Below are 72089 nucleotides of genomic sequence, written 5' to 3'. Positions count from 1 at the left end.
CAGGAGTTCGAAACCAGGCTGACCAACATGGCGAAACCTCATCTCTACTAAAAATACAAAAATTAGCTGGGCGTGGTGGTGCGTGTCTATAATCCCAGCTACTCAGGAGGCTGAGGCAGGAGGATCGCTTGAACCCAGGAGGCAGAGGTTGTAGTGAGCCAAGATTGAGCCACTGTACTCCAGCCTGGGCAACAGAGACTCCATCTCCAAAAAAAAAAAAAAGGGAGAGGGAAGAAAACCAGAAAAATACTCCTGTGATGAGTACTGCCTTCAGATGGCTTCTTGCTCTCTGCACCCGACAGAGATTTACAGGTGACCCTCCGTATGTTGCTGCCCCTTCAGCTGCCTCCAGCAAGAGGCAGGCACCAGTGCCCTGTGCCCAGCCACAGGGCACACAGCAAGCCCTCCGATGATCCTTTGGGTGCCTTTTTTTTTAACCAGGTTTCGGATCTGTGCGGAGCATTCCCCAATGCCCAGCCCTATACACCAACAACTTCCTCCAAAAATAACTTCCCGTTTCCACTCTCTTGATCTGTTTAATGTCCTTGCCTTAGACTAAGGGTCCAGTAGCCATTGTTGGATATTTCCTGTCAAGATGTGCATTGTGGTAGGCTATCTTGCAAATTCTTTTTTTTTTTTTTTTGAGATGGAGTCTTGCTCTGTGGCCCAGGCTGGAGTGCAGTGGCACGATCTCAGCTCACTGCAACCTCCGCCTCCTAGGTTCAAGCGATTCTCCCACCTCAGCCTCCTGAGTAGCTGGGATTACAGGCACCCGCCACCATGCCTGACTAATTTTTGTATTTTTAGTAGAGACGCGGTTTCGTCATGTTGACCAGGCTGGTCTCAAACTCCTGACCTCAGGTGATCCTTGGCCTCCCAAAGTGCTGGGATTACAGGCATGAGCCACCACGCCTGGCCTATCTTGCACATTCTATCACTGTCCAATAAACTCTGTATTGGTACCTCAGCTAAGACATGTGACCACTGGGTCACATTTCACCCCCAGTGCCTACCACAGGACCTGGCATACAGTAATGCCCAAAAATATTTTTTGAATGAATTAATAACATGATAACATGAATGTCTGGTTGGCCTGTTTATTTTTGTGAATTAGTTCATTGCTCTCTGCTCAGTGTGCTTTTGCTTCTTGTGCTTTTGATTAAGGGAAGGACAAGGCACTATAACACCACATGGCTGGGCCATCCAAGGAAGAAGGTATAGAAGAGAGGGGATAGGGGAACAGCATGGAAGGAAAGAGGGAACAGCATGCACGTAGGCTCAGAGTATGTGTGAATGAATTAACAAAATTGAAAAAAGAGGGAGAATAATGACCAAAAGAGCTACTCTTTATATATTACTCTTCAATATTTATGGAACATCTTGTGTCAGGCTCTGTTCTGCATTCTTTATAGAAGAGGAAATTGAGGCAGGAGGGTCTTAAAGTAATGCCCCACATATTAGAAACAACCATGTTTGTCAATAAGGCATCGATACTAAATTGCAGTATAGCCCACACTGGCATCTGATAACAGTGCAGCGACAGTCAGAGTAAGGAAGTTCATGAGCTGGTCTCCCGCCGCCTCCAGGATGGAGAGTTAGGCAGGAAAATCAAAGTGCACAGCAGAAGGGGAGAAGGGGAAGAAAAGACTACAGTCGTATATTGGCTTGTGTGCGCAGAACCCATCTCTCAAAGGATACACGAGAAACGTGGAACATTGGAAACCTTCTGGGAAAGGAATGAGGAGGCTGGGGAGAGAGTTACGGAGAAAGTTTTCCCTGTATATTTGCTTAGACCTTTTTTATTTTGCTTTATGTGACTATATTAGCTATTTTCACAAAAATGTTTAAGTTAAGCCAGGCTCAGTAACTCACACCTTTAATCTCAGCTACTTGGGAGGCTGAGGCGGGAGGATCACTTGAGGCCAGTAGTTTGAGACCAGCCTAGGCAACATAGTGAAAACTCATCTCTTAGATAATAATAACAACAATAATAATAATAGCGTTTAAGTTAAAAGAAGAAAATAAAAAATATAAAGGTCTTTGCCCTGTCTCTGGAAATGAATGGCTGGGAGTTAAGTCTGCAGCTGGGTCCTCGGTCTCTAGCTCTCCTGCCTTCCTATCCATTGCCCTCCATTCCTGCTCCTGAAACAGGTATAGCTGGGGGAGTCTGGCTGGGAAGAAGAGTGGCAGCTGTCACAAAGGCCAACCGATCACCACCCTCACTTGTCACCTAGACCACCTGACCTGACCCCAGAGTTCCCTTCCAGCCAGAGCATGTGGAAGAGACAGCCCCAACTGGAACATGGCAGAAAAAGGACAGCTGCCCCTCTGCTCACGATGAGCTGCTTGAAGGACATCCTTGTTCTGCCTGAAGCTATGGGATGTCCTTGAGCCTCCTCCACTGAGGGCCCCTAGGATCAATCCCACCTCCCTGATGAAGAAACTCAGACCCAGTAACAGAAGGAACTTGATCAAGGATATGGCTACTAGAGGGCCAGGGTGCAGCTCATGGCTTTACATCAGCTGCTGTGAGGGGATGACTTGTGTTCCCCCAAAAATCTGTATATTGAAGTCCTAACCCCCAGGGTCTCAGAATGTGGGTGTGTTTGGAAATAGAGCCTTTACAGAGGTAATTAAAGTTAAATTAAGTCATTAGGGTGGGCCCTAATTGAATCTCATTGGTGTCCTTACAAGGAGAGGATTTTAGGACACAGACACACAGAGGGAAGACCATGTGAGGACACAGGGAGAAGGAGGCTGTCTTCAAGTCAATCAGACAGACCTCAGAAGAAACCAACCCTGTAGATACCTTGATCTCAGACTTTCAGCTTCCAGAATTGTAAGAAAATGCATTTCCATTGTTTAAGTCCCCAAGTCTGTAGTACTTTGTCATGGCACTATCCCCATCCTGCCCTGGGCATACATTATCTTATTTTATCTTCACAACAAGCCCTCGGGGTAGGTATGCTATTCCCATTCTATGAGTAAACCAAGTGAGCGAAGTTGCTTTTGAGTTAACTTAGCCAATGAAACTATTAAGAGAGACAATCAGCAGAAATCAAAGGACAGACTGGACACAGGGGCTCACACCTATGATCCTAGCATTTAGGGAGGCAGAAGCAGAAGGATAGCTTGAGCCCAGGGGTTCAAGACCAGCCTGGGCAATATAGCGAGATCCTGTTCTCCACAAAGAGAAAAAACAAAAACAAAAACAAAACAAAAACCAAAGAAAGAGAAAGAAAAGGAAAGAAAAAGTGTAAAACTTTAAAGAAACAGGCATGGTACTTTGTTCTACTGTTAGAGTAACCCCATCAGTTAATACATCACTTAGATGAAAATTAACATAGGATGCTCAAGTCTGCAGGACTTTTTGCAGCCGTGGTGTCAAAGTCAAATTTCTCAGCCTGGAACAGCCGTACAGTCTCCTAGATGAAACATAAGTGCAAAGAGCTTTAGATGCCAAAGACCATGCTCCATCCATGGTACCTCCCATGGCCGCCCCCTGCTCAGATAATCCTGGGTACTTTCACATCCAGCAATTTTATGGAAACATAGACATTCGTAAGTGTATGTATGTAATAAGTATATATACACATATATATGTATATATATAAAATATTTACTAATGTAATAATACATAAATGTATGTAATGTGACCACCTCTGTCCTGGATGCCGTCTAAGGATCATACTCCACCTAAGAAAGGCAGCACGATGTGGAGTTTTCTACAGCATTGGAGTCCAGCAGATGTGGGTATGAACCTGGCCCTGGCAATTCCTAGCTCTGCCTCCTTCAGCAATTCACTTGCAAGTTCCAGGCGAGGCCTGAAGATGCATCATGGGTTTGCACTTCCTCTCTATGCATTTCTGCTGTCATCCTGAGAAGAGAGTCCCCAAGTAGTTGCTGTTCCTTCAGAGATAACAAAAAAATGAGTAGACAGAGAGCAAAGCCATCCCAGCCAAGCTCAGCCACCAGACTCCCAGCTTGAAGGAGAACTGCCCAGCTGAGGCCAGCCAAAATGCACTGCCCCAGATGACTTCTACCCCCATAAGAAGTAAATATTGATTGTCGAATGCTTCCGAATATTGTGGTTGGTTGTTACACCGCATTACCAGGCAATAGTTGACTAATACAGGCTATCAATGGGACTTAAAAGTAGTTGTACATCATCACACATTGCTTTAAATTGGTAATCAGTTGCTCCTGTTATAGCTTGAGAGAGGAAGAAAGGCCCTTTGCCTTTATGACTAAAATCCTAGCAATAACAAAACCAACAGTGAGAGTCAGGTGGCATAGACTCAGAGTTCAAAGCTAAGTGTCATCATTCAGTAACTAAGTGACCTTGGTCAAGTTACTTAACCTCTCTGTCCTTCAGTTAATAAGCTGGATAATAATCATTCCTAAAGAATAGGACTGTGTGGGAATTGAATGAGTTCCTATATGTGCAGTATTTAACACAGTATCTGGCACATATTGTTAGTGACTGCTATGCATTGAGCACCTATTTCATTCTAGGCCCCAGGCTGGGCACTCTGCCTTGTTATTGCTCATCTTCTCAACAAATCTATGAACCCCATGTACCAATGAGCTCAGAGAGGCTGTTCCATACAAATCTCTCCACCTATCTTTCTACCCCTGGTCCAAACTCTGGAATGCTCTTCCTTTGGTGCCCCTACCTATCTTCTTGAGACCTCAGCCTTATTTTCACATCTTCAGAGATATTTTTCTACCCTGCCAGCAGCCCATCCCTCCTCTGATAGCCTTTCACAACACCAGGTACCTGCCTGTCTTGCAGCTGCATTAGTCAGGATAGGCCAGGCTCTGCTGCAGTAACAAACAAGCTCTGAATCTCAGTGGTTTGACAAATGTTTATTTCTCCTCGTGCTATGTGTTCATTGTGGGATGCCAGGGGGTAGGAGTGTAATTCATCAGAGCCACTCTGGGACTGAAGCCTAGCAGAGGCTTAATTTAACACCTGCTTCCACACTCACTGCCACAGTGGAAAGGGAATGTGGCAAATGGTGCACTGACTTGTAAAGCTTCTACCCATCACTGAGACACATGGCCCTTATGCTTGCATTTCATGGACCAAACAAGTCATGGTCATGCCTAACCCCAAATGGGGTGGGAAAGTACAATCATACCATGTGTCCAACAAGAAATGAGGGGACAAGCTGGGCGCAGTGGCTCATGCCTGTAATCTCAGCACTTTGGGAGGCTGAGGCAGGTGGATCACTTGAGGTCAGGAGTTCGAGACAGCCTGGCCAACATGGTGAAACCCTGTCTCCACTAAAAATACAGAAGAAATACAATTTAAAAATAAAAAACCTGTCTCTACTAAAAATACAAAAAAAAAAAAAAAAAATTAGCAAGGCATGGTGGCACACACCTGTAGTTCCAGCTACTCAGGAGGCTGAGGCAAGAGAATCACTTGAACCAGGAGGCGGAGGTTACATTGAGCCAAGATTGCACCACTGCAGAGTGAGACTCCATCTCGAAAAAAAAGAAAAGAAAAAAGAAGTGAGAGGACATCACTGGTAACCGCCATGGTAGTTCTGAATGTCCACATATTTGTGTGATTCTGATTAATATCTACCCCTCTGCTAGACTTGGCTCCTAGGAATAGAGCCCATCTGGTTTAGCTCATCTTTGCATCCCTTGTGCTTTGCACACAGTAAGCACTCAATAAAATGTGTTGAGTACATTATTGAAAAGTGACTATTCCAAAGTCACCTTATGGCAAGATCTGAACTTCAACCCATACCTATATAATATAAAAACTTTTATCCATATTGCTATACCACTGTTTACTTCATTAGTCTGAATTCTATTAACAATAGCTAAATGTGGTATCCTCTTTTGAACTGTTAAATGTGTGTGTGTGTGTGTGTGTGTGTGTGTGTGCGTGTTAAGAGACAGGCTATCACTCTGTTTTCCAAGCTGGAGTGCAGAGATGCAATTATAGCTTACTGTAGCCTCAAACTCTTGGGCTCAAGTGATCCTCCAGCCTCAGCCTCCAGAGTAGCTACAGGCACATACCATCACACTCAGCTAAATTTTTAATTTTTTATAGATAGAGGGTCTCGATATGTTGTCCAGGCTGGAAATCCTGGCTTCAAGCAATCCTCCTGCCTCGGCCTCCCAAAGCACCGGGATTTCAGGCATGAGCCACTGTGCCCGGCCCTGAACTGTTTTGTTTTTTGTTTGTTTTTAATTCTGAAAAGAGTTTAGGTAGGAATGGAAGGATTAGTTCATGTCTCAGTGGGAATTATTAATAATTCAGCCATACAGTTTTTTTTTCTCAAAATCTGGCTTAGCTCTACCTGAGAAGCTAAATCTGGGGTGGAGATGCTGGTATGGATCATGGGTTTCACGAATGAGATGAGGATGAAAAACAGGAAGGGGATTATGCTCATTTGGAACCTTTACCACCCGTGTAACAGTTTGAGATGAGACGACTTTTGAAGGACAACCTTTGAACATTCCCTGGTTTTGCCCACAGTGGACTCTGATTGCAAAAGTGACACATCCCCAGTTGGATAATCCATGTCCCTTCCTTAGAAGGCGCTGTCATTAGGAAACTAAGTCATCTGTGCAACTTGAGCACACAAGTAAAACAAGGACTCTGTGGACATATAACTTTCCCTTTTCTTAATTGTGGCTGGAAGTAATTTTGCCAAAAGCAAGCAGGCCGTGGATATGAAATACTTTTAAGAAAGTTACCACCACACAGCACCCTGTAGTTCTCAGGGCCTTGTACAAGGGGATACCAAAGTGCCCTCTTGTGTAGAACCGGAGAACTACAAGCCCACTGCGGTCTTGGCTTCTCAAACGCATCCTTTACATCTTGCAAAGGGGAATACATGTTTTGCAAAGTATGTTTCCTAATACTTCTTCTTTGTTGTCAACCACAAGCATCTCAAACACAACATCGGATGGCTAAAAGACGTCTATTAACTGCTGGATTGTTAGCGGTGTGGGAAAAGTGAGAAAAGATGGCTGTAAACTGATACGCGGTACTGACAATAACATGTCCACGGTAATGAAGCCATTCAGATATTTTCAGTAATTACAGCCTTTGCTCACTGCCAGCTTGAACTGCATAATGGGAAAAAGGGAAGAATGTTTTGTTTTTAAGGAAAAGAGAAGACACACTCGGAAAGTGGCTGGAGCTGAAGGTGGGGGCGGGGACTGTTAATGTAGCACAGACATTTTGGCTCCGAGAAGCTAAAGAATTCAGCGGAGAGACTTCTTCCAAGATGAATAAACGCATTTTAAAGTGATCTGCGATTCATTTCACATCTCGGTTTTCAAAAGCCTCACTGAGAAGCGCACTCAGGTAGGGCATTTAAATTTAGCCTGGAGATTTCCTGAGTCTGAAAATACATTTCTGCAGACTTTACTACTTGTGGCTCAGAAGTAGCCATATCAACACAAGAGATTTTTTAACCTCAAAGACACGGCATCGCTGGCACTTTTACTGGCTTCATACTTGAGGTCGATGTAAATCAGGAGCTCCCAGGAAAACGCCCACACCCCAGCCCTGCTTGCACCCTAAGCTGGGCGGGAGAACTTCTCCCACCGGCAGTACCCTGCTGAATGAGGTTTCCCAGCTCAAAATGCCAAAGAATTTCTTAACAAGTCAGAGCCCTTTTTTGGTGGTGGTTGTTTTGGTTTGGGGGTTTCTGTTGTTGTTGTTTGTTTTTTGTTTTTGTTTTTGTTTTTTGTTTTTTGGTGGGGAGGAAGGCAAAACGTTTGCAAAGACTCACAATAGATATGGTTCTAGTCATAAAGAATCCATAATTGCCAGTAACGCTACATATTTAAGAACAGGAAAAGACAGACAAGAAAAGATGGAATTAAAAAAAAATTACTAAAGAATAGGACATAGAAGAGTGAAATTGAGAAGGTAAGGAGGAGGGGGAAGGATGTAAAAACTATGACAATACACGGGTTATTCAAAAAGTAGCCTTTCTTCCACATGAGGCCGCCACGCAGAGTACCACTTACATGAGGATGGCTGTGACACTGGTACTCATGGGAAGCTCTGGGAAATAAATTTGCTCCCCTGGAGAAGAAGTGGCTGTGAAAATTCTCTGAAGGGGTAAGTGAAGACCTTTCTGGAAAGTTCTGGAAATGTCCTCCTCAAGCCAACTCTTCCATATGGATTTGGGGGAAGATGTGGATTCTCATTCGTGCACATTTGGGCGTGTTTCTCCATCATCTTTTATAGTGGCACCCCCACTCTCTCAGTTGTTTACTTTGAGGCAAACACTGTCCTACCTCAGCTTCCCTCCTCTTTTCTCCAAATGTCATTTGAAAATTTGAAAAAAGAAAAATTAAATTTTTTGGTCAGAGGGCCCAAAAGAACTGAAATAGCCCCAGGAAAGCCCAGCTACAAGAGAGTCCTTAGGAAAGCGAGTAGGAAAGGGAGTAGTGTGCTTCTAAAATAACAACTGTGCCCTGTTTCCAATCTCCTCAACGCTCGACGGTGATCAATGCTGGCTTCTTGGGAGTGGACGGTATTAGCGGTGAACTCCCCATGGCGGTTGGAAGCCGAGAGCTTTGTGCATGGATACACACACAGGTAGTGTTTCGAACCGGAATCTTTCCCCACATGGTGGTATTTTTGGCTTAATCCTAAGCTAAATTTTATAAAAGGGCTTCTCTCTCTCAAGCACCTATTGGACTGATACAGAAGTTGCCCTCAAAGTAAACAACTGGGGAAGTGGGAGTGCCACTATAAAAGATGTTGGAGAAACACACCGAAGTATGCATGAATCATGTGCCCTCCGTTAGAACTCCTGTCTGAAGTCAGTGCAGACTCCAGCTAGAGGAGCAGCATACCCTCCAACAGAGGCTGAAATGACCTGCTTTGTAAAATGTGAATTCTATGACAGTACACCTTTCTCTCTATTTTCTTTTTAGCTGAGAAACTTGTTTGTGAAAGATCAAAGCATTTGTTAAGCCAACTTTAGGATCTTCTTGTTATCCTCACTTTATTTTGGATGCCAATTCAGCCTAAAATGCTTTTTTGCTTATTATTTATTCCATTTATTTGAGATAGCCTCTCTTCTTAAATGCATCCTAGAGTGATTTCTAGGTAATTAATAGAGATATAAATATTATAGTTGTTTTCTACTTTTAATAGAAATGCCCCCATACAATATGCCTATCCTTATGCTTACATTAAAACACACACACACACACACACACACACACACACACACCCCAGATCTTGCCTTACAAATTTCAGGACAAAGTGAGTCTGTAACATAGTATAACATTTGCTGTAAATCATTGTAAATACCTCTTAATTCTCTTAGCTTCAGGCCCAAGATGCTATCTGCAAAAGGAGATATTTCAGAGTTCAGAAACTCCTCCTCTGCCAAAAGCCCCCATAAAAGCCACGAGAATCACAGGCATCCACCTCACCAACCCACCTGCTTAGGAAAGAACAAAAGCAGGGGAGGCTCCTTGGTGAAACTGGAACTCCACAGTAACAATTGAAAGTATCTTCATAACATGGTGCAAACTAGGAGGTGGGAGGAGGCAGAGAAATTTGATCTTTATTAAAATGATTCAAATATTCAATGGAGGAATTTCAAAGAGACTGGGGGCCCAAGGTGGGGAGCAGGGGAATGACTTAGAAAGGTAATAAAGCGTAACCTTTCAGATGTCCCTGCAGGAATAAAGGACAGAGAGAGAAAGATTCTTAGATATTCTCATCTTCTTATTCCGTTGTGTTATAAACAAATAAGAGAGCAGATTCAAGAAGATGAAGCTGGAAATGACAGAAAAGATGGGTGAATGGGTGGATGAATGGATGGATGGATAGATGGATGGGTGGATAACCGGATGGGTGAATGGATGGATGGGCAGATGGATAGGTGGGTGGATGATGGGTAGATGGATAGGTGGGTGGATGGGTGGATGGATGGATGGATGGATGGATGGACTGATGGATGGGTAGGTGGATTAAATGTGTAAGAACAGTAGACAGGTGGGTGGATAGCTGTACAGGTGAGTGAGTGGGTAGATGGGTGAGCAAGTGGGTGGGTGATGGATAGGTAGATGGATAGGTGGATGGAAGAAAGGGTGGGTAAATGAGCAGGTGAATGGATAGGTGGATGGGTAGGTGTTTGGAAGGAAGAAGGGTGGGTGGGTGGGTAAAAATAATAAGCCTTTTCCTATTCTTATATGTAATTTCATTACAGCATGTCCCCCTCAATATTCACAGGTCTTTGATTTTGAAAATTGCTGTCAAGTGCTGAATGTAGTAAAATAGGCACTCATACACCCACTGCTAGTGGACACATAAATTGGTACAACTTTGCCGATGATAAAGCTTATTAAGAATCTTTAAAAGGCTGGTGCACCCACATGTTCATAACTGCATTATTCACCATAGCCGAAAGGTAGGGACAGCCCAAATGTCCACCACAGATGAATGGATAAATAAAACATAATACATACAAGATCGTGCCACTGCACTCCAGCCTGGGCAACAGAGTGAGACTCGGTCTCAAAAAAAAAAAAAAAAAAAAAAGTAATACATACATATGCAATGGAATATTATTCAGCCTCGAAAAGGAAGGTGATACTGATACATGCCACAACATGGATGGAGCTCAAGGACATTATGCCAAATGAAACAATCAGTCACGAAAAGACAAATACTGTACTTGTCTGAGGTCCCTAGAGTAGTCAAACTCATAGAGACAGAAGCGGAATGATTGATGACTGTCAGGGCCTGGAGGAGCAGGGGTAGGGTTCATATTTAATGGAGACAGAGTTTCAGTTTTGCAAGATGGAAAACGTTCTGCTGATGGATGGGGGTGATTGTGGTATAATAATATCAATGTACTTAGTGTCATTGAATAATACATTTAAAAACAATTAAAAGGTAACTTTTAGGTTACATATATTTTACTGCAATAGAAAAAAAAAAGGAAAAAGAAAAAGATCAGTGCTCTCTGATCCCTTGTAAATCTACTGAGAGCAATCAATCCTTAGGAAATACGTCAAAATGCCGAGAAAGAATTGTGCACAATTATATGCGTCACCTAATTGTTTACTGGAATTAATATACATGTCCAAAAAATTAGGGACTGATTAGGAAATGATACCTTCTTCACACCATGAATTATTAAGCAGCCATTTAAAAATGAGATTTGAGGCCGGGCTCAAATTACAAGCCTGTAATCCCAGCACTTTGGGAGGCCGAGACGGGCGGATCACAAGGTCAGGAGATCGAGACCATCCTGGCTAACACGGTGAAACCCCGTCTCTACTAAAAAATGCAAAAAAACTAGCCGGGCGGGTTGGCGGGCGCCTGTAGTCCCAGCTACTCGGGAGGCTGAGGCAGGAGAATGGCGTGAACCCGGGAGGCGGAGCTTGCAGTGAGCTGAGATCCGGCCACTGCACCCCAGCCTGGGCGACAGAGCAAGACTCCGTCTCAAAAAAAAAAATAAATAAATAAAAAATAAAAAAAATAAATAAAAATGAGATTTGACCTGACGCGGAGGCTCAGGCCTGTAATCCCAGCACTTCGAGAGGCCAACGTGGGTGGAGCCACCTGAGGTCGGGAGTTCCAGACAAGCCTGACCAACATGGAGAAACCTCCTCTCTACTAAAAATACAAAAAGTTAGCCGGACGTGGTGGCGGGCACCTGTAATTCCAGCTACTCCGGAGGGTGAGGCAGGAGAATCGCTTGAATCCGGGAGGCGGAGGTTGTGGTGAGCCAAGATTGCACCATTGCACTCCAGCCTGGGCAACAAGAAAGAGAGATTTACAAAATTATTTTAAAGATTATAGGTAATAGGTGAGATCGTTTTAAATGATAAAAACAGAACACAAAACTGTCTGCATAACCTACTAATAAACTCATAAAGAAAAAGAAATAGACTATTAGAAACGGGCCAAAAGATTATCTCCAGTCCTCAGAGAAGGAAAATAATGGATAGAAGCTTTTCAGTTTTTTACACCTTTATGTTCTAAATTTCCTACAATATGTGTGTGATGATGGTGGGTGGAGTTAAGATAGCAAATGGGAGGAAGAAGTATGGAGATGTGTCTCTTTGAGCAAAGTCAAGGGGTAAGGGAACGTGATCTGAATCGGCGTCAGGATAATGTGTGCAGAGAAATGCTGCTAATGCTGCAATCAGCAAAGAGGCTTCCAAAAGTCCACCAGGAGTGGAAGACCTGAATGGAAGACGAGCTGGGCGTGGGCGTGAGGAGAATGGGCGTGGTCCTGAATGGGGTGGGCGTGGCCTGGAATGGGAGAGGGGCGTGGTCCTGAGTGGAAGAGAGGCTAGTCCTATAGGGATGCGAGTGGTCAGGGAGGGTGTAGGCGTGGTCCTGAAGGGGACAGGGGCTGGGATCGGGAAGAAGTAGGTGTGGTTGTAAAGGGGTGAGGGGCGTGATTATTGCAGGACTCCAAACAGATGCTTTTGCCAAGCTCCTAGGCAGCCTTCAGAGCCAGAATCTCACAGACTCCTTTGTCCTATAGTGAACAAACCAGGCTAGAGTTTTAAGGGAGGTCTAAGGAAAGGACTCAGAGAGGAGTCAGAGTCAATTAAGAGCTTTTCAGAACTAGATATATTATTGAAATAGCCAATGGACTGATTATTTCTACTCTATAGATTTTTTCAACACTGGGGACAGAGTGGAGAGTAGTTGTTGTGGGGATTTTTATAAATGAGAGGATCAGACAAACATTCTCTTCCTGAAAGCTGCCTGTGAGTGAGTGTACTACCCATTCATCCGCCAAATACTTATCAAGTGCCTACTATGTCAGCAGGGCACTAGGCTCTGGGGAGATCAGTGACCAAAACAGATGAAGGTCCCCGCCTTTGTGGAGCTTGCATTCCAGGGGGAACAAAGGACAGTAAATGTAATAAACGTGTCCAAAGGGAGTGGCACGTCACTGTGTACTTGGCACCACCCTGGTGCTGAGAATGGAAACTCGAGTGTCTGTCTGCTCAGGGTACATCACATATCCACGCCTGCCCACAGCGTCCTTACTGGAGTCAACAGCACTTGAATAATGGAGAAAGACCCTAATACTTGGGATATTGCGCATTGCTGAATTCAGTGTCCAACACATGGCGAGCACACAGTAAACTTGTACTGAATGTACTGAACAGTAAATGAATGAATGCATCAATCAGTGACTCAATCAATGACATCACTCACTTGAAGGGCAGAAAAATGAGGGTTCTAGAAAGAAAAGTGTACCAGCAAAAAGGGGTTTGCCAGCATGAGGACCTACTGTGTATCAGGCACTCCCTGTCCACATAAGACAGACAGCCACACACCCACATACACCCACACACGCATGCTTGTGTAAGGCTGAGCACACGTTGACACAGAAAGGCTCTATGCCCTGCACACAGGCCCACACCCATACTCAGGGAGCCAGGGTTTATATCCAGGTCTATCTTTTCCTTCCACTCCCTTCCCTGGGTGTCTCTGTGAAATCAACTCAGTTGCTAAGTTTTCTCTTTGCCCCAAGTAACTAAACCCTGAAGAACTTCCCAGGAATCCAGACATGTTTGCAGCAATGGTGACTAAATTTGGTGCCTGAGACGGGCCCTTTGTCATCTTTATCTAACATGTCAGAGGTTTCTTCTAATTGGGTTTGTTTATGGGTGTTCCGCCCAGCCCTACAAATTTCTGTCAATAGAATCCTAGGGACTGACTAAGTTTAAATGTCATCTTACAGGGAGTTGATAAAAGCAGTGTCACCTCCTCTGAAGAGGGCTGGAAGGTAACTGGAAGCCCAGCAGACCCCTCACTCCCAATCCCCCACCCATAAAGAGTCTGCCCTCTCCCAGCCCAGTTGACAGTAGGTATTTATACTCTGAGACCCAGAGATGCTGTTCCGTGTATGATGACCCTAATGGCTAGCAAGCCAAGATACTGTTTGGAGAAGGACATAAATTAGACCTGGAATTTTCAGGATAAACATCTTCAAGATTTACTTCTGCAGCCACTCCTATGAGCACTGGTTTCAGAGTAATCACAAGTCTTCTAGGAAAAGGTCCTGCACATTTTTTTCTGGAGCCACGGTGCTGGGAAAAGGCCACAGGCCCATCCTCAAAGCTCACCAGAAAGAAAGGTCCCTCCTGAATGGCAGGAGCTCTCACCCTGGGCGGGAGACTGCTCTGAGAATGCAGCACTTAGGAGGCCTCCAAGCTTGGAGTTTTCCCCTGGTCAATGCCTTAGCAAAGGCTTTTTTTTATTCCACCAACTTCTGCTTCAAAAATTAGCTTTAGCCATGTCCGGGGTAGCGCAAAGTGCTTGGGTTTTGTAAGCTAGAGGTAGGCTTGGGAGCCAGCAGGAGGATACAGAACGCATGTCCTCTTTTGTAGAGACAGGGTCTCCCCATGTTGCTCAGGCTGTTGTCGAACTCCTGGGCTCAAGCGATCCATCGGCCTTAGCCTCCCAAAGTGTTGGGATTACAGACATGAGCCACCGTGCCAGGTGGGAATCATTTAACAATGGCATCCTGAGGCTCAGGACACCAAAGTAAGTTGACCAAGACCACAATGCTAAGCAGAGGAAGAACCAGGATTTGAACTCAGATCTGCCTGCCTGCTTGGCTTTTCATTGTTCTATGCTGCCTGCCTCTTGAACACAACCGATCACATTGAGGTGCAATTCTGCCTCTCGAGGGCTGCCTCTGTGGCAGGGCTCAGGTCTGGGCCTGGAAGGAGCCAGCACTAGGATCTGGGTGCCAGATGCCCATGGCCAGAGCCAACTGGGAAGGTGCTGAGTGACACCCATGCAGTCAGTCTGTTACTGGAAACGAGTCCTGATCCAGAACCCAAGAGAGGGTTCTTGGATCTCGCTCAAGAAAGAATTGGAGTTGAATCCATAGAGTAAAGTGAAAGCAAGTTTATTAAGAAAGCAAAGGAATAAAGAATGGGTACTCCATAGGCAGAGCAGCCTTGAGGGCTGCTGCCTGTCCACTTTTATGGTCATTTTCTGATTATATGCTAAACAGCGGTTAGATTATTCATGAGTTTTCCAGGGGGTGGGCAGTTCCCAGAGCTGAGGATTCCTTCCCTTTTTAGACCATATTGGGCAACTTCCTGACGTTGCCAAGGCATTTGTAAACTGTCCTGGTGCTGGGGGCGGGGGGGGGGTGTCTTCTAGCATGCTAATGCATTATAACTAGCATATAATGAGCCATAAGGATGACCAGAGGTCACCGTCATCACCATCTTGGTTTTGGAGGGATTTGGCCGGCTTCTTTACTGCCAGCTGTTTTATCAGCAAGGTCTTTATGACCGGTATCTTGTGCTGACTTCCTATCTCATCCTGTGACTTAGAATGCTAACCTCCTCGGCCCGGTGCGGTGGCTCACGCCTGTAATCCCAGCACTTTGGGAAGCTGAGGCAGGCAGATCACAAGGTTAGGAGATCGAGACCATCCTGGCTAACACGGTGAAACACCGTCTCTACTAAAAATACAAAAAATTAGTGGGGCGTGGTGGCGGGCGCCTGTAGTCCCAGCTACTCGGGAGGCTGAGGCAGGAGAATGGCGTGAACCCGGGAGGGGGAGCTTGCAGTGAGCCGAGATAGCGCCACTGTACTCCCGCGTAAGTGACACAGCAAGACTCTGTCTCAAAAAAAAAAAAAAAAAGAAAAAAAAGAAAAGAATGCCTAATCTGGTAATGCGGCCCATCAAGTCTCAGCCTTATTTTACCCAGCCCCTATTCAAGATAGAGTTGCTCTGGTTTGAACACCTCTGACCAAATCCAGCCTCATTGATTCATTCATCAACAAATGTTCATTGAGTGCCTGCAAGGAGCCAGGTGCTGTTGTAGGCATCGGCAAAACAGTGGAGAAAAAGTGCAGCCCTCATGAAGCTTGTATCCTACTGGGCAGAGCCAGACCACGAAAATAAAACAGGAACTATGTCAGCTGGCTGGTCATGAGTTCTATGAAGGAAAGTAGAATGGGGGAGGGTGATAGCTAAGGGGTGGGGTCACCGTTGCCCATAAGGTGGTCAGGAAAGGCCTTTCTGCTCAGAGACTTAGAGGAAGCGAGAAATAGTGGGGAAGGGACAACGGCCGTCCAAAATCCCAAAGGTGGTGGGAAGAACACATTAAAAATGGAGCCAAGGCTGCTTCGGAGGAACGGAGAAGGGCGAGCAGAGCGCCCACTGGCGTCGGGGACCGGGAATGCCACAGCTGTGAAGTCCAGAAAATGCTGAGCCCTCCTGAAATCAAGGCCGGCTTCCTCACTGAGGGTGTCTAGGGCCTCAGGAATGAGGCACAGGATATCAAGCTCCCAAGCCTAACCGACCCCAGAATTGTTGGGGAGGAAACACATCCAGGATAAACACTCCTCAGAAAACACATTGGAACCTCAGAAAAGGGGTTTCTGCGATGTTCGGCAGGAGCTGTTTTCTAAGCTAGAAAGGACAGTCAGGTCTCACGTCCTCGAGCTGTGGGCCTGGGGGAAGCAGACCAAATCCTCAATGAGCACAGCTCCCTGCCTTTGAGGAAACGACGTTAAAAAACGGCCGCGTGTGAACGTGGGTTAGCACCGGCTCCTCTCTGAGCCTCAACTTGATAGTACTTGCTAGGCTGGATTTTTGTGAGGATTAAACGACTCAACTTGTGGCAGAATTGTCAGGCAAACTGTAAAGTGTTGAAGACATATGAGTCATATTCGTATCTCCCTCCAATGGCTTAGCATCCTTGAAATACTTTTTATGTCAACTGGGGCAAAACCTTAGTCAAATTAGTGACTTTAAGGATAAAAATATTAACCCTGAGGACAATAATAAAAATTCACAGCAACCCTGTGGGGTAGACATTACCATTTTCACTTTATAGATGGGAAACCCAAGCATCAGAGAGGTTAAATAACCTGTCCAAGGACACACAGCAGGCAAAGATGCCACTGGGAAGATATTTGTTCATTCATTTAAGAAATATCTGCTTGCTACTTTCTCTGTCCTGTTCCCTAAGGTTTCAGAGGGGACTTCCCTCCTGCACCACCTATTACTTGCAAATAGGTCACTGTGGTGAAATGAAGTGATGATACAGGCATACAAAATGTACTGCAGAAACAAACTCAGGCCTGGAGGAAAAGAAGGCTCCCTGGAGGAGGTGATGCTAGTGCTGAGCTTTGGAAATGAGTGGGAGGCAATTTGGAGAGAGAGGAAGAAAAGGGGGCTTCCAGGGTAAGCGAACAGCTCCAGAAAATACATCCAATGAAGAACAGCAACCTAGACCTTCTCAATCAAACCCTGTCTTCTGCCCTCAAGCAGAGCCATTCCTGGTGCCTGGACAGTAGGGAACCCCATGGAAAAACATGCTCACTTCTCAGGGCATTGGTTTTGAACAGTGGTTTAGAAAGTGTTCTCCCCAAACCAGCAACATCAGCATGACAGCATGACCTGAGAGCTTACTAGAGACACAAATCCTCAGGTCCCCCCCGAGATTTGTGGAATGAGAGCCTCTGCAGGAGGGGTCCCGCGATCTGCATTTTAACCAGCTCTGATTCTGATGCTCCGGAAGGGAAAGTCTGAGGACGTCATGTTTGCTACCCGAAGTGTGGGACTCTGATCAGCCCAGTCAGCGAGAATGTTAGAATCTCAGGCCCCATCCCGGACCTACTGAATCAGAATCTGCATTTCACAAGATCCCCAGGGAATTGTATGCATATTAACATTCGAAAAGCTGGTGACACCCAAATTCGGAATGACACCTCCTTGCAGCTGTAAAACTCCAACAGAAACTCTTGGGAAAATCACCCAACCTTTTATTTCTTCTTCTGAGAAAACTCCCAGGTGGGAGGCAAGCCCGTCAGGCTCAATTAGGGCCGTGAGACCCTTTGATTCTTTCCAATCTCCCGATAAGAACGCGAGGCCAAGGGGCGCTGGGGGCAGCCCTCTCCCAATAAGGAGAAAGTGCTTCCCTCCAGGAGGCAGGAAGCCAAACAGTGCTCTTCTGCCAGCTTGGCCAGGGAACGTCCCCCTCGTGGAGCCTCTGGAATTGGGAAGAAAATTCCTTGCAAATTCCACGGCCATCTCAAGCCAGTGCGAAAATGCAAGGGCAGCCCAACGTGGTGCAGCCCAGCTCAAAATGAGTTCAAAACAATTACGAGCCAACATGTGTTTCCTATGAATGGTGCAAGTGTTAAAACGGATTTAATTTTCTTTTGTAAATAAAGAGGCCCATCCAGACCGGCCTGTTTATCTCCCTGGGAGAGATGAAAGTGTTTCATCTGCCAGTAGCCTCTGCCGGCTGCGGAGGTTGGGGGCAGCTCTCTGGACCCCATGTGTTCTCTATCTTGTAATCCAAAGTCATCTTTCCCATGTGGAACTGTTTGAGCACCATGAGGTCTTTTCTCGAAGTCTTACTTTTAGTTATCTAAAATAGTCCTCCCCTTTTTTTTTTCTTAAACATATTAGTGATTCATAAACAGTAAAATTAGTCTGCTAGAAGCTGATGGAGGTATTCATCCTGGTGGCGCCTGCTTTCCTGGGTTAGTAGTTAAAATAAATCATTGCTGTCACAATGGAATTCAGGCCTAAAAATCACCTGTAGGAATCCCTACCCGCCCCCTTCACCTCCCCCAGGCCTCCAGAGCATCTAGGATCAAAGCTATCTTCCTCACTCCTGCTGAGCGGGGAGAGAAGGGAGGAGAAGGAGGAGGAGGCACAGAAGGAAAATCCCAGAAGTTATACCAAACCAGGAAATTAATGTCTCTGCTCTATTGTTGAAACTGGAAGCACAAAAGTATGAGGCCAATTTATGATATTAGTGTTTCTAAAGCAAAATATGATTAACCACTTCATTATGTAAAGTTGTTTCCACTTAACCTCTTTGTGCTGGCATCCAGAACTTTTTTTTTTTTAACTGCAAATTTAATAAATTCCAACATGCCCAAACTTCCTGACTTCCACTGTCCACCACTGGTTTCTTTGGGAAACTTCAATAGCGAGAGATAACTGGCGAGGTCTGCTCTGCCTACCTTCGCGGCACATGCCATAATCCAGGATCAGGCAAATAAGCTTTCATCTTCGAAGCACTTAAGTTAATTACATGGAGGCCGGTGGAGGCCCCGGAGCCGGTTCTGCGCACAGCCCTCCCAAAGTCAAACATCATAGGATCCAGATGCAAACCCTTGGCAACTTAAGCCCAACAAATTTCCTTTGTCAAGAAATGCAAACAGCCAAACACTGAAGCATAGGCTACTTCAGTGAGTCGGCCTCCTTGTGCGCTAGGGCCTGCAGAGCCCAGGCCAGAAACCCAGATCAGAAATGATTCAAATGTGCAAGTGGTCAGGACCTAGCTGGTTCTCAGGAGGACCATGGGTTGTTCGATTTTATTTTGGACGGGTTACCGACCGTGCGTGCTGCCTCCTTTTGACATTTTGACAATTTGAAAGGAAGGCATCTCAGAAGCGAGGATGTGGGGGGAGTGTGTTGTGGGCGGGCAGGGGGAGTGCTGTTCCCACATCCAGCGGAGTTCTCACTGCAGGGTTTCTGCCAAGACTCCTGCGCCCTTCCTCTCTTTCTGACTCCTTCCTATCTGTCCCATCTACAATCATCTCTTTTCCTGGATCCCTCTACAGACCCAAGCACCGTGTTTGGAGATGTCCGTGTCTGTCCTTTGTTCCCATTGTGCACTGCACAGCCCATGCTCATCATCTGGAATTTTCAGGATAGGGCAACCTCCTGCCCTGGCTGCATGCTCCAGGTTCCATGAGAGGGACATTCATGGTCATCCTCGTCCCTCCTGCCTTTCAGGGTGGCTTGGACTGCGTGGGTGAACCTGCCTGATTCTGGGGGTGGCCAAAGGAGGTGCACTGGTGCAGCATTTATCTGACACAGTCACCAGCTTCTAGACACAGCACAGCGGATGCTTTGGTGCTGTCCCCCCGACTTCAGTGGATTTAGAGCTCAGGCAGATTCAAAAGAGAGGGGTGTGCTTGTTAAGCATCTTTTAATTTTCTTTTTTCTTTTTTTTCTTGAGATGGAGTCTCACTGTGTTGCCCAGGCTGGAGGGGAGTGGTGCAATCTTGGCTCACTGCAAGCTCCGCCTCCTGGGTTCACGCCATTCTCCTGCCTCAGCCTCCCAAGTAGCTGGGACTACAGGGGCCCGCCACCGCTCCCGGCTAGTTTTTTGTATTTTTAGTACAGACGGAGTTTCACCGTGTTAGCCAGGATGGTCTCGATCTCCTGACCTCGTGATCCACCCGCCTCGGCCTCCCAAAGTGCTGGGATTCCAGGCGTGAGCCACCGCGATCGGCCAGTTAGCATCTTATTACAGGTTGAATTGGGTCTCCACAAAAGATATGTTCAAGTCCTAGCTTGTGGTGCCTGTGAATGTCACTTGGAAACAGGCCCTTTGCAGATGCAATCAAGGTAAAATGAGGTCACATCGATTAGGGTGGGTCCTAATCCCATGACTGGGTGTCCTGGTAAGAAGAGGAAGATTTGGACACAGAAACAGACACACGAGGAAAGAGGCATGTGAAGAAAGAGGCAGAGATGGCAGCCATGCAACCAAGAGCCAAGGAAGGCCGAGGATTACAAGCAATGATGGAGGCTGGAAGAGGAGAGAAAGGATCCCCCACCCCCAAGAGCTTCGGAGGGAATATGGACTTGAGGACATGTGGATTTCACTTCCAGCTTCCAGAACTAGGGGGGAATCATTTAGGTTGTTTCAAGCCACCCAGCTTGTGGCACTTTGTACTGCAGCCACAGGAAACTAACGTACCTCCTAAAGCCTCAATGATAATCACCTGCTTAGGGTTTCCCAAGTGGACTCTGAGCATTGCAGGGGGAGAAAACTATACCCTTTCCTCCCCCATGACAAGCTTCATAGCCAACACCCTATAACAAAAGACATATTAACAAGAGAAAAGTGCAACACATTGATTCCATCTAAGTTTTATGTGACATGGGAAACTTCAGAAATCAAGACTCAAAGACACAGGAAAACAATGCATTTTTCTGCCTGGGTTTGCAAAGAGTGGAGAGTCGTGTGATTGAAGAGACGGGGTGTGATCTCAGGGTCATAAACTGGAGGCGCTCAGCAAGGCCCTGTTTGTTCAGATGCGTCTTGGCATTTCTGTCTCTTCATTCCTTTCCTCTGGGTGCAGGTCAGGACACCTGTCACATGAGGGTCTCTGCTTTCAGGGGAGTGGGTCAGAGAATCCTTTCACACCAGCTGTCATACAGCAAGGCTGGGGAAGGGCAGACAGTGGCCTTCCTGCCTCTGCTGTTTTCTCAATTTCTGAGGTGCTATGTATTGGGGTTGTATGTCCTGCACCCTGTCAGCAACACAGGGAGTGGGGACCAGGTTATCCACAGCTTTGCCTGCTCTCTTTACTGGCACATAGTAGGGATTCAGTATGAGCAGTGAAGCCTGCACTCGCTCAGCTGGACTTATGAGCCCCGCCCACAAGTGTCTGGCTGCCTCTTGCATTTCATCACCAGCCCCCAGGCCCCATCTGCTTAGCCTCAGCTACCCTGTGTCTTTGCATGTTCCTGGACTGGAACTGGGATGCCCCGCCAGCCCCCAGCCCTCAACTAGTCTGTTCTCCCTCCCTGTCTTACCCATCCTGCTTCTACACCTGGCCAGCTCTCACTCAACTGGCAAGACCCAACTCAGAGGACCCTGCTTCAAGGTTCCAACAGAGCTTCCCCAAGCCCCAACCAGCCTGGCTCAGGAACTCTGTGTCCCCACAGCCCCTTGCATAGCACCTGTCACACAGTACTGTCATTGTGCATTCAAAGGACTCACTCACAACCACCTGAGGGCAGGGGTCATGCACCACCCACCTCTGGACCCCCAGCCCTCTGCCAGTCAATGACACATGGGATGCGTGTTGAGTGGATAAATGCCTAAAATGAATAAATGCTCCATAAATAACTGAGTAAATTTCAACAGTCTCCCCAAATGTGCATCCATATGAATCCCAACTTCACCTCAAAGGTCATATCCTGACATAGGAACAGAAATAGGAGACAAGGAAACCAGCAAGGCCTCTGTTCCCTAAAAGAGCAAAGATAAGTAAAGGGGAAAATCCCTGTAAATTCCCTATGTTGGGCTCCCTTTAAGCTGGACATGAAACATGCCTCATGAGCCCTTGCTCTTTGGGGTGTGCATGTAAGAAAAATTATGTATATTTTTTCCTTTTTTTGTTTCTGAGACGGAGTTTTGCTCTTGTTGCCCAGGCTGGAGTGCAATGGCGCAATCTCAGCTCACTGCAACCTCCGCCTCCCCGGTTCCCCGGTTCAAGCGATTCTCCTGCCTCAGCTAATTTTGTATTTTCAGTAGAGACAGGGTTGTTCCATGTTGGTCAGGCTGGTCTTGAACTCCTGACCTCAGGTGACCTGCCCGCCTTGGGCTCCCAAAGTGCTGGGATTATGGGCGTGGCTACCGTGCCCAGCAAGAAAATTATATTTGTCTAGCTGTAGAAAATGTTCTTCTTTATGAGCTTCCAAACCCATCTTATCAGTGTGCAATGTTGACTGTTTGCTTTCTCCTGAATGAATATTGTTGCTGGCAGGAACAGCGATATGATTAATCCCCTGGGAGTGGTTAGTTTGGGATGACCAAGAGGGACCCACTGGATAACTTTGTAACATTGATGCTGGGAAGAAAAGTTCCAGATGCAGGTTGGTGTTTAATTTCTCACAAGGTCCCGAATCTAGAAAGAATATTTCTAAAAGTTAAACAGCCAATCACTAAATATTTCCCAATGACCACAACCCACCCAGAAGGGGAAGTTAGAGCAGGCTGTGTCCCCCTGGTGTGACAGTTTTTATCCTAAACTTTGTCCTGGACAAAGTGGCCGGCGACACAGCAGCTGTGATCATGTCACTGCACTCCCCACTTCCATCCACAACTTCTTGCCAAGCCACAAATTTGCCATTCTCTTGTTTCCTCTGCCTGACACTACATTCCCTTCCTGCGCTGGCCCTGCCACCAACTCCTCCTGCAGGTCTCAGCTTAAATGTTACCGCCTCAGGAGACCTTTGAGCCCCATTCCAGCTCAGCCCCTCCTGCAGGTCCTTGTGTGATGGTCCCCAGGTAAGGTGACTGCATCTGCCCTGGCCACACCACACTCCAGCACCCAGGCTCACACCTGGCACAGAGTGAGATCTCAATATCCGGAAAGTAAAAACAGCTTGGCCATCTCTTTGCAGCCTCTGGCTTAGTGAAAGGCACACACTGGCAGGCGGACAGAAACTGTCATTCATGTATAGTGACTCTAAGAGAGACCTAGAATAATCGTGGCTTAACAAGAGAGAGGTTTGTTTCTCTCTCACCAGGGACCCAAACTTCCTCTGTCTTCTTGCTCTGCCTAACAGGAAACTCCCACCTCATGGCCCAATATGGTTCCTCTGGCTCCTGCCCTCACATCTGCACTCTAGCCAGTGAGAAGAAAAGGGGCAGAGGAAAGACATGCCCTGCAACTTGCACACATCACTTCTGTTCACAGCTCATTGGCCGGAACCTGATCCCATGGCCACACCTGGTTGCAAGGGAGTCTGGGAAAGCAGGCGTCAGCTAGGCAGCCACATGCCAGCTGAGAACTCAATTACTCTAGAAGCAGGAGAGAATGGACATTGGGAGACAGTGGAGGACTGCCACCTCCAGGGATCATCCTGAGCAATTCTCACCATCCTCTCCTCATAGACAGTCTCTAACCAGTCACCGCGTCCTTGTCCCTTGGGTTTAACCTTCCAAGGGTCCTCATCCCTCGGCTGGAATGCCACAGTAATCCCCTCCCCCACCAGCCCTGCCACCCCACCACAACCACGCTGGCCCCAGTCTATCCTCCACATCTGAGAGTCCATGTGGTACAACCCTGCGGTGAGCAATTTGGAAATATATGTCAAAACTGCAAATTCCCATGGAGCCCTTGATCCAGCAATTGTATATCTAGGAATGTGTCCTGCTATGCTGCTTATATGCAGACAAAGTGTTGCTATCCATTGTGCTCCAGTGCTGCTCAGTGCAGGGCTGTGCATGACAGAGAACAACCAGAAACAACCCAGTAGCCATGCTTGTGGGATTGTGAATCAATCATACTGCACCTGTGCATTGAGACCCTCCCTATTACTCACAAACAAGGAAAGGTGAGGTAGGTGCAGTGGCTCACTCCTGTAACGCCAGCCCTTTGGGAGGCCGAGGTGGGAGAATCCCTTCAGCCTAGGAGTTCAAGACTAGCCTGAGCAACATAAGGAGACCCCTGTCTCTACCAAAAATTTCAAACTTAGCCGGGTGTGGTGGCACGCACCTGTAGTTTCAGCTACTTGGGAGGCTGACGCAGAAGGATCACTTGAGCCAGTGAGGTTGAGAAGGCTGCAGGGAGCTGTGATTGTGCCACTGCACTCCAGTCTGCGTGAAAGAGCAAGACCCTGTCTCAAAAACAAAACAAAAAAAAGTTCTGTGTTCTGATATGCAAAGATCTTCAAGATAAACTGTTAGAAAAGACATTCATGGTAGCCAGGGCAATAAAGGAAATAGAAAGAGCTGGGCATGATGGCTCATACCTGTAATCCCAGTACTTTGGGAGTCTGGGGTGGCAGATCACTTGAGATCAGGAGTTCGAGACCAGCCTAGCCAACATGGTGAAACCCTGTCTCTACTAAAAATACAAAAATTGGGCCAGGTGCGATGGCTCACGCCTGTAATCCCAGCACTTTGGGAGGCCAAAGAGGGTGGATCATGAGGTCAGGAGCTCAAGACCAGCCTGGCCAAGATGGTGAAACCCCATCTCTACTAAAAATACAAAAATTTGCCAGTGCAGATGTGAGGGCAGGAGCCAGCCTCCCAGCTACCCGGGAGGCTGAGGCAGAGAACTGCTTGAACCGGGGAGGTGGAGGTTGCAGTGGGCAGAGATCGCACCACTGTACTCCAGCCTGGGTGACAGAGTGAGACTCTCTCTCAAAAAAAAACCCACAAAAATTAGTTGGGAGTAGTGGTGGGCACCTATAATCCCAGCTACTGGGGAGGCTGAGTCAGAAGAATCACTTGAACCCGGGAGGCAGAGGTTGCAGTGAGCCAAGATTTTGCCACTGCACTCCAGCCTGGGCAACAGAGCAAGACTCTATCTCAAAAAAAAAAAAAAAAAGGAGGAAACAGAAAGTCAGGATTCTTTGTGGTGTGATGAGAGTCTTTTAGAATGAGATAGTGGTCACAGTTACACAACTCTGTAAACATCCTGAAAACCCACTGAACTGTACACTTTAAAGGGTGAATTTTTCATCACTAAGCAAAAAAAGCCAGGTGCAGAACGACACCATAATATTTTGTGTAAACAGGAAAAATAAGAATCTTCATTCGCCATTGTTTCATTTAAACTCTGAAAGGCCACACAGAAAACTAACCTGGGAGACTAATGAAAATGAGCATGGGGACATGGAAGAGAAACTTTTCCGTTTCCCTTGTATATTTGTTGGTTTGGGAGCCATGCGACTGTATTGTTGATTCAAATGTTTTAATTAAAGAAGCAGACCCTGCTTCTTTAGAGGCTCCCTGCTGCCTCCAGCATCAAGTCCAAAATTTTGAGGCCACAAAACAGCCTGGTCTCTGACTCACATCCTGCACAACCTCTGTTGCCTCCCTAGCCTGGCTGTGTCATCATTCTGGGTATCCTTGCTCTGGCTGTTCCTTCTACGAAAAACGCTGTTCCCCAAGTTGTTAACCTACTCACTCCCCAATATAGCTATAGCCACAAAGCAGGTGGGTAAGGCATCGACCTTCATGGGTCCAAAGCCAGGCTCAAACTCTTCCTAGCTGGACAATCTGGGTAATTACCAAGCCTGGTCTCTTCATGTGCAAAATGGGAGCCATAAATACCGCCTGCCTTGTGCAAGAAGCTGCGTGTGCCTGGCACACAGGGCCCAATGCGTGGTGGATTTTCTATTTGGTTCAATCACAAAAGTAAAGAGAAGCAGGGGGCCCTGGTGGGAGGAGCCTCTCCTTTACCTCCATGTATCTCGGGGTTGGAAAAACTAAATACGTGTTTTCTTAACCTCCTTTTAGGTCAGGCATGGCCAAGTGGAGGTTCCGGTGATCTACTGCTGCCAGTTATCTTTCGGCCGGTGTGGAGGCTCCAGTTACCTACCAGCGTCCAACCAAACATCGCTTAACTTAGGAGCCTAGGACAACCTCTGTATTTTGCTGATGGTTTTGTGGGTCAGGCAATTGGGAAGAGCCAGCTGGGTGGCTGTCTGTGCTCCACATGGGCCCAGTTAAGGTGGCTGGGGCTGAAGGACCCACCTCCAGGATGGCCTTCTCATCTCAGGTCTGAAGCCTCAGAGCCCCTGAGCTCCCCCATCTCTCCAGGTGGCTTTTCCTCCTCCAGAGTTTCTCTTAACACGGCAGCCTCTGAGTTATCTGACTTCTTGCAAAGCGGAGGGAGGAGGTGGAAGCTCCCGACCAGTTACGGGCCACACTTGGAGCTGCGCACAAGCAATTCCGTTGTGTTCTAAGTATAGGATCTTCCCAAGTTCAAGACAATGGAGAAACAGCCTCCACCCCCTACCTTTTTTTTTTTTTTTTTTTTTTTTTTTGAGATGGAGTTTCACTCTGTCGCCCAGGCTGGAGTGCAGTGGCGTGATCTCTGCTCATTGCAATCTTTGCCTCCTGGGCTCAAGTGATTCTCCTGCCTCAGCCTCCCAAGTAACTGAGATTACAAGCGCCTACCATCACACCCAGCTGATTTTTGTATTTTTAGTAGAGACAGGTTTTCACCCTGTTGGCCAGGCTGGTTTCGAACTCGTGACCTCAGGTGATCCACCTGCCTTGGCCTCCCAAAGTGCTGGGATTACAGGCGTGGGCCACCACACTCAGCCCAGCCCCTACCTCTTGATGGGGGAGTGGCAAGGGCACCTTGCAGAAGAGCGTGTGTAATGGGAACTATCGCTGGGACCATCTTTGGAAAACACAATCTGCCATGCTGGGCTAAGCAGAAGCCTTTAGCAGATTCTGGAAAGCTTTGACTTTTTCAGCAAAACGGTTCACATGTTGCTGGTAATGCTCCTGTTCCCCTTTCTTTCGTCCTTGAACAGGAATGTGATGGTCAGAGCAGCAGGAGCCATCTTGCAACCAAGAGAAACAGTGAAGAGAAAAACAGGTATGTCAGTCCCACTCCCTTGAACTGCTAAATCAACACCAGCAATCACCTGCCTTCGGGTTTCCTGTTGCGTGAGAAAAATAAACCCACTTTTCCAAACAGAATTCCAACTGATACAAGCAGGAGTTCTGACGTAAGACAGAGTGGGTTTGAATCTCGGCCTTTTGCGGGGCAGGAATCTTGGCTCTCTCTCCTTCAGTTTCTTCATCTGTAAAGTGCAGGCAACAATACCCAGCATCCGGAATCTCATGAAGACCACATGGAAGACATATGTGAAAGTTCAGAACCCAGACTCCTTCCATCATGCTGTCCCGCCAGTTTAGCATGTGGCTTCCAGACCCAAAGTCCTCTCAGGATACAAGAGAGCTGCTAGAGTTCCAGACATCACATCTACATTCCAGACACCTGCAAGGAGGAAGGAAGGAATGGTGGATATGGATGAGTCAGCTCCCTTAAGGAATCTTCCCACAAGTCCCTCTGACACTTCTGCTTTCATTCATTGGCCAGAACTTAGCCATATGACTACACCTGCCTTCAAAAGAACCAGGAAGTAGAGTCTTTTAGCTGGGCACATTATAGCCCTGAATTCATTAGGTTTTGTTACCAAGGAAAAGAAAAGAGATGTAGAGTGGGCAGCGGTCTCTGCCCCAGCTCTGTGCATCTCCTCCGAGGCTGTTCTAGCACCCTAACTTCATCTCCCACTGGTTCCCATCCTGCAAGCTCCACTCCAGGCAGGCCTGTCCCCTGACTCCCCTGGCTGCCATGTGCTGGGTGGGCATCCTTTCCCCTTTAGGGCCCCAGGGTCCTCCTCTATAAAATGACTGTTGAGGCATTGTTGTGTCTAAGCCCCCACATCCGTCTGACAGCAGCAGTTCTCCATTCTGTCTCTCTCACCCCTACTGTCATCTCCACCCCTGAGACACACACACAGATCTTTCTCACCTGCTCAGTTCCTACCTCAGAGCAGCCAACACTGAAATATACCCACAGCCCATCCCCTCCCTGCTTTCTCATTGGAGACCAGCCCCACAGGAGAAGCCGAGACTGCCAGCCAGATGCTCACATTCCCAGCCTCCCTGACAACAAGGAGTGACCCCTTGTCCTAGATCTGCTAAGTGAGACATCAGTGATGCCTTTCAGGGCAGGGAAGCTTCTGGGACAGTTTTTCTTCACTGAGGAAAAAGAGAGGAGCGTTCCGTGTCACTCCCTTCCTGCTGTGCTATTGTCGGGTGAGGAGATGATGCTCAGAGCCAGGCTGACACCTTGTGACTGTGGGAAAGGTCAGAAGAATCTTAGAGAGGCCAACCAAGGGCCCTAAAGTGGTTGGGCTCTTGGCAGTTTCCTTGTAAAGTTCTTGGATAAGTTAGGATCAGGATCTCCTGCGTAGGAGCATTAAATGATCCCGCTCAGAGTAATCTTCATGACATCCATGGAGTAGGTAATCCTGTGACCCCACTTCACAGATGGAGAAACTGAGGCAGTAAAGTAGATTTCATGTTACTTCTAGATGATAGGCTGAGGAGGCTCAGTAAGTAGGTCACACTGTGACCCCACTTCATAGATGGAGAAACTGAGGCTCAGTAAGTGCCCCACACAGCACATAAATAGAAGTGAGACCCAAGTGTGCCAAACACCCAAGCTTAATAGTCATTGAACAATTCTGCGAAATGGAGATTTAAAAACACAAATGCATTAAATGATAGGCCTGGCCCCCTGTCAGTGTGCAGATTGTAGTTATTATTGTTATTGACAGCACACGGCTTCCCTGGCCAGGAGGAATGGCAGGTCGGAGGGTTGCATCCATTCTAAGCCTTCTGCATTAGTCAGTTCTGATGCTATCACAAAATACCTGAGACTGGGGAATTATAAAGAGCAAAATTGGATTTTTCAAAGCTCTGGAGGCTGGGAACCCAAAATCAAGGCACCAGCAGGTTCAGTTCTGGTGAGGACTGCTCTGTGTTTCCAAGACAGAGCGCCTTCTTGCTGCATCCTCTGGAGGGAATAAACGCTGTGTCCTCACATGGTGGAAGAGAAGGGCAAAGGGACGTATGCAATGAAGCCTCTTTTCATAAGGTGATATGGTTTGGATCTGTGTCCCCGCCCAAATCCAATGCAGAATTGTAACCCTCAATGCTGAAGGTGTGGCCTGCTGGGAAGTGATTGGATCATGTGGGCAGTTTCTAATGGTTTAACACCATCCCCCTAGAGCTGTCTCATGATAGAGTTCTCAAATCTGGTTGTTTAACAGTGTATGGTGCCTTCCATGTCTCTCTCTTCCTTCTGCTCCAGCCATGTAATGTCCCTGCTTCCCCTTCACCTTCCACCATGTTTGAAAGTTTCCTGAGGCCTCCCCAGAAGCCATCATGCTTTCTGTACAGCCTGTGGAACCATGAGCCAGTTCAACCTTTTTTCTTCGTGGATTATCCAATCTCAGGTATTTCTTTATAGCAGTGGGAGAACGGACTAAAACATAAGACATTGGTCCCATGCATGAGAGTGGAACCCTCGAGACTTAATCATCTCCTAAAGGCCCCACCTCTTAATACCGTTACACTGGCCATTAAGTTTCAACATATGAATTTCAGGGACACATTCAGACCGTAGTGTCTTCTAAGGTCAAATGACCATGCGGTTTTTATTAAAACTCATATTGCTTTGCATTTTTCCTTCCCTTCCCTACGTCCTCTGCTATTGTATCTACCCTGAAAAGTTCAGCCTGCTCCCCCCTTTTTTTTTTGTTTTTTGTTTTTTGAGATGGAGTTTCGCTCTTCTTGCCCAGGCTGCAGTGCAATGGTGCCATCTCGGCTCACCACAACCTCCGCCTCCAGGTTCAAGCGATTGTCCTGCCTCAGCCTCCTGAGTAGCTAGGATTATAGGCATGTGCCACCATGCCCAACTAATTTTGTATTTTGTAATTTGAGTAGAGACGAGGTTTCTCCATGTTGGTCAGGCTGTTCTCGAACTCACAACCTCAGGTGATCCACCCACCTTGGCCACCCAAAGTGCTGGGATTACAGGCGTGAGCCACCGCGGCCGGCCTACCCTGCTCCCCTACTAAGCTCCTGTGTGTCTCCCTGCCTTTGCCCATACTCATTCCCTGTGCTGCCTGCAGTGTGCTTCCTGTTTGTTCTTTCTTCCTTTCTTTCTTTTTTTTAAATATTAAAACTCCTATACATCCTTCAATGCCTAGGTCAAATGGCACCCCTGTTTGTAGCTTTTCTTCATGCTGCCTTCTACTCCTGATAAAGGAATCATTGCTCCTACCACCATCCTAGAGGGCCTGGAAAGGGCCTAAAATGTAAGCACTTACCAGATCAAAATGTGGTTACTATCAACTCCTAATCATCCACAAGTTGAGAACTGCTTTTCTGATGATAGAAGTGACAGCCCATCACAAACCTGGGACCAACCACCTCCCAAAGCAGGCTCACGAGTTAAGCCAAAGAGGAACCCAGACACCTTGTGAGTTGATCTGTTTGACAAGAACCAGGGACCCAGAGTCCCACCCTTCTTGCCTCCTCCTCATCAGTCCTACAGCCCAGGGCTATGGATTGGCCTCCTCCTGTCAATAAAAGCTTACTGTTGCCTTGGAGCTGAGATTCCAGGGGCGGGATAAACTTAAAAACCAGTTACCTTACCCAAACATACATGGTCATCTGCTTATGTCAAAGATAGCATTGCAGTGATCAGCCAATTGGATGTCTACGTGGGGAAAAAACAAAGCTGAATTCCATCTCACACCATACACAAAAATCAATTCCAGATAGCTTACAGATCCAAATATGAAATGAAAGGTAGGTTGGGTGCAGTGGCTCACGCCTACAACCCCAGCACTTTGGGAGGTTGAGGCGGGCGGATCACCTGAGGTCGGGAGTTCGAGACCAGCCTGAATAATACGGAGAAACCCTGTCTCTACCAAAAATACAAAATTAGCCAAGCATGATGGCGCATGCCTGTAATCCCAGCTACTCAGGAGGCTGAGGCAGGAGAATCACTTGAACCTAGGAGGCGGAGGTTGCCGTAAGCTGAGCGCCGTTGCACTCCAGCCTGGGCAACAAGAGGGAAACTCCATCTCAAAAATAAATTAATTAATTACATAAAATGAAAGGTAAACAATAATGTTTAGAGGAAACAGAATAATATTTTCTTGATCTCCGAGTAAGCTGAGATTTTTTTTTTTTTGAGACAGAGTCTCACTCTGTCTCCCAGGCTGGAGTGCAGTGGTGCAATCTTGGCTCACTGCAACCTCCGCATTCCGGGCTCAAGCGATTCTCCTGCCTCAGCCTACTAAGTAGCTGAGACTACAGGCACATGCCATCACACCCAGCTAATTTTTTTGTATTTTTAGTAGAGACGGGGATTTCACTGTGTCAGCCAGGATGGTCTCCATCTCCTGACCTTGTGATCCACCCACCTTGGCCTCCCAAAGTGCTGGGATTAGAGGCGTGAGCCACCGCGCCCGACCTGAGATATCTTAAATAGTACCAAAAGGGGGCTAACTACAAGATTAAAAGCTAATAAAGTGGGATATATATTAGAATTAAGTACTTTACCCAAAAACACCATTAAAAGAGTGTAGTGGCAGCCCACAGAACGGAAGAAGATATTCACAATATATACACCTGACAAAAGAGTAGTATCCAGAATATATAAAGAATGCCTATAAATCAATAAGAAAAAGAAACAATCGTATTTTTCAAATGGGCGGAAGACTTGAGCAGATAAAAAAAAGCGGGGGAGTATGCAAATACCAATAGGCATATGAAGGTACTCTATATTAGTCATCAGGAAAATGCAATTCTTTATTCTAAGGGCGATGAGAGCCACTGGGCTTTAGCATGGGAGAGACGTGTTGAAAAATGGACTAAACAGGGCTGTGTTAGTTTCCCGGAGCTGCTGTAACAAATAACTACAATCTACATGGCTTCAAACAACTGAAATTTACTCCCTCACTGTTCCAGAGTCCAGCAGTTTAAAATCAAGGTGATTGGCTAGGCACAGTGGCTCAGGCCTGCAATCCCAGCACTTTGGGAGGCTGAGGCAGGCAGATCACTTGAGGTCAGGAGTTCAAGACCAGCCTGGCCAACATGATGAAATCCCATCTCTACCAAAAAATACAAAAATTAGCTGGGTGTGGGGGCAAGCACCTGTAATTCCAGCTACTCAGGAGGCTGAGGCACAAGTATCACTTGAACCTCGGAGGCAGAGGTTGCAGTGAGCCGAGATTGCACCATTGCACTCCAGCCTGGGCAACAGAGTGAGACTCCATCTCAAAATAAATAAATAAATTAATTAATTAAATAAAATCAAAGTAATGGGTAGGCTCACTCCTCCCGGGAGGCTCTGAGGGAGGATTTGCCCACCCTCTTCCCTGGCTTCTGGTGGTTCCCAGCCACTCCTGGTGCTCCTTGGCCTGTAAACACATCACTCACCTCAGTATCCATCTCCTCATGGCTTCCCCTCTGTGTGTCTTCTCCTCTTGTCCTCTGAGAAGGACACTTCTCATTGGATTGAGGGCCCACCCGGGTCATCCAGGAAGTTCTTGTCTCAAGATCCTTAACTCAATTACATCTGCAAAGGCCCTTTTTCCACATAAGGTTACATTCCTAGATTCGGGGTAAATGGACCTTTTGGAGACCACCATTCTACCCCTCTCAGGGGACCAGGGTGGACAGGGGAGGATCACTTAAGAGGTGCATGACAATGGTGGCCTGGACTGGACATGGGGACGCAGAGTCACGGGCAGGTTTCAGAGGTACCAGGAGGTGGAATCCAAGCACTTCACTAGTGTCGAGATGCACAGAATTGAGGAAGATGGAGATGTTAAGGATGTCTGTCAGGCATTGGCTTAAGCAACTGGGTGGATCATGATTTTTTAAAAAATCTTTATTTATCCAATTCTATACCACAAAGTTTACCTGTCTCCCCAAACCCAGTTGCCCAGTTCCTTGGGTTACCCCTGGGGCAAACCCAACTTCTTCAAAGCCAGGTCTGGTTGTCTACAGAATTCCAGGAAACACGAGAAGCCCTTCATGTGATTGCTAAGTAATTGCTTTTCAACTATAAAAGTAATTAAGAAATGGCACCAATTTCCCTAAGTGTATAATGTAATTAAATCCACTGGCTTGGAAAATCATTTGTGATAAACTGAAACAGCGAAAGATCAAGCTACGGGGAATTAGGGAAACGTCTGACATAAGGACAGAGTGCTCTCTGGGGCCTTTTCCTGGAGGGGCCTTGGTGGGCGTGGAATGTGGCTGGGAAAGGCAGGGAGAGTGGAGGATGGGAAAACCAGATCCCCAGCTGGCTGGAGCTGGCCAGGGAAGAGGCAGTGGGAAGCCTCCTGCCAGGGCTTGGGCTGTGGAAGGGAGCTCAGGGCCCAGGCCAGGCGGGGTAGGAGTGTTACCGGTAGAGGGTCTTGACTGTAAGTTGCCCAGGTTCTTGGCATTTTGAACAAAGAATTGAACAAAAGCCCAGCAAAGCAAAGAAAGAATGAAGCAACGAAATAACCAAAGCAGGGATTTATTGAAAACAAAAGTACCCTCCACACTGTGGGAGCGGCCCAACCAGCGGCTCAAGAGCCCAGATACAGAATCTTCTCGGGTCCAAACACCAGCTGCAAGTTTCCCATTGGCCACCTCACGGAAATGAAGTGGTGGCCCGCAATCGGTGTGATTGGCTGCAGAAAACAACCAATCAGAGGCTGAAGTGAAGTTACAAAAGTCACACTTCTCTGCAAACACCTGATTGGCTGCAAGAAGCAACCAATCAAAGGCTAAGGTGAAGTTACAACGTTCCACTTCTATGCAAAGGAAGACTCCGCCCTCAATCAGTCTGATTGGTTGCGGACAGCCAATTTCCCATCTGCCTGGCGGAAAAGGGATTTGCAAAAGGAGTAGCCTCTGGTCCTTTTGTTACTTAGGCATGGAAAGTTAGGGTTTTACTTTCTTTTTGTTTTGCTTTGTTTTGTTTTGAGATGGAGTCTCACTCCCTCACCCAGGCTGGAGTGCAGTGGCGGGATCTCACTCACTGCAACCTTCCTTCCCTGGGTTCAAGCAATTCTCCTGCCTCAGCCTCCTGAGTAGCTGGGATTACAGGTGCCTACTACTGCACCTGGCTAATTTTTGTATTTTTTTAGTAAAGACAGGGTTTCACCATCTTGGCCAGGTTAGTCTTGAACTCGTGACCTCGTGATCCACCCGCCTCGGCCTCCCAAACTGCTGGGATTACAGGCTTGAGCCACAGCGCCCGGCCTGGGTTTTTCTTTCAATTTAGTTTTAGGAAGTCGGCCTGAAACTACCTTAGGTTTCCTGCCTCCAGACCCTATTCTCCTGTCTCAGAGGCATTACCCCAGGAGGTCAAAGGCAGCTCAGACTCAGTCAAGAAGGCAGCTAAGGAAGCAGTATGGACGGTGGGGTACAAGGAACGAACAGAAGGGTTGAGATCAGTCAGGTTGGGCCAAGAAATTCCAGACAGTTCAGGCAAGCCGTTCAAGACTAAGATTCGGCCAAAAGGTAGGGGTCAGTGACCTCTTTTTATTTCTTTATTTAAAATTTGTTTTTTTAGAGACTGGGTCTCACTCTGTGGTAGAGGCTGGAGTGTAGTGGTGTGATCATGGCTCCCTGCAGCCTCAGACACCTGGGCTCAAGCAATCCTCCCGCCTCACCCTCTCGAGTCACTGGGACTACAGGCATGCACCACCACACCTGGCTAATTTTTTTAAAATGTTCTGGGTCTTGCTGTGTTGCTCTTTTTAAGTGGTTTAGCTGCTAACACAAAGTCTGTTGCTTAAGGGAGCCAAGGGGTCAAACAGATTTCCATTAAACACTGAAACTAGCCCCCTTTTTTGGCTGTGTGTGGCAGAGATAGAACCTGAGTCAGGGACAGAGCTCTGGGTTCAAATCCCAACTCTCCCCCTTGTTATCTTGAGCAACCTGCTTCACCTCTCTGAGCCTGTTTCCTTTCCCATAAAATAGCAATTGTAGTTCCTAACAAGCGCATTTTAAGAGCAGACGTACAGGGTGTGCTTTATAAACTGTAAAGGCCGATGCGTGCATCCCCTGGGATTTCTGAGAAGGCCTTTCCCTCCTCACTCCCTAACTCCTCTGTCCAGCTAGGACGTCCCCTCTCTCAGTTCCTCATTGTCACCTCTCTTTCCATGGGTACTCTCCCCTAGACATAGGCTCCTGCTTTCTGAGTCTCAGTTTCCTCAAATATATAAAGAAGAAAATTAAAGTCCCTCCCTCATGGAGGACTATGAGAATTTAAATGCATGAATTAACGCTGAGAGTGAGGCTGGCACTGAGCTCTGTGGGCCCTCAGGAGTGCTTAGCTATTACTACTACTACTACTACTACTACTACTACTACTACTAACAGCTTAGAAAATAGCGAGCAAAAGAAGAAAGAAAAATCATCCCTAAAAACTCCCACCTAGTAGTAACTATTATTAACAATTGGAGAATAACCTTCTTGGCTTTTTAAAATTTTTTTTATTTTTTATTTTTATTTTTTGAGATGGACCTCGCTCTGTCGCCCAGGCTGGAGGGCAGTGGCCGGATCTCAGCTCACTGCAAGCTCCACCTCCCGGGTTTACGCCATTCTCCTGCCTCAGCCTCCCGAGTAGCTGGGACTACAGGCGCCCGCCACCTTGCCCGGCTAAGTTTTCGTATTTTTTAGTGGAGACGGGGTTTCACCATGTTAGCCAGGATGGTCTCGATCTCCTGACCTCGTGATCCACCCGTCTCGGCCTCCCAAAGTGCTGGGATTACAGGCTTGAGCCACCGCGCCCAGCCCTTGGCTTTTAAATAAAATGCATGGAGTGAATTTTCAGGAACTCATCATTTTGTGCAAACTGTTTGGAGACCTATTTTTGTCATATAACAATATACCATGAGTAACTTGACATGTTACCACGCTGTCTTGTGCATCATCGTTTCAGTGGCTTCCACATCATCCACAGTATTAGCACACCACTGTTTAATGCAATAGTGATTCCATGGACTGTTGCTAAAGCTGTTCTCCAAACCTCCTTTCTAAGCAATTCCTACCCCCCAGGTCCCCAGTTCTGGCCCACGCTTCCTCCTCTCGAGTTCTGCCTACAGATCTCCGTCAAGGTAAAATCTAGTACCAAACACATCACTCATCCACTCAAACACCTTCCACGGCTCCCCAGTGCTTAACAGTTGAAATTGTATCTTGACTGCCTGGCAGCCAAAGCTCTTTACAAAACATTGCGTTAACCCTGCTTAGCTCCTACATCTTCCTTGTTATACTCCACATGTCACCTCAAGGACCCTTCTCACTCTTGCTGTTCCCAGCACCTATAAGGAACTTCTTTCCCCATCCCTGTCTCAGTCCTACCCATCTTTCAAAACCCAACCCAAGTTAATTCTCTTCCTCTCAGTTGCCCCACTCTTATCATTTAGGATCACATTCAACTGGCGAGAAACAAAACCCAGTATCACAGTGACGTAAACACAATACAAGTTCATTCACCCTTGCATAGAAGATGACCAAAAATAGATGATCTAGGGGCAGGTATGGTAGCTCTTCAGCCAGCAGGGACCAAGTCTTTTTCTGGCTTTCCTCTCTGTCCTTCCTGGGGTGTACATTCATCCTTATGGTCTGATATGGTTGCTAGAGCTCCAGACATCATATCCACATTCTCGCTAGAAGGTTTTTGAGGAAAATGGGAGAAGAGTATATTTGCTCTCCTTCAGAAGGTTTCTCAGAAGTACTGCACAAGACTTCTGTGTACACCTCATTGGCCAGAAAGTGTTCACTTGGTCACCTTGCTGCAAAAGAGTCTGGGGAACGCAGTAACGTGTCCATTTCTAAGAAAGAGGGGAGCGTGGACACGAGATACATCCCAGCCCTCCACAATGAGATAGAAAAGCTCCTTTTTCCAAGCATAATGTTGAGCTCTTACCCCAGGCAGCAGCAGTGTGTGCTGGAAGACAAAGGCTTTGGAGTCAGACCTGGGGTAGATCCTGGCTCAGTTACCAGAATTCCAGCTAGATGATTTAGAAAAGTTGCTTAGACTCTCTGAATCTCTGCATCTAAAAAATAGAAAGGGTGGGGTGGGGGAGCAGTTATGAGAAGGTAATCGACTAGAATCTGTGCATAGAGAATCCAGGAGGGTGCCCAGTACAAGCCTGATGGTCATGAGTTGTCATCCCCATCGGCACTGTGTCATCTATATGCATGTATTCTATATTCTACAACACTGTGTGTTATTTAAATTCTTTCATTATAATAATATTTTTATTTTATTTTGTTTTAAAGACAAGATCTTGCTCTGTCACCTAGGCTAAATTGCAGTGATCATGGTTCAGTGCAGCCTCAAACTCCTGGGCTCAAGTGATCCTCCCGCCTTAGCCTCCTGAGTAGCTGAGGGAAGTCCAGGCACCTGGCATGTAGTCAGGGCTGTCAGTAATATTTGTTGCACTAAGTGGAATCACATTGTCCTGACTCTTCTCCTGGGCTTGGTCTGACCCTGCTTTCACCATTGGGATGCTGTGCATGATGTGGTCTCAGCGGGTTTGGGATGGGGTCTGGAAACCTACATTTTTCATCTCTCCAGTATTGTAAATCTGTGTTTCAGAAGGCTTCCCAGGAGTACTACACAAGACTTCTGTGTAGGCTGGGCACAGTGGCTCATGCCTATAATCCCAGCACTTTCAGAGGCCAAGGCAGGGGGATCACTTGGGGTCGGGAGTTTGAGACTAGCCTGCTAACATGGTGAAACCCTGTTTTTACTAAAAATACAAAATTAGCCAGGCATGGTGGGGCATGCCTGTAGTCCCAGCTACTCGGGAGGCTGAGGCATGAGAATCGCTTGAACCCAGGAGGTGGAGGTTACAGTGAGCTGAGATCGTGCCATTGCATTCCAATCTACAAAAAAAAAAAAAAAAAATGAACAACAAAAAAAAACTTCTATATATCACTGTAGCCTCAACCTCCTGGGCTCAAGCAGATCCTCCCACTTCAGCCTCTCAAGTAGCTGGAACTGCAGGCACACACCACCATGTCCAGCTTTTTTTTTTTTTTTTTTTTTTTTTTGTAGAGACAGGGTCTTGCCACGTTGCTAAGGCTGGTCTTGAACACTTGGGCTCAAGTTATCCACCTGTTTCGGCCTCCCAAAGTACTAGGATTATAGGCATAAGCCACAGAGCCTAGCCCATTTTCACTTTTTTTTTTTTTTTTTTGGAGACAGTCTCGCTGTGTTGCCCAGGCTCCAGTGCAGTGGCACAATCTCAGATCACTGCAATCTCTGCCTCTTGGGTTCAAGAGATTCTCCTGCCTCAGCTTCCCGAGTAGCTAGGATTACACACACCACCACGCCCGGCTAATTTTTGAACTTTTAGTAGAGGTAAGGTTTCACCATATTGGCCAGGTTGATCTTGAATTCCTGACCTCAAGTGATCCACTCCTCTTAAAGTATTAGGATTACACAGCCTCCCAAAGTGTTAGGATTACAGGCGTGAGCCACTGCGCCCAGCCTCATTATCACTTCTTTACAAGTAGAAGAAGCTGAGTTTCAAACTTCCTTCTTCCTCTGACTGTGTAAGCTCTTAACACAGTGCTGAGCACACGGCAAGTACTTGGTCAATGTTAGCCCTTATTCAATGGTTGTATTTGCTCTACATACTGCTGCTAAGTAACAAATGAACCCTAAAACGTAGTGGCATTGCACAGCCATTTTTATTACATTCATGAATCTCTGGGTCAGGAATTTGGGCAGAGATAGTTTGTCTTTGTTCCCCAACATCTGGCACACAGGAGACTCAATTTGTTGAGGGAGACTCAGGGGTGGGAGCCATTCTGAGGTGTCTTCATTCCCACGTCTGGCAATTGATGCTGCTTTTCAGCTGGGACCTCAGTTGGGCTCTTGGTTAGAACATGTGCTCTCTCCATGTGGGCTAGATTAGGCTTCCTGACAGCATGGTGGCTAGGTTCCAAGAGAGACCCAAGAGAGTAAGGTAGACATGCATGACATTTTAAAATCTAATAAGTTTTTCTTGGAAGTTCCACAGTGTCACTTCTGCCATAGTCACAAGCCTGCCCAGGTTCAAAGGGAGGGAATACAGGCACCCCCACCACTCAGTGGGAGGAGTGTCAAAGTCACATTATAAGAACATGTGGAATGGGAGATATTGTCACAGCCATCTTTAAAAAATATTATCTGTATAATGAGTGATAGTAGTTGTCATCGTCATTGTCATGGTCTGTGATCTCTCAGGTCACTACAACTCAGTTCTTTGGAGCCGACAAATCTCAGATCTCTTACTTCTCAGCCATGTGATCGCGAATGAGACCCTTCTTGTCACTTCCCCTAGGTTGTACATTTAGAACATGGGAGTGAGACTTCTTCTCTTCCAGGACTATTATGAGTCTTAAAGAGAGAAAAAGTGTAGAAAGTTCCTAGGGCCTGGTGCAGGCTCACTACATGGGTTTTCTTCTCAGTCCTGCCTCCCAGGCCCAAATTAGAGCCAGTCCTGGCCACAGACATTTTTGCAGCTCTGTGAGGCTTTTGGTCAGGGTCAGGGACAATGGGCGCCAGACCAACAATGCGTGTCCAGGCCACCTTTAAAGGACTGTCATGGGCTTTTAAAATTTCAGCTTTCTGGACGACCGTCCTTTGAAGTTACCCGCAGCGGCCTGAATCTCTTTGGGAGTGCATTTCAACTTTCCCCTAAGAGTCCAGTGAGATATTTGGTTGGTGATAGGGCCGGAAAGATCCACAGGAGAGCCATGCAATATCTTTCTTCCCAAATTTCCCAGTCCTCGAAGGAAAAGCCATGTTTGGTTTGAAAACAGAGCTGCTTTATCACCAACCAGGGCCCTGGATGAAATCTTTCCCCCTAAAGCTGAATAAACAGCTGCAGGCTCAGCTCACACCCTGCTCTTAGCTCCTGAAACTCACTTATCTCCTGCCTACCCCCACACATACCCCAGGCCTGCCCAGATACCTCCTTCTTTGAGGCATACCCTGAGCCCCAGAATGACCTCACAGTGCTGTGAGACCTGTGTTCAGCTCTGTCTCCTCCTTGTAGGAGGAAAAAGGGGCAGCTGGATTCAAGTCTTCTCCAACTTTGAGCCTCAGTCTCCTTATCTGCAAAATGGGGATGATATTGCCTGCCTGGTCAAACTGTGCCAGGGCAGAATGATACTATTTTACTGGAATGTGCTGGCATAGAAGGTGCTGAGGGAATCCTGGCTTGGCTGAGGAGTGGCATCCAGAGTCAGGCTTGAACCCATGCCCACCACCATTACCACTTACATGACGGGTGATCTTGGGCAAGTTATTAACCTCTTTGAAGCTCAGTTTCTTCCACTTGTAAAGAAGTGATAATGGGCTGGGCGTGGTGGCTCACACCTGTAATCCCAGCACTTGGGGAGGCGGAAACAGGTGGATTGCTTGAGCCCAAGAGTTCAAGACCAGCCTGAGCAACATGGCGAGACCCAGTCTCTACTAAAAAAAAAAAAAAAAAAAAATTAGCTGAACATGCTGGTGCGTGCCTGTAGTTCCAGCTACTTGAGAGGCTGAAGTGGGAGGATCGCTTGAGCCCAGGAGGTTGAGGCTATAGTGAACCTTGATTGTGCCATTGCACTCCAGCCTGGGTGACAGAGCAAGACCCTGTCTCAAAAAAAAAAAAAAAAGAAGAAAGAAAAAAATTGCTGTGGAAATTAATACAGAGCTTCAGGATTGTGCCTGACACAGGGTCACTCAATAAGTGGTAGTCATTTAAAAGTTATTACTATTATGATTATTATTAATTCAGTACATTCCTCTAGGGCAAGAACCAGGTCTTATATTTATTCCGAACATTTCACAAATACACAATAAATTTACTCAGTGTATTTATAGATAGAATCCTGTATATTTTTAAGTTTATTTATTCATTTATTTATTTATTTACTCTTGAGACAGAGTCTGGCTCTGTCGCCCAGGCTGCAGTGCAGTGGCATAATCTCAGCTCACTGCAACCTCTATCTCCTGGTCTCAAGTGATCCTCCTACCTCAGCCTCCCAAGTAGCTGGGACCACAGGCAGACACCACTATGCCTAATTTGTTTGTATTTTTTTATAGAGGCGGCATTTTTCCATGTTGCCCTGGGCTCAAGCAATCTGCCTGCCTCAGCCTCCCGAAGTGCTGGGATTATAGGCATGAGCCACCGTGCCCAGCCCATTTCCATTTTGTAAATTGATGTTTTGATTGAGATTATTGTGGATTCATGTGAAGTTGTAAGAAACAATATAGAAAGACTCCTTATGCACTTTGCTCACCCATGTAACATTTTTGACAACCATAGCATAATATCACAATCAGGATATCGGCATTGATTTAATCTACCAATCTTACTCAGACTTTCCCAATTTTACTTGTATTAGTGTCTGTGTAATAAATTCTTTTTTTTTTTTTTTTGAGACAGAGTCTCGCTCTGTAGCCAGGCTGGAGTGCAGTGGCGATCTCAAAGCTCACTGCAAGCTCACCTCCTGGAGTTCATGTTCTCCTGCCTCCCAGCCTCCCGATAGCTGGGACTGCAGCCGCCACCTGCGCCTGGCTAGTTTTTTGTATTTAAAGTGAGAGACAGGGTTTCACCGTGTTAGCCAGGATGGTCTCAGAATCTCCTGACCTGCATTGATTATCCCGTCTCTAGGCCTCCCAAAGTGCTGGGATTATGGAAACTGAGCCACGCACCAAACCTGTATTAAATTCTATACAATTTCATCAGGATAGATTTGTGTATTTACCACCACAGTCAAGATACTGGGATCCTAACACAGTAACACTGCCCCTCCGCCCCCCATAGAAATCCTATTTCTTTAAAGCTAGGAAACAGGTGACCATCCTGTAATCCCAGCACTTTGGGAGGCCCGAGGCAGGCAACGAATCACCTGAGGTCAGGAGTCCAAGACCAGTCTGGCCAACATGGTGAAACCCCATCTCTACTGAAAATACAAAAATTAGCCAGGTATCGTGGTGCACACCTGTAGTCCCAGCTACTCTGGAGGCTGAGGCAGGAGAATCACTTGAACCCGGGAGGCGGAGGTTGCAGTGGGCCGAGCTTATGCCACCGCACTCAAGCCTGGGTGATGTGCAATGTAAAAAGTAGAGTTTCCTCTTCAAAGACTTTTCCTCCCCATCTAATTAAGAATAAATAGTAACTTCTCTTAGAAGCAAAATGTATTCAAAGACCTGTGCTAACATTCTTAAATATCTGCTAGCCGTAATAGAGAAATCAATGTACTTTATGTTCTTAGCTCCCACAATTTAGCCTAAATATTTACCCCGGCATGCTTATACTGGTCCAAGCAAGCATTAGGTCATAGGCTGTTCCTCTTCCTTATTTGAAGCGGTTTTTAAATTTCTCAGCATTCCACAAGTTACCTCCTCCTTCCTTTGTTCTCCTCTGCCTTTGCCTCTTTGTAAAAGTTCTAAGTTGCTAGCCAATCAGGACAAATACAGAATGTGAGGCCCCGTTCCAGCCAATAGAAATCGAACACAGCAGTAAGGTGGACACGTCAGGTTGTAAATGACCCTGTCTCCTTTGTTCAGTGTACTCTTGTGGCAAAACTGCTGATGAGTGTACCCTTTCTGCAGAAAGTAAAAAAATGGCCTTGCTGAGGAAATTAAACTTACGTTCAAGTGCTATTTCTTTATGGCACCGAGGAACGAGCATTTCTAAGATCAAGACTCTGTCTCAAAAAAAAAAAAAAAAAAGACCAAAAACATATATATGTTTAAAGCTAGAAAGGCCCTTAGTTGGATTTTGTGTGTCAACAGATCATAAAGGTTAAGAAAAGGCTCAGCATCTGCTGATCTGGGTTCAAATCCCAGCTCCACAACTCACAGCGTGTGAACCTGGCAGGGCCTCTAAGATCTCAGTTTCCTCATCTGTAAAATGGGGGAAACGACAGCACCAACGCTCAACAAAGCATTCCATAAATGCGAGCTGTTCGCCCGGCGCAGAGACCGATATTCCGGACATTGGTGATGAAGAAACTGAGGCCCCAGAGGCACAGACACTTGCCCAAGATTGCACACGAAGCTGGGGCACAGCTGAGATGGGAGCCCAGACAGACAGGTTACAGCAAGATTCCTGACCATGCAGGTGGGCCGTGCAGCCCAGCATCTAAGAATACAGGCTTTGGAGGCCACCTGCCTGGGTGAGTATCCCAAATATTAACTGAGACAAGCTACCTCAGTTTCCCCATGGCTCAGTTGCCTCATCTGTATCGTGGGGATGACAATCAGGCTGTGGTATGGATTTGATGACATAATACAGATCAAGTAATTAATTATCAAATGAAGAGAACAGCATGTGGTTATTATTCATATTAAGCCAGTTTCTATAACTACTTGTCTTCACTGATTTTTTTTTTTTTTTAATTAAAATTATTGTAGGGGACCCTCTGAGCTAGGATGGCAAGGGGCAGACACGTCCTACGACATGAGAATGTTATGGCAGAATCCGAGTATATTCCCTTAGAACCGTAATAAACAATCAAATTAAGGAGACCTCAAACGACCCATCTGGCCCAATCCTCCTGTTTCCAGGCAAGCGCAGCGCCTCATTCCTCCACACAGAATTTCTTTCTTTTTGTGAATTAACTCTTGAATACCAAAAACTTCTGATCCTGTACTTTGTGTCTGTTGTTAAAATGTCATTTCCAAACAAACACAGGTTACAATCTTTTCTTCTCTCTCTCTCTTTTTCTCTCTTCCCCAAGATCAAAGAAGGCATTTGGGCCTTTAAGATAACGTTCATTTGGAAAGCGATGATAATATATAAGATTAATGAAAATTAACATAATCCCTCTGAGTAGAAGAGAGCCTTTGTTCAATCGCTTGTCCTGCTGTTAATTATGCGTTAGGTGGTGATAAATGCTTTAAATGGAGCGATGCTGTGAAAACCATTTAAATGATTTTCACCTAATTAGGTTCCTTGCCTTGTTCTGAGCCAGGGATCCCTCCCCAGCGCACCCGCATCCTTTTGATATGTAATGTACCAGGGGGAATCAGGGAACCCTGAGCTGGAGAAGGAACCTTCTCTGTCTTCCCTGGCTCTGACCAACCACCGTGGACCCACTGTTGCGATTTATTTTTTTCTGAGCGGCTTTGCAGATCTGAGATCAAAAGAAAATTTATCAGTTTCTGTCTCCCTTCAGCCTATTCCAGCCAGACTTTGTGACAAGACCCTATCAGCCTTAAAGTTGAGAAGGCCCCAGCATGGAGAACAGAGAGGGAGGGAGAGAAGGTCCCCGTGAACTGTCACTGTCAGATTCGGCAGCGGAAATTGCTGCGTGGCACCCAGCCGGCCTTTGAAGAGGGCTGGGGCTGGCAGCGGCTGGACCGGGCGGGGGAGAGCTAGTTTGTGCAACTCAAAGAGCCGGGGGTCACAGATCCATAAAGGCCCCCCAACTCTGTCGCTCTCTCTGAAGTTGAAATATCATCTGCGCGCCTGAAAGAAACTGGTTAAAGGTGAACTGGGTACTCTGGAGGGGAGAGGCGGGGTGGAAGAGTGAGAAACAGGCAAACATCCCAGACAGTGCCCAGGTCCTCAACAGGAGGTGTCCTGGGCTGAGAACTCTGGCCACCATGGTGAAAGTCTGGGGAGCAAATGAACGCCTCCTCCTGGGAGGCTCCGGGATTGAAATTCAGCACATTCTAACTCGAGTCTTTCTTGCAGCGAAATGTGGACATCAGAAAATTCATTTGGAGGCAAATCAGCCACCGGTAGGGACTGGCCCTTAGTAGCCAGGTGGCCCTGGATAAAGTGCTCAGGCTTCCCGGGCCTTGCTTTAGTCTCGGGAAACCTGTAAAGCGCCGCAGGCCCCATGTCCCCACACACCGATATGATTCCCTGATTCCGCGAGGAATCCCAGCCAAGACCCCATGTCTACACCACCTCAGTAGATTCCTGATATCTTTCTGTTTCCAGCAGCCTGAAAAATCACAAGGGCAGCCTCTGTCGCTGTGTTTTAACCTCTCGCCATCCTCTTTGAAGCCCAACGATACAAAAGAGAAAAGGAAAGAACAAGTCCTACAATAGACACTCCTTCTGGCTTAAAAAAGAGCCGATTCACTTGTGAAGGTGGCATCGCCCGAGTTTCTTCTCTCCTTTTATCCCAAACAATTTGTCTGTTTACAATGGAGAGCTTTTCAGATCCCCCCGAAGTTGCTGTGATTCCAACATTTTTGGAACATGTCGGTTGATTTATGATCCCACGGACTGCTTTTGAATTGATGCCTTTTTCTAAAGGACAGTTGGTTTCCCATTACGGGGCAGACCCTGAACGCCATGCCTCTGCCCTCATGCTAAATGAGCTTTTTAGAGGTTCCAGATGATGCCTGGCATTGGACAGAGGCCAGCCAGCCAGAGAGGTCACTTAGCTGGGATGAGTTCCCGGGACCATCCCCCATGTCACTGTGGCAGGAAGCAGTGCCCTCTGGAGTGAGGCATTTCAGAAATGCCTTTGAGACCTCAGGCCAAGCTGAGCTGGTCTCTGGGACTCTCAGCAGGAGCAAATGGGAGAAAGGTCAGTCCCAGCCCCCTCGAAAGCCCTGAGGCCCCCACTGCTGTGCCCAGTTTGCCTGACTCCACCCTCTGAGCCCCACAGGCTCCCTGCTTCACAGGGAAGCACTTGGCCTTCCCAGGAGCCTTTCATCATTCTTCTTCCCCCACACGTTTTAATACATACGCAACATAAAACTTACCATTTTACCAGTTTTATTTTTATGTATAGAGATGGGGTACCATCTTGCCCAGGCTGGTCTCGAACTCCTAGGCTCAAATGATCCTCCCAGCTTAGCCTCCCAAAGTGCTGAGATGACAGGCATGAGCCACCAAGCTTGGCCGATTTTAACCATTTTTAAATGTGCCACTCAGCAGCATTAAGCACATTCACATTGTCTTGGAACCGTCACCAGCATCCATTTTTCCAGGACATTTTCATCTTCCCAGCCTGAAACTCTGTCCCCATTAAACACTAACATTCCCATCTTCACCCCCACAAACCCCTGGCACCCACCATTCTCCTTCCTGTTGCTATGAATGGACTACTTTAAGTACCTCATACAGTATGGTGCATACATGGTTCCAATTTCTCCACATCCTCACCAACACTTGCTGTCTGTTTTTTGTTTTTCAATAATATCCATCCTAATGGGTGTAACAGAATCTCTCATTCTAGTTTTAACTTGCATTTTCCTGATGAGCAGTGATGTTGAACACCTTTTCATGTACTTTGCCATTTGTATATCTTCTTTGGAGAAATATCTATTCAAGTCCTTTGGCTCACCACCACTCCCCTTTTTTAAAATTTTATTTATTTATTTATTTATTTATTTTGGTAGAGACAGGGTTTTCACCATGTTGCCCAGTCTAGAGATTCTCCTGCCTCAGCCTCTTGAGTAGCTGAGACTACAGGCACCTGCCATCACGCCCAGCTCGTTTTTGTATTTTTAGTAGAGACGGGGTTTCAACATGTTGGCCAGGCTGGTCACAAACTCCTGACCTCAAGTGATCCCCTGCCTTAGCCTCCCAAACTGTTGGGATTACAGGCGTCAGCCACCGCTCCCAGCCTAGATATTTTTTATTATGAAGATCTTTAACCTAAAGTATTTCACAATTATTCACCTGATAGAAACTATTTCCATGTTTATATTAATTGAGAATATGTATGACAAAAACAGCGAGGTTTTAAAATAAGTGTGCTTCTATTGGGTACCTATAGCATCTACACTCCCTCCATCTGCCACAGTGCTGGTTTATAGGGGAATGCTAAGACTCAGAATTAACTATGCAGTCCCCTCACCCCTACTGGGATCCACAGGCCACAGATGGGGAACAACCACGTATTTACCAAGGGGAAAATTAAGTCTCAAAAGTGGAAAGGGAATTGCCCTGAGAATCTGGCAATGGTAAGTCCTGAAATACCAGCTGCAAAAATCCTGCCCTACTGTCTCCATAAGATGGTTAGCTTGGTGGACTCTTGTCCAGGCGTGAGATTTGAAAAATTGGGTGGCTGTGGCACAGACAAGCCTTGAGGCCCACCACTCATTTCTTCTTCCTGGGCATGTCCTGGCCTGCATTTCCCAGCCTCCCGTGCAGTTAGACTGGAGACCATAGCACTGAGTTATGGCCAAAGGAATATGGCAGAGAGGTGAAAGCCACTCAGCCGTGGTGTTCCTTAAAAGGCATCCTGGCGGCCGGGCGCAGTGGCTCACACCTGTAATCCCAGCACTTTGGGAGGCTGAGGCAGGCAGATCACGAGGTCAGGAGATTGAGACCATCCTGGCTAACACGGTGAAACCTCGCCTCTACTAAAAATACAAAAAATTAGCCGGGCATGGTGGTGGGCACCTGTAGTCCCAGCTACTCAGGAGGCTGAGGCAAGAGAACGGTGTGAACCCGGGAGGCAGAGCTTGCAGTGAGCCGAGATCACACCACTGCACTCCAGCCTGGGGCACAGAGCAAGACTCTGTCTCAAAAAAAAAAAAAAAAAAAAAAAAAAGCATCCTGGCTGATTCTCTCTTTCCCTGCACCTTCCAAAGTGACCTTGGCAGCCATGTGTTTAAGACAATGATGTCCCAAGATGGAAGAAGCCTGGACCCCCAAGTCAGCACTGGCAGGGGAGCACTGATGTGTGACACAAATAAGAACTAAGCCTTCAGTGTGTCAAGTCCCTGAGGTGTCTGTTAATTTGTCATCTTGGCATGGCCTAGCCTCCCCTGACTAATGCAATTCCTCCACAAATGAGTCATGTCTGCTAAGAAGGAGCCTCACCTGCCCGCAGGGGTCAGACTCCCAACCCAGTGCTCTTTGCAGCATGCGACCTCTCTCAGTGTTACCCAGTTTGTTCAGTGGAATGTGGAGACAGGTGACACCTTCCCCTGTCCTCAAGCACCTCATAGTCTAATGGGGGAGGCTGACAAACAAAGCAAAGGTTGGGGCACCGGGCCACAGGTGAACTGAAAGTCAGAGTCATGGCCACATGTGTTACAGTGAGAGGGACAGGCAGGTTACAAGTGACAAACCAAAAGGAGAAAAAAACAGCCCAAATACTTGGGTTTTAGAGTCACACAAATCTGAGTTCAATTCCTCCCTTGGCCACCTGAACAACTCACATCAGGTCCCAGTCCTCAGTTTTCTCATCTGTAAAACAGGAAACTAATAATTACCAATAATACATCCATCCATCCCTCTCTATTTGCCAGAAGAGCTGAACGAGATGTATAAAGCTCTGTAAGCTCTATAGTTCTGCATGCCACCTTCGTAATTTTATGTCTCAACCATCTCCTAGCTTAGAGTGCAGGAACCAGACCAGTATTAAGGAGCAAGAGATGGATTTTCCCTTAGGAATGAAGAGAACAAACTGTACTCCATCGGTTTCTTTCTGTTTGTTGTTGTTGTTGTTGTTGTTGTTGTTTTTTGAGACAGAGTTTCACTCTGTCACCCAGGCTGGAGTGCAATGGCACGATCTCGGCTCACGGCAACCTCCTCCTCCTGGGTTTAAGCAATTCTCCTGCCTCAGCCTCCCGAGTGGCTGGGTTTACAGGTGCCCGCCACCATGCCCAGCTAATTTTTGTATTTTTAGTAGAGAGAGGGTTTCACCATGTTGGCCAGACTGGTCTCGAATTCCTGACCTTAGGTGATCACCTGCCTTGGCCTCTCAAAGTTCAGGGATTATAGGCGTGAGCCACTGTGCCCAGCCTCCATCCGTTTTTCAAAAGTAGATGTGGTGATCTCCATTTTATACATAAAGGAACTCTGGCTCAGAAAGGTCCGCTCAGTCAGGCGACAGTTGCTACAGGAAGGAGCAGAGAGATTCAAACCTGATGTTCCTGCTTCCAGCTCAAGGCGTTTGTACCAGGTAGGAGTGTCTGAAGCCCAAATCGGAGGTGCTGATGGGAGCGATGGGATCTCTGTGCCCCTCACACGTCTCCCTAGGTCCAGATCAGAGGAAGCTCTTGGAAATGCTGGTCCCACCTGGCCCCAGCTCCCTCTGGCTTCATCTCACCCCCTGCACTCCAGCACATCTGCCTCCCTGCTCTTCCTCCAATATTCCAGGTATACGCTCACCTCAGGGCCTTTGGACTTGCTGAGCCCCTGCCTAGAATGTTCTTCCGCCAGATAACCTCCAGGCTCACCCTCTCACTTCATTCCCAGCTCTGCACACATGTCACCTTCCAGAGAGGGGACTTCCCCATCTAGAAGAACACCCCTTGTTCTCTGGCCCTTACCTGCTTTGTTTCTCTTCATAGCACTTACCACCGTCTCTTACATGGGAGTCATTGTGGGTTTGCTTTACTTTCTGCTTCCCTTTCCTGCCATTTCAAATAATGGAGTAGAGAACTGTGGTCTTAGATACACTGTTTCCCTAATATCTAAAGCAGTGCCTGTCATGTGGCAGATATTCAGCAAACATTTTCTGAGTGAATGAATAGATGAAATAAAGAATGAGTGAACCAGCTGAGAAAGGCTCTCGTCATTAGACACGTTCCAAGTTGCCGTCCCTGGCTCTAGCTGGCCTCTGTTTGAAAGAAAACCAGCAACTCATCCTCTCTCTGTGTGGTGAATGTGCTGGGCCTCCTGGCAGACTCCACCCCATTGCCTCTGGCTGGTGGGTCCTGACTACATCTGATGGCTCCCTCCAACTAAGCTGCTTAATTCTCATCTCTGACTGAATAAAATTAATTCCCCAAAGTGCCAAGAAGTCTCCCATGTTGAAGAAACTAGATGGGCATTTTGTTTGGACTTAAGCCACTAGAGGCATTATTTTACATTACCTGCAGCTTGAAAAGAGAAAAACTAGATTCAGGGATCCAAGATTTTCTGAGAGAAGCTTAAACCATGCATGTAGCAATTGATTCAAGGCTGGTGAGTCTGGTTACAATATAAATGAACAAGCTACATCTGCTATGAAAATTTCTAGGCCAGGTGTGGTGGCTCATGCCTGTAATCCCAGCACTTTGGGAGGCAGAGGCAGGTGGATCTCCTGAAGTCAGCAGTTCGAGACCAGCCTGGCCAACATTGCGAAACCTCGTCTCTTCTAAAAATACCAAAATTAGGCGGGTGTGGTGGTGTGTGCCTGTAATCCCAGCTCCTCAGGAGGCTGAGGCACGAGAATCGCTGCAACCAACCCAGGAGGCGGTTGCAGAGAGCTGAGAGCACGCCACTGCACTCCACCTGGGCAACAAGAGCAAGACTCTGTCAAAATAATAATAATAATAATAATAAAAGAAAGAAAGAAAGAGAGAGAGGGGAGAGGAGAGGAGAGGAGGAAAGAAAGAAAAGAAAGAAAGAAAGGGAGAGAAAGAGAGAAAAAAAGAAAGAAGGAAGGAAGGAAAGAAGGAAAGAAAGGAAAGAAAGAAAGAAAATATCTAGCAGCTTAAAGGGCAAATAGAGTATTTCATAGCTTAATGTGCAATGATGTACACATACTTTGAGACTGATGCTGACATTCTGGAGAGATTTAGCAAGAATTCGCCATTTATCAATGAATGAGAATCCAAAAAGAACTGAGAGTTACTGTTTCTTCAAGAAGTTTTTGCTCCATCTCAGAAAACATGGACAAAAGGGTTTCTATAAAATTAAATGTAAACTGACCTTTTCCCCTCCTAAGGAAAGTTTCTCTGTTTTCTGGGCTCCTGCAGCTGTGGAATGTAAATAGCCTCACCTCACCAGCAAGACACTTTGAAACTGTCAAGTGCTCATTATAATCAAATTCTCTTGTCCCAGGTTTATCCAATTAAGTTGTGACATCGTTCCTTTTCACTTTCACCAAAGTTGAATCGAAGGGTGGGTTCTCCATTTCTATTTCTGTCTTTGAGAAGATCATGTCCATGAATGCTGTCAAGTAGGAAGTTAATGCTTCAACAAACCCAAGGGACAAGACTCTGTTAACAATGGCATATTGACACAAAATTCTTCTGGTAATCACAATCTCCTACGTTTTTACGGGACTTGAATTTTCCATTCTTGCATTTAACCCACACACTGAGAGAAGTAAGCCAGAGTGGAGGGAGCTCTGCTCATTTTGCAATTTTTTATTTTTATTTTTTTGAGACAGAGTTTCACTCTGTTTCCCAGGCTGGAGTGCAGTGGCACGATCACGGCTCACTGTACCCTTGACTTTTTGGGCTCAGGTGATCCTCCCACCTCAGCCTCCTAAGTAGGTGGGACTACAGGTGCATAGCACCATGCCAGTTAATTTTTTGTATTTTTTTGTACAGATAGGGTTTTGCCATGTTGCCCAGGCTGATTTCGAAATCCTGGACTCAAGCAATCCTCCCTCCTTGGCCTCCCAAAGTGCTTGGATTACAGGCATGAGCCACTGCATCTGGCCCATTTTGCAATTATTAATCCAATTTACTGCTATTTACTTAGCACCTACTACTACCAGGTCCCTGCCTCAAGGAGCCACAGTCAAGAGATACATAAACAGACAATGGGGTTGTGGTATAACAGAGAAAAGCCACCATTTGCTGAGCACTTGCATGTGGGGGCATCATTCCAAGTGCTGCACGTGTGTCATTCATTTAGTCCTCATGACAAATTGACAAGCTATGTCCTATTAGGACCATCTCTGTCTGGCGCCTGAGGACAGTAAAGTCACTTGAAGTCACTATTTAAATTCTGGAAGTCCATTCTAGAGTCCACACTCTCACTTACTCTAGTGATGGTTCTGACGAAGAAAGCACTTCATGGCCTCTGAGAAGGCAGCTACCCCAAGCTCAGTGGGGAAGGGGCATCCAGGAAGGCTTCCTGGAGGTGGGAGTCCTAAGCTGAATTGTGTGGATGGAGTAGGAATCAGCAAGGGAAGGAAGATGCTCCGGGCTGAGGAAACAGTATGTGCAATGACAGGGAGAGAAGATGCTTACCATGGCCACTCCCTTCTAGTGTGACCCCTGATGCTCAGAGGGAGGTGGTGGAATGAGACATGTTCCTGGGCCCACACACCTAGGTCCACCTTGGGCCAGTGACTTCATATTCCTGGACCTCAGTGTCCTCACCAGTTGAATGCGGTAGCTGGTATACCTACTGTATTAGTCAGGGCTCTGTAGGGGGACAGGATGAGTAGGATAGATGTATATTAAAAAGGGAGTTTATTAAGGAGTATTGACTCACATGATCACAGGTGAAGTCTCACAATAGCCTGTCTGCAAGCTGAGGAGCAAAGAAGCCAGTCCAAATCTCAAAACTTCAAAAGTAGGGAAGCTGACAGTGCAGCCTTCAGTCTGTGATGGAAGGCCTGAGAGCCCCTGGCAAACCACTGGTGGAAGTCCAAGAGCCCAAAAGCTGAAGAATCTGGAGTCCGATGTTCGAGGGCAGGAAGTGTCCAGCATGAGAGAAAGATGGAGGCTGGAAGACTCAGCAAGTCAGCGTTTCCACGTTACTCTGCCTGCTTTTATCCTAGCCATGCTGGCAGCTGATTAGATGGTGCCTACCCATATTGAGGGTGGGTCTGCCTCTCCCAGCCCACTGACTCAAATGTTACTTTCCTTTGGCAACACCCTCACAGACACACCCAGGAACAATACTTTGCATCCTTCAATCCAATCAAGTTGACTCTCATTATCAACCGTCATGCCTACTTCATAGGAATACTATGGGATCAGAAGACAAAACATAGTAAAAACAATTTTTAAACTCGACCTTAGAAATTTTTGCAAATAAAAGGATGCTTGTTACCATCTACTGATTTCCACTTTTTGATGCTTTCCCAAAATATTATTTTGTTGTACTCCAGGCAACATTGGGATGAATTAATTCACTCAACGAACATTTGCTTAACTGTAGGAGAAAAGGGAAAAGGAGAACTCAAAGACATCTTTGAAGTGTCAAGTCAGGAAAGCTTAAAATGCACTCATTCCAAAAAATTCATCAAGCACCTCTTAGGTATGACACATGGTGTTAGAGATTCAGAAATAAGGATGATTGTATCTGTTTTAGTCATATTACCTCCTATAACAAGTAAACTCCCACATTTCAGTGACTTTATGAAGTATTTCTCACTCTCTCACAGATACACCTGTCTTCTCTCTTCCTCAGGGTCATTCAGGAGCTCAGGCTGATGGAAATTCTGCCATGTCACACAGTGGCTTCCACAGTCATTCTGGGAATTGACCTCTGGCTGGGAGGTGGGAGAAGATGATGTGTAAGATTATACCAGGAGGTTGGCAGACCAGGCCTGGAAGTGGCCACATCACTTCCATTCACATTCCAGTGGTACAGACACAGGGCCCCATGTAGCTGCCTGAGGAAAGGGAAACCAGGTTTGATGCACAGCTGGCTGCCTATGCCAACTGACTCCGCCCTCCAGTGGCTCATAACCTCACTCAAAAATTAAGAAAACAATTCCAGTTTTGATACCATCTAAAAGGACAAAATGTTAAAGATAAATTTGGCCAAAGAAGTGCAACACTTGCATACTGAAACTAGAAAACATAGTTGAAAGAAATTAATGACAACCTAAATAAATAAAAAGTCATTCTATGTTCATGGATTAGAAGACTTAATATTATTAAGATGGTAATATTCTTCAATTAATCTACATCTGATATGATACCTCTCAAAATTCCAACTGCCCTTTTTGCAGAAACGAACAAGCTATTAAAATTTATATGAAAATGTAAGAGACCCAGAAAAGCCAAAACAAACTTTAAAAATACAAAGTCAGAGAACTTAGACTTCCTAATTTCAAAACTTACTACAAAACTACAATAATCAATATGTGGTATCTAGAGTAGTCAAATTCATAGAAACAGAAAGTAGAATGGTGGTTGCCAGGGGTGGAGGAGGAAGAACAGGGAGTTATTATTTAAAAAGTACAGAGTGTCAGTTTTGCAAGATGGATGGTAGTGATGGTTACCTAACAGTGTGAATGTACTTAATGCTATTGAACTGTTCACTAAAAAATTATGAGGAGGAAAAATTTTATGTTATGTATACTTCACCACAATTTAAATAAATAAATAATCCAAAAAATGAAAAAAAATACATACAGTAATCATGACTGTGGGACACTAACATAAGGATAGACATATAGATCAATAGAGTAAGATTGAGTCCAGAAATGAACCCTTGCATTTATGGTCAATTTATCTTCAAAAAAGGTGCCAAAACCATTTGCTGGGAAAAGAATGATCTTTTCTTTCTTTTTAAAAAATATTTAAGTTCAGAGGTGCATGTACAGGTTTGTTATGTAAGTAAACTTGTATCACAGGAGTTTGTTGTACAGATTATTTCATCACCCAGGTATTAAGCCTAGTACCTCTTAGTTATTTTTCCTGATCCTCTCCCTTCTCCCACCCTCCACCCTCCAATAGGCCCCATTGTGTGTTGTTCCCTTCTGTGTGTCCGTGTGTTCTCATCATTTAGCTTCCACTTATGAGTGAGAACACGCAGTATTTGGTTTTCTGTTCCTTTGTTAGTTGGCTAAAGATAATGACCTCCAACTCCATCCATGTCCCTGCAAGGGACATGATCTCATCCTTTTTTATGGTTCCATAGTAATTCTATGGTTTATATATACCACATTTTCTTTATCTGGTCTATCATTGATGGGCATTTAGGTTGATTCCATGTCTTGGCTATTTTGAATAGTGCTGCAATAAACATATGCATACATGTATCTTTATAATAGAATGATTTCTATTCCTGTGGGTATATACCCAGTAATAGGATTGCTGGGTCAAATGGTAAGAATGGTGTTTTCAACAAATGGTGCTGAGACAACTGTACATCCACATGCAAAAGCATGAATTTGGACCCTTACCTCACACCATCAACAAAAACTAACTGAAAAATATCAAAGACTTAAATGTAAGAGGTAAAACTATAAAATTCTTAGAAGAAAACAGGTATAAATCTTCATTACCTTGGATTAGGCAATGGTTTCTTAGATATTACACCTAAAGTACAAACAATCAAAGAAAAATATATATAAATTGTACTTCAACAACATTTAAAATTTTTCTGTATCAAAAGACACCAACAAGAAAATGAAAAGACAACCCACAGAATGGGAGAAAAATATTTACAAGTCATATATCTAATGAGGGTCTAGTATCCAATATACATAAATAGCTTTTACAACTGAACAATAAAAAATAATTTTTAAAATGGGCAACAGAGACCGGGCACCATGGCTCATGCCTGAAATCCCAGCACTTTGGGAGACTAAGGCAGGCAGATAACCTGAGGTTGGGAGTTCCAGACTAACCTGACCAACATGCAGAAATCCTGTCTCTACTAAAAATATAAAATAAGCCAGGCATGGTGGCGGGTACCTGTAATCTCAGCTACTTGGGAGGCTGAGGCAGGAGAATCACTTGAACTCGGGAGGCAGAGGTTGTGGTGAGCTGAGATCATGCCATTGCACTCCAGCCTGGGCAATAAGAGTGAAACACCGTCTCAAGTAAAATAAAATGGGCAACAGATTTGAACAGATAGTTTTTTAAAGAATATACGCAAATGGAGTGTGCAAATAAGCACAAGAAATATGCTCAATGTCACTACTCATCAGGTAAATGCAAATCAAAACCACAATGAGATAACACTACACCTCCAGTAGGATGATGACTTTTATCACAAAGACAGATAATAACAAGTGTTGAGGACAATTTGGAGAAAATGAACCCCTGATATACTCCTGCTAGGAATTCAAAATGGTGCAGCTGCTTTGGAAAATATTTGGCAGTTCCTCAAAAAGTTAAATGTAAGAGTAACCATGTGACCTAGCAATTCCACTCCTAGGTATATACCCAAGGAAATTGAAAGCATGTGGTATTAGTTCGTTCTTGTGTTGCTGTAAAGAAATATCTGAGGCTGGGTAATGTATAAAGAAAAGAGGTTTCATTGGCTCACAGTTCTGCAGGCTGTACAGGCATGTACTTGGCTTTTGGTGAAGCCTCAGGAAGCTTACAATCATGGCAGAAGGTGAAGGGAGAGCTAGCATCTCATGGTGAAAGTGGGAGCAAGAAAGAGGAGGTGGGAGGCACCACACTCTTTTAAACAACCAGATCTCATGTGAACTCACTGAGCAAGAACTTTTCACCAAGGGGATGGTGCTAAACCATTCATGAGGGATCCACCCCATGATTCAATACCTCTCAGCAGGCCCCAATTACAACATTAGAAATTACATTTCAATGTGAAGTTTGGAGGGGACAAACATCAAAACCATATCACATATATCGATGCAAAAACTTCCATGTGAATACTCATAGCAATATTATTTGTAATAGCCAAAAAGTGGAAACAATCTAACATCCATCAATGGATGAATGGGTAAATAACATGAGATACATCCATACAATGGAATATGATTCAGCCACAAAAAGGAATGAAACACTGACCCATGCTACAGTGAGGGTGAACCTTGGAAATGTTATGCTAAGTGAAAGAAGCCAGATACAAAACATCCCACATTGTATGATTCCATTAATATAAAATGTCCAAAATAGGCAAATCTAGAGAGACAAAAGCAGATTCGTGGTTGTCTGGGGCTGGAGGAGGAGGAAATTGGGAGGGGCTGCTGATAGGCGTGGGAGTTCTTTTGGAGGTAATGAAAATGTTCTGATTTAGTGGGAATGGTTATTACACAATATGGTGAATGTACTTAGAACTACTGACTTGAATACTTTAAAATGATAAATTTTATGTTGTGTGAATGACATTGCAATAAAATTCACTCTAAAAACAAATGTGGTAAATTAAAATAAGGTGTGAGTAGGGCAATGGCAGGTCACTCAGGGGAGGGAATAACTAAAGTGTAGGGCCAGCAGGAGGGCGGGGAGGTCTTCCTGGAGGGAGTGAGACCTGGGTTGAATTTTGCAGGATGAGTAGTTTATCAGGAAATGAGAACAGCCCAAGCAAAGACATGGCTGATCTCTTCAGCGAACGAGAAGCTGCTCAGCCTGGCGGGGAGAGAGTGGGTATGCCACGAGCACCACGAGTGAAGCTGGGTAGGGGACTGTCACCCTGCTGAGACCAGAGATACATCATCCAGCCCCAGGCCTATTCTCTTGCTCTGTGCTTTTCCACACTTGTGATTTTTATTCAATTATTTGCGTAACTCTGCAATCAGGGGGTCTGCCTGCTAGACTGTCAGCTCTAGGAGGGCAGCTGCTGGGTCTGTCTGTTCACCATCCTGGCCCAGCAGCTAACTCAGTGCAGGCCAAGAGGGAGCCTCAGGAGCTTATGCTCTCCCAGGCTCCCCCATTATACCCCACAGCCCTGGGCACCCTACACTACGGGTCTGAATACATCAGACAGTGCATCATGAAATCCATCTGTTCCATCAAGGCAAACCCGCATTTCTAAGGCTTGACAAGGCACAGGGACTCTAATGCAGGGAGCCATCTCCGGACTGCTCAGCACTTCCAAATGTCAAGGCAGGAAGTAAAATTCAGATAAGATACACGCACAAGGCACCAGCAGAATTATCTGATTCAAGTTCCTGCTCCTCCAAGGTGAAGATCCCACTGGCCCCAGATTCTACAGCCCCCTCCTGATGAACCAACAGGGATGGAAACACCCTTGACTCGTTCATGCAGAGCACATCTGTCAGCTAAACAAATACCAATCAGCAAAACAGCACAAAGTGCAATACACTGACTTCACAATAAACTTCAATAAGCTGTTGTGTTTGGACACGTGGGTGTGGGGAGCTCTATCCTTGTGTGGTTTCCTTTAGGAGGGAAGCAGGAGGATGCCCAGGAAGATTCCTTCTTGCTAGAAGCTTTGCAAAGGCTGCTGGCCACACCCACAACTGCTGGCTGAGGGGCCTGGTGGGCTCACAACTCAGGAAGACCCCACCCACCTACCCGCCCCCATGAGCAGCCCAGGAGCAGGACCGAGCACAACACAGTGGAGCTGATTCACCTCCTGCAGCCCTTCTTCTCTGCCAGGAGTCTTCTGGGGCCACCAGAATCTGGCCATGCTCACAGAGTGTCCAGCCCTCACTGAGCACAGGCCCTAGCATGGGCCATGGGGAAAGAGGTGACAGGGGAGCCAGGGCCATGCTGGGCTGGGCTGGGGCTGAAGGGGAAAGGAGAAAGGAGACTCAGGTCCGAGGGGGGTTAGGGAATGTGGCTGGGAGCAGCTCCTCTGGGCTCCATAGCACCCCATGTAGACCTCTCCATATAAAAACAGTAATAGCTGCTACTCTTGTGTGTGTCACCATTACATACATTTTCATATTTCAAGCTCCCATCAACCTTCTGCAGGAGGTGCTGCTATCATTCCCACCTTTCAGAGGAAGACACTGAGGCTACAGCAACTTGCACCAGGCACCACACCCAGTTAGTGGCTGGAGGGAGGTTCTAACCCAGGTCTCTAATTTCACAGCCCATTCTGTTAGCCACTAATGTTATGCTGCCTGCTAGCAAGACCCATGGGTCCAGTATGCATGGGACTGAGGGGTTTTCCAGCACATAGGACTTTCAGTGTTCAAATGGCAGCCCCAGGCTGTGCATAGTGGCTCATGCTTGTAATCCTAACACTTTGGGAGGCTGAGATGGGAGGGTTGCTTGAGCCCACCAGCCTGGGCAACACAGTGAGATCCCATCTCTACAAAAAGTTTAAACATTAGCTGGGTGGGCCAGGCACGGGGACTCATGCCTATAATCCCAGCACTTTGGGAGGCCGAGGTGGGTGGATTACCTGAGGTCAGGAGTTCCAGAACAGCCTGGTGAAACCGCATCTCTACTAAAAATACAAAAATTAGCCAGGTGTGGTGACACATGCCTGTAATCCCAGCTACTCTGGAGGCTGAGGCAGGAGAATCGCTTGAACCCAGGAGGTGGAGGTTGCAGTGAGCTGAGATTGCGCCACTGCACTCCAGCCTGGGCAATACAGCAGGACTCCATCTCAAAAAAAAAAAAAAAAAATAGCTGGGTGCGGTGGCTCGCACCTGTAGGCCCAACTACTCAGGAGGCTAAAGTAGGAGGATGGCTTGAGCTCAGGAGGGCGAGGCTGCAGTGGGCGATGATCACGCCACTGCACTCCAGCCTGGGTGACAGAGTGAAAATTTATAGATGATCTATAAATTAAATCAATCAGTCTGGCCATCCCAGGCAAATTGGGTTGGTTGTTCGCTGTGATCGGCTGAACAATAGCATACCACCACCACCACCCCAAAGATGTCCACGTCCTTATCCCTGGAACTTTTGATTGGCAAAAGGGACTTTACGGATGTGATTCAATTAAGAATCTTGCGATGGGAAGATTATCCTGGATTATCTGGATGAGCCCAAAGTGGTTACAAGGATACTTATCACAGGAAGACAGAGGGTTAAAGTCAGAAAAAGGAGACATAAAAATAGAAACAGTGGTTGGAATGATACAATTGCTGGCTTTGAAGATGAAGGAGCCAGAAGGCAAGGAATGCAGGCGGCCTCTAGAAGCTGGAACAGGCAAGAGCCAGAAGGAACCAGTCCTGCTGACAGTTTGACTTTAGCCTATTGAGAACCACATGAGACTTCTGACCTCCAGTACATCTGTGGTCATCTGTTACAGCAGCCAAGGACACTAAGACACACTGTAGCTGCCTCCAGGCACTGGCCTTGCTACTCTATTTTATTTCATTTTCCCAGGGGAAGGAGCAAATGTTTATTGAGCACATACAGGGTCAGGGCCCAGAAAGCTCCTCATTCACTCTCCTGTAAGTTGTTTCCTGGACTCTCTGGACAAGAGGTGTGGTGCGTATTACCATGATGATTCCCAGTTACAGATGAAGCAGCTAAGTGGGAAGAGATTCAGTAGGTCCTCTGTGCCCTTGGCTCTAGCGAGCTCCCAGGTCCCCACTCTCAGCTCGCCCTCCCAGTTCCAGAATGTCACCCCTGAGCCCCACCCTAGAGCTTGGGTCCTGCCCTAGGACTGCTCATGGACTGATCCTGGTCATCTATTCTTTCATTCGTGTGTCCGGCAAACACTGAGTGAGCCCCTTCTGGGTGCCAGAACAGTCCCAGGAGGGACCGAGATGATTGTGACGTGCATTTTGCCCACAAGTAGCTCATAATCTAAGAGGCCAGTGGTCTCCAAAGTGGGGGAAAATGCATGCCAGGGACAGGCAAGATGATGCGCTGGGTGTAGGGAAGCCCTTAAGTCTCTGCTTATATTCATTTGTATCAGGTAAGTAGCAGGAGTTAGGAAATTGAGTCATGCTGTATTTATTATGAAGGTCAACCCTGGTGCCCAGGAGCACACTATGTCTGGTGGGCATTTGAGAGCATCTGATGGTGATGTGGTTTGGCTGTGTCCCCACCCAAATCTCATCTTAAATTGTAGCTCCCATCGTTCCCACATGTTGTGGGAGGGACCTGGTGGCAGATAATTGAATCTTGGGGGCAGTTTCCCCCATAGTGTTCTCATGGTAGTGAATAAGTCTCACGAGATCTGATGGTTTTATAAGGGGTTTCCCCTTTTGCTTGGTTCTCATTCTCTCTCTGGTCTGTCTCCATGTAACGCATGCCTTTCACCTTCTGCCGTGATTGTGAGGCCTCCCCAGCTGCATGGAGCTGTGAGTCCATTAAACCTCTTTCCTTTGTAAATTACCCAGTCTCGGGTATGTCCTTCTTAGCAGCATGAAAACAAACTAATACAGATGGGAAGAGTGAGAGTTCCTCACACAGGCTGGGGAACCCAGCAGGTGATGGTGCCCTGCGTCCTGCTCGGTGCTCTGTGGCTGTCTGTGCTCTGTGAAGAGGAATTGCAACTTTATATTGTCTAGTTAGTCACACGAACTCTCATTGTGGAGCCACAGATGAACAGAATTCCTGCAAAGAAGCCATGGATTGAAGACAATTATAAACATGGAAGCCTGAGAGAACAAGAAAACAGCAGATTTGTCATTTGTCCTCCAGATATGAGTTCATTGTCATCCTTTAGGTAAAACCCCTGAGAATCTAATCAGAGGCAATGGGAGTCAACGAGAGAGAGAGAGACAGAAAGAGAGAGAGAGAGAGAGAAACTGAGTGAGAGAGGGCTCATTGAGAAAAGAGTTCAATATAATTCACCTCTAACATTAACAATATTAGCAACACCACTAACATTAGCAATGATCCCTCCATAAAGTATTACATATTGTGTCTGGAGATATTCAAGATTATGTGAAAATACCCAAAACATTATTAATAATTTTTGTCTTAGTACTGTGAACAAATACAATGAAAGAATATTTTAAATCTTTTAAAATATCTTTTACAATTCTTTTTGAAGTTTTTATTTATCATTATCATTATTATTATCGTTTGTGTTTTTGAGATAGGGTCTCACTCTGTCACCCAGGCTGGCATGCAGTGGCACAATTTCAGCTCTCTGCAGCCTCGATGTCCAGGGCTCAGGTGATCCTCCCACCTCAGCCTCCTAAGTAGCTGGGACTACAGGCACGCACTACCAAGCCCAGCTCATTTTTTGGTATTTTTTGTAGAGGTGGGGTTTCACCATGTTGCCAGGCTGGTCTCGAGCTCCTGGGCTCAAGCGATCTACTTGCCTTGGCATCCCAACATGCTGGGATTACAGGCGTGAGTCACCAAAGTCCCCACTTTGCAGGGGCAGAGGGAACTGAGGTGCAAAGAGATTAGCAACCCAGCCAAGGTCACACAGCTAGTAAGGAAGGTAGGTCGGTGTGGAATTCAGACCTGCCTGTGTACCTTCAAAGCATGCTTGCACTCCAGTCCCCCATTCTGCTATCAGAAGCCTTGAATTCAACAGTTATTTTTAAATTAACTAATCAAATTGTTTAGAGATGGTGTCTGTATTCATCCATTTTTACACTGCTAATAAAGACACCCCCGAGACTGGGTAATTTATTTAGAAAAAGAGGTTTAATGGACTCAGTTCCACATAGCTGGGGAGGCCTCACAATCATGGCAGAAGGCAAAGGAAGGGCAAAGGCATGGTGGCAAGCAGGAGGCCATGTGCAGGGGAGCTTCCCTTTATGAAACCATCAGATCTCATGAGACTTATTCACTACCATGAGAACAGCACAAGGGAAACTGCCCCCATGATTCAATTATCTCCACCTGGCCCCACCCTTGACTTGTGGGGATTATTATAATTCAAGGCGAGATTTGGGTGGGAACACAGCCAAACCATATCAGTGTCTCATGTTGCCCAGGCTGGAGTGCAGTGGCTATTATCAGACTCAGTCACAATGCACTGCAGCCTCAAATTCCTGGGTTCAAGCAATCCTCCTCCCTCAGCTTCTTGATTATTTAAACTACAGACACATATCACCATGCCTAGCTTTGAAGTTTCCATTTTTGTGTAAGGTTTTTAATATTTGTAATATATTTGTAGGTATAAATATATAATTCCTAGACAAACAAATACATGGAGTGCATGCTAAATTTTTTATGGGGTAAACAACTTTTTTTTTTTTTTTAATGGAGACAGCAGCAAAGAGGATGAAAGACACGTCAATAATGAAGAGGATAAAAAATTACAGGTACCAGTTGAGCAATGCTGGCTGCCTACTTTCTATCTGTTTCTTTTTCTTTACTAAGAGAGCTCTGATTTTTCGTTTTGGATGTCAACGCGTTTGCTAAAATTCTATGTTCCCCAGCATCTTTCTGCAGTTAGAGGTCACCATATGACACACTTATGGACAATGGCATAAGTCCTGATTATCTGTTACAATGCAACAAAGCAATCCAAAACCTATTCATTTTAAACAGCAAATCACCTAAAGCAGTTTGTAATTTACTTTACAAACCTGAATATGGGCAAGGCTCAGCTGGGATGGCTCACTTAGCCCTACAATGGCATCAACTGGGGCAGCTCATCTAGAAGATCCATTTCCAAGGTGGTTCACTCCTGTGGCTGGCTGTAGGGTAGAAACTGTAGTCTGGGGGTTTCAGTACCTCTCCACATGGGCTTCTCCACTGGATAACTTGGACTGCCTGACAGTATGGTGACTAGGTTTCAAGAGCAAGGATTCTAAGAAGAATTGGAAGCTGCCATTTTCTCAAAGCCTGGACCTAGAAAACAGCATAGCATCACTTCTGCTATATTCTATTGGTAGGCAGTCAAAGACCCTACCCGCATTCAAAGGGAGAGGACATAGGCCTTCCCTCTCAGTGAGGGTGGTGGTTATCTTAAATCTAAGATTACATGTAAGTAGAGCTTGCTAGGGATTTTTAGAAAAGCTTTTATATTGTTTTTACTATTACTTTCTTCTTCCTTTTCCTAGAACTCAAATGGAAAACTTGGGGTGAAACATGCATCTTGTAACGAGGAAGCAACCATGTTGATGGGTGCCGTGTACTACCGACGGTGGAACAGAAAGACAGAGGGAGCCTGAGCCTCTGGGAGCACCACTGAGTTGCTATGGCAGCCAGGTCTTCCCATTTCTAGACTTCTTGTTATATGAAGAAACAAAAATTTAGTTAAGGTCCTCCAGTAGTATTTCTGTTGCAGGGAGTCAACCATAGTCCCTAATTCAGTGCACAATGCCCAAGATGCACAAAGGAGAAAGGATAAAAGGACTTCTTAGGAATGTGATGTTTGAGTTGATCTTGACAAATGAATAGAGTCAAAGATTTCCCATGGGCCAAGGCACAGAGGGGTACCCTCTTATTCTCCCCGCCTGCCAGGGCTTTGATACCTGAATGTGCAATCATCGTTGTGACACCCACCTTCCAGAACCTCTTACTTTTTCTTGAGCACTTGAAACTAAGAATCTGGTCTTTGGCCAACTAAATAAATCATCACCTTCTCCCATTCAACATTCCAACCCCCAGGGTGGGCATGGTGGGTCACACCTGTAATCCCAGCACTTTGGGAGGCCGAGGCGGGCGGATCACCTGAGGTCAGGAGTTCGAGACCAGCCTGGTCAACATGGTGAAACCCCGTCTCTACTAAAAATACAAAAAATTAGCCAGGCGTGGTAGCAGGTGCCTGTAATCCCAGTTACTCAGGAGGCTGAGGCAGGAGAATCACTTGAACCCAGAAGGTGGAGGTTGCAGTGAGCCGAGACTGTGTCACTGCACTCCAGCCTGGGCAACAGAGCGAGACTCCATCTCAGAAAAACAAAACAAAACATTCCCACACCCTACTACTGCTGGGTCCACCCCTACCTCTTCTCCTCACCCCCAAGCCTATTTTATTGGAATACACACTGGATAAGGAGTCATTAGGAGAATGGAAAGAACAGGAATTAGACACTGCTATGGCCTGAATGTTTGTATCTCCCTAAAATTCATATGCTGAAATCCTAACCCCCAAGGTGATAGTATAAGGAAGTGGGGCCTTTGGGGGATTATTAGCTCATGAGGGTGGTGTCTTCATGAGGAGGATCAATGCTCTTATAAAAAAGACACTCCAGAGAGCTCCCTTGCCCCTTCTGCCATGTGAGAACACAGTGAGAAGGTGCCATCTATAAACCAAGAAGTGAGCCCTCACCAGACACCAAATCTTCCAGCACCCTGATCTTGGATTTCCCAGCCTCCAGAACTGTGTGAAATAAATTTCTGTTGTTTATAAGCCATCCACTCTACAGTATTTTTGTTATAGCAGCCCACATGGACTAAGACAGGCACCTTCTAGGAGCCTGGCTTTGGCTTCTGTGCCTCACATGTATCTCATTTAACTCTTGCAACCACCCTGAGATAAGGACATTTGTCTCCACTTTGCAGGGGCAAAGGAAACTGAGGTGCAAAGAGATTAGCAACCCAGCCAAGGTCACACAGCTAGTAAGGAAGGTAGGTCGGTGTGGAATTCAGACCTTCCTATGTACCTTCAAAGCATGCTTGCACTCCAGTCCCCCCCCATTCTGCTATCAGAAGCCTTGAATTCAACAACCAGCCAAAACACCACCACCCTGTGTGACTTAGATAAATTAATTTCACCATCTTGAGCCTCAGTTTGTCCACGTCTAAGTTGAGTGGGTTCTGGGGGCTAAATAGGAGCTCTCAAAGGGGGCTTCTGCCCTCAATACCTTTTGATCCTATGCAAGCTCAGATAACATCAAGGTTTATAGAAACAGAACATCATCAAAAGAGCTTGTAATGAAATTCCAAAGCAATATGCAGGGGTTTAGGGCTGCAAATCCATAAGATGGCAATTCCAAGTTGAATACAATTTACAAGAATATGGTTCAAATATCACAAGGTCAAAATAATTTTGAGCTTTCCAGTATTTACAAACTTACCTCACTTTCTAAACTTTTCCAATCCGTGCGGCACCATACATATATGCACATACACACACACACACATATATACACATATATACACACACATACAGGAGGGCCCATCTTAAAAGGCCGTATTTAATTTGATGTGGCTTTAAGTGAGATCTGTTAGAAATGTGCTACTAATTTTGGACTTTTATGTTTAGGAGGAAATGCGATTGAAGCTTAATCCAATTTTCTAACACCAGAAAACAGCTACAAGAAAAATAGACAGCCATGAAAGAACAATGGCAGCAGCTGCCTCAGAACAGCCTCTACTGGTCACTAACTTGTCAAGCTAGAATGTCCCATACCAATAAAACATTAGCCCTCAGGCATGAGAGAAAGTCAAGCCATGAAGATAGCTCATAATGGGGCAGGGAACTGCAGGAGAAGAGTAAACTTAGCATGTACAGCTGCTCTGAAGAAACTTTTTGGGGCCAGGCACAGCGCCTCACGCCTGTAATCCTAGCACTTTTGGGAGGCTGAGGCGGGTGGATCACTTGAGGTCAGGAGTTCGAACCCTGTCTGGCCAACATGGTGAAGCCCTGTCTCTACTAAAAATACAAAAATTATCTGGGTGTGGTGGCACACGCCTGTAGTCCCAGCTAATCGGGAGGCTGAGGCATAAGAATCACTTGAATCCTGGAGGCGGAGGTTTCAGTGAGCTGAGATCGTGCCACTGCACTCCAATTTGGGCAACAAAGTGAGACTCCATCTCAAAAAAAGAAAGACACTCTTTCTGGAGGACATTTCTGCTCTAACTAGCTGCACACAGGATTCTCAATACATATTCGCCTGGTTTTAGAGCTAGATGACCAATGATAATAACATTATCATTTGCTGAGCAGCTTTACAGGCAAATACTTTGGATTGCCTAACAGCCATTTTCCATTTCTTCCAAGGCCCTAACCACCATTACTCTGGTAAATCCAGATAGGCAGATAGGTCTGAGTTACACATGGTGAGCTCATCCTCCTTGTTATAATTTGTTAAGAGGGAAGCATATGTGGCAGACTGTGTTCTCCAAAAATGATCATACCAGTAGATATCCATCCTACATGCTCTTCAACTATGTGACTTTGACATACCTCCCATTGACAGGATGAGTCTAGGTCGTCTCCCTTTGAATTTGAGTAGGCTTGTATCCATAGACACAAGCCTTTCTGAACCCAGTCAGTCAGGTTTCCAGACAGTGTGGAAGTAAGAATTCAATGTGACTTCTGAAGTTACATCATAAAAGGGAGCACAGCCTCCACCTGGTTCTCTTGGGATACTTCTTGGAACACAGCTACCATACTGTGAGGAAGCCCAGGCAGCCTGTGGAGAGGGACACACGGAGAGGAACCAAGCCCTTGGCCCACCGCCCTAACTGAGCTCCCAGCCAAGAGCCAGCACCAGCTTGCCAGGGATGCAAATGAGCCATTGAAATCAGACCCTCCTCCAGCTCCCAGCGGAATCACCCCAGCTTAGAAATGGAGCAAAATCAAGTTGTCCTTGCTGACACCTGCCCAAATTGCAAATTTGTAAGCAAAATAAATCATCATTGTGGTTATAAGTCACTAAATTTTGGAATGATTTTTAAATGACCCATCTACAGATACCCAGAACATGTTACCTGTTCTAGTAAATAAAACTTGAGGGGAAGACTGATAGGGGCCAAGTGGAAAACATTTAGTCTTCAGTAGAAATGCGCAAGGGAGAAATGTCCTTCCTCTGCTTCTGAACATAGGTATGTGAGAGGCTGATGTCTGGAGCTGCAGCTGCCATCTTGCAAGCTCCAATAAAGGGAGCCCATGAAAGCACTGAGGATGGCGAAGAAGCAAGATGGAGAAAACTCGGTCTGTGTTGACATGGTTGAGTTGCTGGATTAGCCAAATCTGGAACATCCCTACTTCTAGACTCCCTTTTATGTAAGATAATAGGTTAATTGTTGGTTAAGCCAGTTGAGGAAGGCTGTTCTTTTACCTATAGCCAAAGGCATCCTAACTGATTGATGTACTATGTACTTTATGTCGTTCTATGTATTTGTGACCCCAATCCTGAGAGATAAGTATTAACACCATTAATTTTTGGCTGAAGAAACAGGCTTAATGAAGCTAGGTAACTTTTTTGAGGTCTCTACCAGAACCGGGGTGACCAGGATTCACACCCAAGCGTGACTCCAAAGCTCACGCTTTCCACGCCGCTCCCCATGGCTTTGTCATTGTCTAGTGGGACAGGTCCTGACCTGAAAGTCAGGGTTCCGGGGTTGAATAAAGACTCTTTCCTAATTGTTTGTGCATCTTTGAGAGGTCATTTCACTTCTATGAGCCCCTGTTCCCTCATATTTAAGCCTTACATGGCTACTGAGAAGCTCAAGGCTTCATCTCATTTACTATAACATGAATAAAATTTGGATGTATCGTAGAGATGTGTTTTTTATCCTCTCTACTATATTGCAAATATTGTTGCCTGAAAGCCACTCTGCTTTAGAGCCTCAGGGAATAGGAGAAGAAGAAGAGGGCTTGACCTAGAAGTTCTTGCTAGACAGGAAGGGGAGTAAGATGAAACCCATCTGGCTCTCTAAGAGGAGGAAGAAGGAGGTAGGACAGGACGTGTCCATGACCTTGAGGTAAAAGTATGTAAATAATTTTGAGAAAACTAGAGAGCATTAGGCTTATGAGCTGCTTGCTCATACAGAGCCAGAGGAGACTCCAAGCCTCTAGGAGAAGCTGCACATTGCATTTGGTGCAACATCCAATATATGGCCAAAAGCAATAGCACGGCATCAGCAAAGAGAACGTCTAGACGCTGGCCCTGAGGAGGTGCTGCTCATTCTCCATGATCAATGAGGATGCAGGTTCCCACGTGCAGGGGACCAGGGGATCAACAGGGTCCAAGTCAGAAGGACAGAGCCATGGAATTCAGGGACTTTGAGAGCAGGAACAAATGGCCAAGACTATTTGCAATGAGAGTCCTGATGATACCCCAAAAGGCCAGTTGGACTCTGCTGCCTCTCACGGGACTCCACACAGGGGCCCAGGAGCCAAGTCATACCAAACCGGACATGCCAGAGCAGAGTTAAGAAGATCCAGGGACAGCCCAACAACCTGCATGCCCAGATACTGCTCCGTGTCTTCCCCTAATCCTTGTGGCTGCCATCTTAGAGAGGAGGAGAACTCTGCACATCTGAGCACGTAGCTGACAGAGACTAAGGAGACAAGGAATTGAGGGAGAGACTGAGCTATCATGACTATCAAATTGTACGTCCCTCTCCCTTTCCACAGCTACCCAGCAGCATAGGTTAAGCCATTTATAGGAAATGTAGAAGCTTCATTTTCTTCACCTGTTTGAGGAGCGGGGTATGAATCTGTGATACCATTCTGCTTGTTATTAGTATTGTTTTATCTTGCTCTCTTGGATTTTTTTTTAGACAGAATCTCACTGTGTCACCCAGCCTGGAGTACAGAAGTGCGATCTCGGCTCACTGCCACCTCTGTCTCCCGGGTTCAAGTGATTCCCCTGCCTCAGCCTCCCGAGTATCTCGGACTACACATGTACGCCACGCCGCCATGCCTGACTAATTATTGTATTTTTTTTTTTTTTTTTTTTTTTGATACGGAGTTTTGCTCTTGTTGCCCAGGCTGGAGTGTAATGGGACGATCTTGGCTCACCGCAACCTCCACCTCCCAGGTTCAAGCGATTCTTCTGCCTCAGCCTCCGAGTAACTGGGATTACAGGTGCCTGCCACCACGCCTAGCTAATTTTTTGTATTTTTAGTAGAGACAGCGTTTCACCATGTTGGCCAGGTTGGTGTCAAATTCCTGACCTCAGGTGATCCACCCACCTCGGCCTTCCAAAGTGCTGGGATTACAGGCATGAGCCACCACACCTGGCCAATTTTTATTGTTCTATCTCATGATCTGTTCTGTCACAAAGTCCTCTCTCTAAAAGGAGACTCCTATGAAAGCTTATTTTTAAGAAGCTCCAGTGGCACAGAGAAGAAGTGGAGCTGATGAGCTGAATTTCCTTCCAAGGCTTTCGGAGACTCATTGGCGTTTTAAGCAGGAGAATGGCTAAGGAGATGTATAGTTTGGGAAATTAGACATGTGGAGGCAGCGAGGGGAAGGCTTTGGGGAGAGGGCAAGATCTGAGGCTCAGGGACTAGAATGTGAAGTGGACCAGAAGAGAGGAGGAAAGCATCTTGGACCCAGAGAGCAGCCGCACAGGAAACAGCTAAGGAGGGTGCTAGGTGCAAGACATATTCCAACATCACAGCCTGCCTGCCTCCATCACTGTCTCGGCATCTGTTCTTGGGCAAGAACCATACTGTCTCTGGACTTCAATCTCCTCTTCTGTCGTATGGGGATATAATACCTACCCAGCAGAGATGTCAGGAGCATTAAATGAGATCACAGCTAAAGCACATATCACGATGTTTCTCTCATTGCAACTGTTATTTCCTGCCCCCAACCACGTAAAGACTCATTTTCAAACAGCAATGGAGATGTCTAAGAGAGGTACACCCGTCTCTACTGCTGTTGTGAAAATAAACAAAAAACCTCTGTCTTCCGTTCGGAGAAGAAATGACCTTTGAAGCAGCAAGCTGGGATCTGCAAGGCACAGGAGAATTTCATTCCAAGTCTATAAAAAGGCACTCGGAAAGAAAGCCTTCCACATGAGGGGCCTTCCCCAACCAGATCCAGATGTGTCTCGAGAACAACGTGCCTGAGGAATCAGGCCAGATCCAACATCACCAAAGGAGACCATTCTCTCCTTCCACTTAACCATGAGAACTCAGGCAGGCTCCTAACTTCTCAGACCCCAGTTTCCCCATCTGGAAAGGTGCAACGCCTTTGATGTTACAGAGTTGCTGTGAGCCCTGTGAAGCAGCATGGGGAAAGTACAGAAATCCTGGGCATGCAGTCTCCTGGGAGACTTTGGGCAGATGGTTAGTTATCCAAGGCCTTAGTTTCCTCATCTATCAAATGGGCATAGTTCTCCCTGTCTCACAAAGTTCATTCATTTTTTCCAAGTCTGAAGAATGCAGCAGGTCTCTCCCGGGGATCTGGCTCCACTGTAGATGCTGGATTTGCCACCAAAAACACAGACAGAGCAGCTGTCATCGTGGGGCTCAAAATCTCTGGTCAAGACCATCCGTGAGAATAGCGCAGCCTCACCAGCACATAGACAGTTGAACATTATGTCCAAAGATCCTCTGGAGCACGCCTGCCTGGGTTGGAATTCTCATTCTACAACTAGCTGGCCGATTGCCCTTTGGCAAGTGTCTTAACATTTCTGTGCCTGAATTTCCTCATCTGTACAATGGGACAAATATTCATTCATCAAAATGTAGCCGGACACGATGGCTCACGCCTGTAATTCCAGCACTTTGGGAGGCCAAGGCAGGTGGATCACTTGAGGTCAGGAGTTAGAAACCAGCCTGGCTAACATGGTGAAACCCTGTCTCTACTAAAAATACAACAATTAGCTGGGTGTGATGGTGCGCACCTGTAATCCTAGCTACTTGGGAGGCTGAGGCAGGAGAATTGCTTGAGCCCAGGAGGTGGAGGTTGCAGTGAGCTGAGATCGTGCCACTGCACTCCAGCCTAGGTGACAGAGTGAGACTCTGTCTCCCCAAAAAAAAAAAAAAAAAAAAAAAAAAAACTGTTGTGAGATCACTGAGTTAAGATGTGGCCGGCTCTTGACAGCTACCTGTGTGTTCTCTCTCTTAGTCATATTTTGAGTGTCAGGTGCTGTGCAACCTGGCTCCAGTGTCCTTCCTGCCTCCATTCTTAATAATTTCCAGTCATGCACAGTCACCCAAAATCTAGCAACAGCAAGCTACTCCCAGATTTCAAAAAATACTTTTATGTCTCAAGTCCCCATACTCACCCTCAACTATTCCCTTGGCTCAGAATATATATGTCTATCACACTCCACCTGGTGAAGTCTCCCTCCTCCTTTAAGCTCCAGCTTAAACATCACCTCCTCCAGGAAGCCCTCTCTGATTTCAAAGTCAACAGCATCCCTCCCTCTCTCTCCTCTGTAGTCAGTGGAGGCACATCTGCAAATTTCTAGGGGGCACAGGCTAAATCTTCACCATCTATAAACTACCCTGCCCATTCCCAGGGCCAGGCCATGGTGGCTGCTCTGCCAGGGCTGATGGAACAAATGAATGGATGAACGGATGATGCAATGATAAGTCTTCCCAGTAAAACGTGAATATTGGGAGGCTTTATGAGGTAGGCAGATGATTCGCTCCATTGGACCGATGTTGAAGCTGAGGTTCTGTGGGGTTAGGATATTTACCAACTCTTACAGTCGTTAAGTAGTAGAAGGAAACAGTGATGGGGTCTTAGCATTCAGCGCTCTACCAGTGGTGTGCATGTCGGCCTTATCCACACTATTTCATCCCTCCTCAATCAAGCAACTGTGAGGGTTTGTAAATATCTTTCACTTCTTTTCTATACATAAATAAAAATAGAATACACACTTTAAAGCTTGTCTTTTTTTAAGTGGCATTGTATAATTCATATTACTGGCCAACTCCGGGGGGTTATTTGGTTATTTGTGTGTTTGTTTTACTTAATAACATGTCAGGAAGAGCCCTCCAGATAATTATATAGAAATCTAATTTTGGAAAGACTGATATTCCAAAAAGCCGTGTATCATAACGTATTCAACCTTCCCAGTTTCGATGGACTTTCAGATTGCTTCCAGGTTTTTGCCACCACTAACAGTGTGGCAATAAACATCCTATTCCTATGTCCTTACATTCTAGGT

General features: G+C 46.2%; 1 long non-coding RNA gene across 2 annotated transcripts; it reads right to left on the bottom strand.

The window, feature by feature from the left end:
* Nucleotides 1–35856: 35856 nt before the first annotated feature.
* Nucleotides 35857–68809, bottom strand: LOC103884202. 2 transcript variants are annotated; one of them, XR_002521915.2, is made up of 4 exons: nt 66413–68809; nt 62865–63129; nt 37060–37189; nt 35857–36964 (listed from the first exon to the last, which is right to left on the bottom strand). It is a non-coding gene; the product is annotated as an uncharacterized LOC103884202 (long non-coding RNA). The 2 variants fall into 2 exon arrangements; XR_001902319.3 differs by having other exon boundaries at nt 35857–37189; nt 66413–68806.
* Between the last annotated feature and the right edge of the window lie 3280 nt (nt 68810–72089).

The sequence above is a fragment of the Papio anubis genome, chromosome 3 (assembly GCF_008728515.1).
Source record: "Papio anubis isolate 15944 chromosome 3, Panubis1.0, whole genome shotgun sequence".
Lineage (NCBI taxonomy): Eukaryota > Metazoa > Chordata > Mammalia > Primates > Cercopithecidae > Papio > Papio anubis.
This window is presented reverse-complemented; position numbering and strand designations above follow the sequence as displayed.